General features: G+C 36.2%; 1 protein-coding gene and 1 long non-coding RNA gene across 3 annotated transcripts; one reads left to right on the top strand and one right to left on the bottom strand.

Moving 5' to 3' along the window:
• Positions 1-18,508: 18,508 nt before the first annotated feature.
• Positions 18,509-23,723, bottom strand: LOC132611299 (uncharacterized). The gene is made up of 2 exons (XR_009571534.1): positions 23,532-23,723; positions 18,509-18,780 (listed from the first exon to the last, which is right to left on the bottom strand). It is a non-coding gene; the product is annotated as an uncharacterized LOC132611299 (long non-coding RNA).
• Positions 23,724-28,058: 4,335 nt separating this feature from the next.
• LOC132609184 (ornithine aminotransferase, mitochondrial) lies at positions 28,059-38,783 on the top strand. 2 transcript variants are annotated; one of them, XM_060323050.1, is made up of 10 exons: positions 28,059-28,465; positions 31,531-31,639; positions 32,860-33,090; positions 33,516-33,675; positions 33,802-33,857; positions 34,189-34,341; positions 34,452-34,549; positions 35,295-35,375; positions 35,475-35,708; positions 38,330-38,783. In XM_060323050.1, exons 1-10 carry the CDS (start codon positions 28,323-28,325, stop codon positions 38,478-38,480), a joined length of 1,416 nt encoding a protein of 471 aa, XP_060179033.1. In that variant the 5' UTR covers positions 28,059-28,322; the 3' UTR covers positions 38,481-38,783. The 2 variants fall into 2 exon arrangements, with proteins under 2 accessions (XP_060179033.1, XP_060179034.1); XM_060323051.1 differs by lacking the exon at positions 31,531-31,639 and having other exon boundaries at positions 28,327-28,465.
• Positions 38,784-71,018: the final 32,235 nt, after the last annotated feature.

The following is a 71,018-nucleotide window of genomic DNA, read 5'->3' as shown; positions in this document are numbered from 1 at the left end:
AATCACAGTCTATCGCCTTAGGCCCAATATATATGTGCATACATAATCTATGGACCTGTGCCCAAGTATAAGTTTGCAAAATCTGTGGCCTTGTGCCTAAGTATGAGCATGTAAAATCTGTGGCCTTGTGCCTAAGTATAAGCATGCTAAATCTGTGGCCTTGTGCCTAAGTATGAGCATGCAAAATCTGCGACCTTGTGCCCATTTACAAGTATTCAACATTCAACAATTTGTATTAAGGAACTGAGGATCATGTTGTAAGGCATAGCTCTGGAATACTGTACATTACTATAATGAGACATGTATTTTTGAACTGATTATGAGACCTGAAACTTTACTATTTATAAACATGTTGACTATATTCTAGACTGAGACTCATGGGTATTAAATACAGGTCTATACTGATTACGTACTGAGCTCACAACATTCAAAATAAAAGTCATGAATGAATTACGAAACTAGAGAATAGAAGTTCTGCAACTATTCAAGGAACTAAGTTTAACTATATTTCTGAGGCAATTAGTAATGTTGTAAAAGAGCGTGGCATAGGGAGAATCATTAACATTCCTCAACATAGAGAGTTAGCCTCACACCCTTTAATTCTGACCTTTGAGCTTAATACAACATTCGTCAACCCTTTCAACTTTAATCTATAGCAACACAAGTCAAAGGGATTCCATATTAGAAATAATATCCATGCTTTGATCACCTAAGCATTTTATCAAACACTTGGTGAGTATAAAGCTCCACAACCTTCTTTAATGGTATTTCTTTCACCCAATTCTCATTCTATTACTTCTAGGTGATTCTACAATCTCAATTAGGTATAGTTATTCTTCATCGCCTAAATGATTTCAACAACCCTAAGTCAACAATCCAACCCATACAATAATTCATAAGGTTTTCTTCATCAAACCCATTAGCTTATTCCAAGCCTCCATGGTTTATAATCATAACTCTAACACGATAATAGATTTATGAATAAATACCATACCTTTTTGATGTTCACGAGAATTGAATTCAAAAGCTAGGGCTTCTCGTCCAACAATAACGTCTCGATCAAGGTTTTATGGATGAGAAGGGTTAATCATGTTAGAATGGTATTTAGAAATTGAATTCATGCTAGAATCATCATAAAACTTACCTTGAAGGGTTCTTGAGTCTTGGGACTTGTCCTCTCTTACCTTAGGATGATTTTTCGTGATTAGGGGTGTTAGGGAAATAAACCCCAAGCTTAAATATAAGAAAAACGCGAAAATATGAGGTTTTAACCCGAAAATCGACCCATCCGCATTGGGCCCGTGTCGCACATCCAACGCGGGACCCTCTACAGGTCCTTGGTCAGAGAGGGTGTTTTTGTGCGTTCGGACAGTGATGCGGGGCCATTGCATGCACCCTCACGCGCGGCTTATGTCGTTTCTGCGCAGTGTTCGGTAAAATGGGCATAACTTCGTGTACAGAGCACCATTCAGCCTCCACAATATATCGTTGGAAAGGTATTTCAAAGATCTACAACTTTCATATTTTAATTTTTCTCAATTCTCAATGTTGTTTCACGAAATTGGGATGGAAGTCAGACATATTGAAAACTTAGCTGATTCTATCGAATCTTAGGCGCCTTACTATTATCCATATTGCGACGATCATATCTCCCTACTCTGATCTCTGATTGGTCTGGTCCATATATGGTTGGAAAGGCATTTCTACGTACTACAACTTTCATTAAGGGTACTTTCCCAAACTCCCAACTAATCAAGGGATTAAGTAGGCCTATCAACCATTTTCGCAAAACGTTCAAACCTTCAGTTTTTCCATTAAAACTCTAACGATACGAGTCTAACCTTAGTTCTAAGATATGGGGTGTAACAGGATCGATAATGTAAAGTATAAGGGATCTTTATAGTGTCATTTTTTCTGATCAAATTGTAACAAGTGCTTGTTGTGTCATTTCATCTCACTTTGTTTATATGTATTCCTAATAATTTTTTTACCAAATAATTAGTGTAGGTGAAAAGGTATGACGAAGGAACTTTCTGTTACTATAAATTATAATGAGGCTTTATTGTCTTCCCTAAATCTGTACATGTTTATTGCTTAGAGACCACGTTGGCTACATTTCTATCTTCCCAAAATATGTGTACCTTTTCATCTGCTTCTTCATTTGTCTTATTTTTGGTTCCTCTTCTCTCTGCTCTTTCATTCCTGTTCGATTTTGGTTTGCTATTTCTGGTTTCTCAGGTAATTTTAGCTTCTATTTCATTCTCTATATCTGGTAAGTTTTCTCCTATTCTTTTTCTTTCTTTGAGCTATTTTTACCCATCACTTTTGCATTCCTTCTGGTAATCAACAAAATAATTTTTTCTCATATTTATTTTATGATTTTTGTTATTTATTCTCTGCTAGCAAAATGTTTTGCTAACAAATTTTTGGCACCCCCAGTGGGATTAACTCTGCCCTTCATCTCCTTATTGCAAATCAAATTTGCAAATCTCGAGATCTACTATTTTGATGACCTCAGAAAAAAGCTTTGGTGTTCCATCCACAAGGGTTATTGCTGCTGGACGAATGACTCATAGCATGTTCAAGGCTGGTGGTTTAGAGGGATTGAAGTGTCTCATCTCCTAGGAGACTGTATATGGTATAAACCGAGGTAACATGTTTGGGTCCGTCGACGCAAGAACAGAGCAAGATATGAGAGTTGGCTTTGAGATGTAACGTTGGTTTGGGTTCAACTAGTCAGATATAATAAAGCCCGAGGGATCATAAACCGGAGGGACCCTTGTTGAGACGAATGCGAGAAATTCGACCCGTAACGAATTTCTCGCCACCTGTTACACCGTCCGACACATTGCCAGCCGTTGTAGCGCTCGAAATCATTGGAATCACTATCCCTGTAGCGGATTTAGTTACCATGTATAACTCTAACTCATGTAACTCTAACTCTTGTACTATAAATATAGAGGTGTATCCTCTCATTAGGGATTGGATTCTCGCTGTTTCCATATATTTCCTACTTTTGGCTCTGTAATCATTAAAACCATTCAAATTCTCTTAAGATTGGCTCGGGTTCGAGGCAAAAAGGCTCCGAGCTAGACCAATTTGTTGTGTTCCTCAATTATCAATCAAGGCTATCTCTTTTCTTGCTCTTTACGTATCTTCGCTTGTTATTACTTATTTCATTACTTTATCAACAGATTACACCACATATCCTTTAACCGCTTATAAATTCAATTATTACTTTTTTAAGGGTAAAACAGTTTGGGGCCTACCGTGGGGCTAAGTAAAATAGTGGTGATTTGTTTACAACCCTACTTTCACTTGTTCTACTAATCTTTGTGATTTCAGGTTTACTTCAACATGTCAGACCTTAGCCAATCGGTCCACTTGAACAACGATGATTCAAGTCACCACGACGAGAACCTCAATAACGGGGTACCAACAAATGACCTACCTCATGTTGATCCAAACAGCGGTCTTCCCGTTGATCCAAATGTCATCAATTCTAATGATATTATCTATAATGGCGGAGTTCAGCCCATGGATAGGGTTTCTGTATGGAAAACACCCGATGATGTGGGAGAAAAAGTTAACTTACGTTTGATTTATAATATGTTGCAGGAACAGCAGGCGGCTATAGCCCAACTCTAAACGAAGAACGGCACAGGGACAGCGGAGCCGAACCAAATTAATGAGCCGGTCCATGAAGAAGGTAGAGTAAATGACGATTACAACGGGTCGGGCTCTAATGGGTCAACCGGAGTTTTGAAAATGCTTGAGGCACTGACCAAACGGATCAACGCCAATGAGAAGAAAGTGGAGAACTACAACTATCGAGTAGACCAGATCCATAGGGCTCATCCAGTTTTGTCCAGGCCAGAGTCCAAATATATTGTTCGGAGGCCTTTCCCACCGAGTGCGGCCCCGAAGTTGATTCTGAAAAGATTTAACATGCCGGATATCCGTAAGTATGATGGAATGACGGATTCGCAAGAACATGTGACTTCGTATACCTACGCCATAAACGACAATGACCTCGAAGAAGATGAGGTTAAGTCGGTGATGTTGAAAAAGTTCGGCGAGACGTTGTCTAAAGGGGCAATGATGTGGTATTGTATGCTTCCCCAACACTATATTAGCTCATTTTAGATGCTTGCAAATGCTTTCATGAAGGCTCATGCCGGGGCTCGAAAGGTCCAAGCAAAGAAGGCTGACATATTTAAAATTGCCCAAAAGAACAACGAATTACTCCGAGAGTTCGTAATGAGGTTTCAGAAGGAAAGAATGTTGTTGCCCTTGGTTCCGGATGAATGGATAGCCCAGGCTTTCACTAAAGTACTCAATCCCCGAAACTCTACTGCCTCATTCAAACTAAAGGAAAATTTATTGGAATACGAAGTAGTAACGTGGGCAGATGTCCATAATAGGTACGAGTCCAAAATACGAGTGGGAAGATGACCAGCTCGAGCTTCCACCAGGTTCGGCAAGTCGAAACAAAAACACGGATAGTTTAAAAAGGGTAATGAAAATGGAGTTGAAACCATCAAAGGACATATACCAGCCGTATGGCCAGCCTGAAAGATCCAGCTTTAGGAAGGAGCAGCCCCAACCATAATTTGGTGAGAAATGATAGATGAAATGATCATCTCTTAGGAAGTAGGGATTTGCAATTTAGGATCAATGCCGTTGGGACATCTGACACCAATGAAAGCCCGAGGTTATCCGAGTATAACTTCAACGTCGATGCGGCAACTATTGTTTCAGCTATTGGACACATTAAGGACGCGAGATGGCCGAGGACACTTCGGACCGACCCTACCCAACGGGATCCGAACGTAGTATGCGACTATCACGGGACTCATGGTTACTGAACCAAGGATTGCCGACAACTGAGGGATGAAGTTGCATGGTTATTGAAGAACAGTCACTTACGTGAATTCTTGAGTGTCTGAGCAAAGGGTCATTACAAAAACAGGGAAGCAAATAAGAAAGCTAAATTGACAGAACCTCTGTACGTGATCAACATGGTTATCGAAGGAGTAGAAATTCCTCGAGGTCCGACGATGAAGAAAACAAAGATCTCAATCAATCGGGAAAAGAAAACCAGAGATTATGTACCGGAGGGATTCATTTCCTTTAGCAATGAAGACGCAGAGGGAATCATCCAATCTCACAATGATGCTTTGGTAATTTCTGTCCTTATAAATAAATCTCCGGTTAAGCCCATTTAATTAATCCAGGTAGCTCGGCCAACATTATCCGTTGGAAGGTGGTTGAGCAGCTGGGTCTGTTGGACCAGATTGTGCCGGCGGTTTGGGTCCTCAACGGTTTCAACATGACATGTGAAAATACCAAGCGTGAGATTACTCTGCCGGTGAACACCGCCGGGATTGTTCAACATACAAAATTCTACGTCATTGATAGTGAAATAAGGTACAACGCTTTATTCGGCAGACCATGGGTACTCAATATGAGGGCAGTGCCCTCACCTTTACATCATATGCTGAAATTTTCGACATCGAAGGGAGTAAAAACAATCCGTGAAGAACAACTGGAAGCAAAAGAAATGTTTGCGGTCGAAGAAGCAACTCCATCACCGAAATAACCCACATCCAAGGATGCCGAAGATTTGAACAGAGGTAAAAGTACCAACTAGCAATCACAGGAATCAGGCCCAGCCAGAACTCAAGACGAGGAGAAGATTGACTTCGAGGAAGATGACTTCGGCGTTCCGGTATTGTTCATGCTACCATATGAATCGGACGCAACCAAATCGACTGTGGAGGAATTAGAAAAGGTTATCTTGTTCGTTCATCTACCCGATAGAAAGGTATACCTGGGCACGGGGTTGACCCCAGAGCTCAGGCGTAAATTAATTGAATTTCTTCAAGCTAACGCCGATTGTTTTGCATGGTCCCATAAAGACATGACTGGTATTCCATCAGAGGTGATGACGCACAAGTTAAGTCTTAATCAGAATTTCACCCTGGTGAAGCGAAAACGAAGACCAATGGACGAGGTCAAACATAAATTCATCAAGGAGGAGCTAACAAAGCTTTTAAAAATAGGTTCCGTCTAGGAAGCTAAATACCCGGACTGGCTAGCTAATGTAGTAGTTGTGCCTGAAAAAGGTAATAAATTCAGAATGTGCGTAGATTATAAAGATTTGAACAAAGCATGCCCGAAGGATTCCATTCCTTTACCTAACATCGATCAAATGATCGATGCAACGGCAGGGCATGAAATGCTAAGTTTTCTCGACGCTTACTCTGGTACAACCAAATTCGGATAAACCCGGAGGATCAAGAGAAAACTTCTTTCATAACTAGATATGGGACTTACTGCTATAACGTAATGCCATTTAGATTAAAAAATGATGGATCAACTTACCAACGCCTAGTTAATCGAATATTCGATGAACATATAGGGAAACACAATGAAAGTTTATATTGAAGATATGCTAGTTAGGTCCCTGGAAACAGAGGACCATTTAAAGCATTTGAAGGAAACTTTCAATATACTGCATAAATACAACATGAAGCTGAACCCTGAGAAGTGCTCCTTCAGAGTAGGTTCAGGCAAATTCTTGGGCTTCATGGTGTCTAATCGGGGAATCGAAATCAATCAGGACAAAATTAAGGCCATTGAAGACATCAATGTGGTCGACGATGTAAAAACGGTCCAAAGGTTAATCGGGAGGATTACAACTTTGAACAGGTTCATCTCTCGATCTTCAGACAAAAGCCATCAGTTCTTCTCTCTGCTGAAGAAGAAAAACGACTTTGTGTGGCCGCCGGAGTGTCAGCGAGCTTTGGAATAGTTGAAGCAGTACTTGTCGGGCCCGCCTTTGCTGTACACACCGAAGGGAGATAAACAGTTGTATTTGTACCTGGCAAGGTCCGAGGTCGCGGTAAGTGGCGTTTTGCTTCGAGAAGAGGGAGGTACGCAATTCCCAATTTATTTTGTAAGTAGAACTTTAGGGGTTGCGGAGAAACGATATCTTCACTTGGAAAAATTGGCTTTAACCTTGTTAAGTGCATCTAGGAAGTTAAAACCTTATTTCCGATGCCACCATATATGCGTAGTAACCACATACCCGCTAAAAAACGTTATGCATAAGCCAGAGTTATCTGGTAGGTTAGCAAAATAGGCGGTAGAAATTAGTGGTTATGACATTAAGTATACACCTAGAACGACTATAAAGTCTCAAATCTTGACTGACTTTGTGGCAGACTTTACACCCGTAATGGTTCCCGAGGTAGAAAAAACTCTTGTTAACCTCGGAAAAAACTTCGGGGGTCTGGACCTTACACACAGAAGGAGAATCGAACGTGAAAGGGTCCAGGCTAGGAATCGTACTTAAGGCTCATGCAGGTGATATCATTCGACAGTCCATAAGGGCCATAAAATTGACTCACAATGAAGCCGAATATGAGGCTATGACTACAAGATTAGAGCTGGCCAGAAGTTTGGGAGCAGATATCATCGATGCAAAATGTGACTCGCTTCTAGTCGTTAATCAAGTAAACAGGGACTTTGATGTTAAAGACGAGAGAATGCAGAAGTACTTGGAAAAAATCCAAGTAATCTTACATCGGTTCAAAGAATAGACGATGCATCATGTCCTAAGGGAGCAGAACAACGAAGCTGATGCATTGGCCAACTTAGGTTCGTCAGTAGGAGCGGAGGGACTTCATTCAGGAACGGTTGTTCAACTGATAAACTCAACGCTAGAAAGTAGCCATGCCGAGGTAACCACAACTAGCTTGCCTTAGGACTGGTGCAACAAGTACATTGGTTATCTCGAAGATGGGAAACTACCCACGAATCCTATGGAATCTAGGGGTCTTCGGATCAAAGCGGCAAGGTATTGCTTGGTCAAAGGCAAATTGTATCGACGATTATTTTACGGCCCTTTGGTTAGATGTTTGGGACCCTGAGAAACTGATTACATCAGGCACGAAGTACATAAAGGGACTTGTGGTAACCATTCCGGAGCAGAACAGTTGGTTCGAAAGTTGATTTGTGTCGGTTATTATTGGGATCATATGGAAGAGGATGCAAAGAACTTCGTTCGGAAGTGCGATGAATGCCAAAGGCAATGATCCATTAACCGGGGAAATGGTTATATTCGATATTATCTCCATGGCCGTTCATGAAATAGGGGATGGACATTGTCGGCCCTTTACCTTGGGCACCAAGTAAGGCTCGTTTCGTACTGTTTATGACTAACTATTTTTTTAAGTGGGTCGAAACGCAGGCTTTCGAGAAAGGAAGGGAAAAGAAAGTTATCAACTTTATTTGGGATCACATCATCTGTCGGTTCGGTATTCCCACCGAGATAACGTGCGACAATGGCCGATATTTCTTTGGCAACAAGGTCAATGATTTCCTCGAAGGATTGAAAATCAAGAAGATTATGTCAACTCCGTATCATCCAAGTGCAAATGGAAAAGCAGAGTTAACAAACAAAACAATCATTCAAAATCTAATGAAACCATTGGATGAGTCCAAGGGCAGGTGGAAAGAGGTTTTGCCAGAAGTACTGTGGACTTATAAAACGACCTCAAGGTCGAGCACCGGCGACAAACCATTTTCCTTGGTTTATGGCGCTGAAGCTCTAATTCCTGTCAAAATTGGGAACCAAGTCTAAGATTTCAGTATGCAATGGAAGAATGAAATAACAAGGCTAAGGCCGTGAACCTAGACTTAACGGATGAACTTCGCGAGACTGCGTTAGTCCATTTAGCTGCACAGAAGCAGCGAATGGGAAGATACTATAACCAAAGAGCAAATCTTCTACACTTCCAATTCGGGTACTTGGTCCTACGGAAGGTCACCTTATACACCAAGAATCCCTACGAGGTGAAGCTGGGTCCGAACTGGGAGGGACCATACGAAGTAACCGGGATAACCGGTAAAGGCTTGTACCAACTAGAATCAGAAGATGGCCAACATCGACAAAACAATTGGAACGTGGCACACCTGAAAAGATACTATTGCTAAGGTATGAAACACTCAACCTCCGTGAATTCTTTAAAATTTCTCACTTAACTGTTACAGGTACAAACAGGAGAAAAGTTAAAGAGGCTAGAATTAGGTCTGAAAACACGTGTTGCACTCTTTTTCCCTTAGCTCGGTTTTGTCTCGAAGTGGGTTTTCCAGTAAGGTTTTTAATGAGGCAACAATGTACAACGTGTTACTTTCGTATCGAAGGCCAGCCAAGTGCTCGGACTGGGAACTGCCCAGCATCAACGAATAGTGTTTCTCTTCTCATACTCCAAACACAAACACTAGGGGACTATCATACCCTCGAGAAATTCGAGATAGCTCAACGAGGTCAAACCTTTCGTATATTTTGAAATTTTTTCAATAGGATCTATTGTAAGGGCCAAACGATCAAATGAATCGTGCCCGGTTAGTTTATTTGCTATGGCAAAAGTAGAAAAACAAATTGGTTGCCCCTCAATCATTTGTACGATACAAGTATATGAAACGAGAAGAGCACTTCGGTTTAAGCCCGCGTAAATTATGACATTGCGTGAATATTTACTTCATGTATGAGTTAATTGATCTTTAAAGCTCATGAGTTACCTCGTCTAGGGACTACCGTCATGAAATAAATGAATAAAACGACGGCATTAAGGTTCCAAGTGAATTAAGCCTGATTTGTATACAAAGGCGTTAATGTTTCAAGTGAACTAAGCCTAATTTAAAGACTAAGTCTACAAACTTCAAGTCTAAAAAAGTTGAGAACTTCAACCCATATGCCCTAAGTGATTTGGAGATGTCTGCATTCACAAGCATAAAAATGAGGCCCTTATATATGATCACTGGCAGGATAAAGGCTCGGTGCACAGCGAACCTATTTTAACTTAAAAGTTGGTTCCATTGAGGCAAAGGCTTTCTATTAAAGCAAAAAGCTTATTAAAAGTTTACTCAAGGTCGATCCCAATTTATATTCGGACAAAACATTGGTCCAAGTCTATTAATCTCCCTTCGATCAAATATTGACTATCAAATATTGTTTAAGTGTCGAAAGTCTAAAGATGATTGAAAGTAAACATCGATTAAATAGAAACCTTCATTACATATATACAAAAGGGCTGAGAGAATCGACCTTGGCTAAATTACAAAAGATAAATGAAATGCATTTTCCCAAGGGCCTATCTAGTCCTCCGAAGAGGAACCCGAGTCATCAGAGCCAGGACCCTCGGGATCATCTTCCGAGCTGTCCCCGAGGAATGCTTTCCGAGCCTCGGCCTCGACTATCTCGGCCTCCTCAATCTTCGTGGCAATACCCTCGATTCCTCCCTGAACTTCTTCCAGAATGAGCCTTCGAGTATTCCACTTCACATTACTCAGCCTTTAATACAGAGCAGGCATCAGTCGCTTCAACATCAGCCTAGGCCTGGTCCCGCTCGGTTAAGGCTTGCTACAGTTGGGCCGTCAGCTCGGCATTTATGTGACTCAGGCTATCGAGGTCTCGGGTAGCATGCTTAAACCTAATTGTAAGCTCATAAGGGCTGTAGCCCGTCTATCAGCCTTTTCTTGGGCCACACTCAAGGCTTCCTTCTAGGAGACTCGCTCAGCTTTGATCCGACCATATTTGTTAGCAAGGTTAGCAGCCTCGGCTTTAAAAGAATCTAACTCTTGCCTCAATTCAGCAATGGCCGCTAATTTCTCCTGGGATAGTTTGGTAAAAGCTTTGGCTTCTCGGATAAGCTTCTCGTTATCAGCCTCGAGAGCTACATGTTTCACAACCATGACCTCGAGGTCATTTTTGACACGGAGGGATTCCTCCTTAGCTATATCAAGCTCGACCTTAAAGGCCAAGGGGTCACCAATCCATTGCAGCTCGTCTTCCTTCTACTGTAGACGAAGTTTGAACTTCTCCGTTTCTCGGCTTTGGGCATCTAATTGACCCCGTAAATCCTCATTCTCCTTCATGGCCCTAATAAAGCCCTCATTCAGCAGTATAACGGACTGCAAAAAAGAATACAAAATCAGAATCAATAATCCATGAAAATTATATGGGATAAATAAAAGAGAATAGAATGCTTACACGATTGGAGGTATACATGCTCTCGTTAAGAGACATTTCCAGGATACTGGCTCTATTTTCTCCTTATCGGAGTCAGACACAAGAGGTCGGAGATAACTGGCCATTCCGACAGGTTGGGACATGAAATGGGTATCCTCCGGGACTGAAATGGTGACCGACCTTGTCTTGCTCGGTTCTGCGTTTAGAGCTGGAAAAGTATCCATAAGATAGGCTCGCGAGACAGACTCAGTAACCCTCGGGGACATCCTTGGCCGTTATAGTATAGAAAAATGGCAAAAACCCGAGGCATCCGCCATAATAGCGGATGTGAAAGCAGCTCTCTCCCGAGGAGCATATTGCCGAAGTCATCCTGCTCGAAGGAGGGAGAAGAAGTTGCCTCGGTTTGTCTGGCCCTCTTGGCTACAGGCTTTTCACCCGAAGACGAGTTGTCTTCAACTAAAATGGTGCCCTCGGGAGGGAAAATTCATAACGGACCAAAATCTGGTGTGGACTCTAAGTTGGGGACCGATGTGTTTTCGGCCATACCCTCGGCCATGGGTTTTATTGCACCCATTACGTTTTCTTCCGTCTTATTGACCGGAGTAGGTTCTGTCTTGGCAGTAGTAGCAATGGCAACGTCAGGACGGACCGCTGCTATGATGATATCGTCCTCGGGGATATCTTCTAAGCCTCAAACCTAAGAGGAGCTGCCAGCAACCTTGGATTTTCTCTTTCTTTTTTGACCGTCTGAAGGTGAAGACGGGGGCTTGGAAGACTTGCTTGTTTTTTCTTTTTTCTTGCCTTAGAAATAACCTTTGCTGAGCTCACCGGATCAAACATCGAACCCGACATGACATGAGCAATCGTTGGTGTGGGCCTCAGTGTGGACTTGCCCTTTAGCAGACCTATGAAATTCATTACCAAAGTTAGGAAAAATATTGAATGGATAAGAGAGACAAAATGCAAAGAGATACCGGCAAAAGGCTTACCATGGTTTTTTGCTACCCACTTATCCTCAGATAAATCTTTCCAAGCACGAAGCTCGTGGGATAGTGGGCCATGATATCCTCTACCCACTTGGAGAAGTTCGATACCCATGCAGCGGCTGAAATATGGAGAGTTAAAGATGAATGGTGGAAGACATATAAAACAAAAAGCGTCAGAAGTGCCAAGGTACTTACGTTTGTCGTTCCATCGCTCGGGGAAAGGCGTGGAACTTGTAGGGATTAACCCCGTGATTTTAACCTGGATGAAACGTTCCAGCCAACCACGATCACTATTTTCATCTACACTAGAGAGGATCGAGTGTTTTCCTCGCTTAAAAAGCTTTATAACCCCGCCACGAAAGACCCGCAGGTTATACAGTTGGATCAAATGGTGTAGGGTAAAATCCGCATTAACATTGTTCACTATCCGCCAGACATTCGGACCAATTTATGCAAGACACAAGTTGTACATCTTGCACATATCAAGGATCACCTGATCGATGGAGGGTTCGAGGTTGAACGTGAAGGGATAGGTGTAAACATTCAAGTACCCTTCCTTGTAGGTGGTCACATCATCGTCCGGACCTGGGACTATGATCTCAGAGGGTTTAGTCGTCCAACCACAATCGGAACGAGCTCGCGCAATATCCTTCTTCTTGATCGAGGAGGGATAGCGCCTGACGTCGAAGCCTCAGTCACATACCGTCGAAGGCTTCTCGACCACGAACTCAGCGTCAAATTGGTACTGTAAAGGAAAAACATCGTGCGCCTGAGGTTCTATCGGAATGCTAACTGCGAGGTCAACAACGACATCGGTTGCCAGAGGGGAGGCAGTCGGAGAAACAGTTCGCGAATAGGATTTAGAGTTCAAAGCCATTTCTTATGAAGATATGGAGGAAAAGAAAGTCTAATGAAGATTTGAAGAACTAGATGAATGTTTATAGGTGAAAAATGAAGATATGAAGATTTGTAGATTAAGATTTGAAGGTTTGAAGATAAGAATTCGAAGGTTTGAAGTTGAAGATTCGAAGATTTGAGGGCTCGAAAGATTTCGGAGATGGAATAATCGAGTGGTACATGGTTAAAAGTAAAAAAAAAAGGCTTTTATAGAAACAATGAGAAACGATTCTCATTCGTAACCGAAGAGGCAGCCAATTAAGAGTAGACACAAGCACCACGTCTGAATGACGTGATATGATGGGGCGATTGGTTTCCCGCTCATTTTTTGAAAACAAAACCAATAGCAGAAGGTTCTACTAAGATCAACATTCGCTCATTATCATTCTGATAAAAATTAAGACTAAAGGAAAAATTCATGCACAAAAAGATCCAATTCGGTTCGAATGAAACTGAAAGCAAATAAAAGCATTCGTAATCCAAAAAAAATCCTATTCGGTTCAAATAAAACTTTTATATATTGAAAGATACATAACTATCTCGGTTATAGTAACTATACAAAACATGGCCGCATAAATGGTCTTAAACAAAAAATGGGAGAGGGGGGGGGGGGGAATCAGTCCGCTGACCCGAAGGTTAGGAGCTTTGATTAGCGACCCCGGGAGCTTTGATAGGTTCATACTTCGGCTCAGCGGCTTTGGATTTTTCGAAATTAGAATCCCAAAGAACAGACTTAAGTCATTGATTCTCCTCTCGAAAGCGTTCAATCACTTTATGGAGGTTTTCGTCTTATTGAGAACCAAAACGAGGCGAAGGCCTCATAACAACTTCTTCAGGCAATATATTCTTCAGAGACGATGTAGCAGGTGGCATGGCCAAATTACCACAGGGACTGTTCGGCACAACGACATTATCCTTGAATGGCAACTCATTACCATCAAGGATAATCACGGGAACTTGATTCTCGGAAGAAGCTCCCTTCCTAGCCTTTGAAAGCAGGCGACGAGATCTGATCCGAGAGCCAATTCCTGTGGAGGCAACCGGGGTGGTCGGAATATTTCTTTGCTTCGATTTTCCACTCGGAGGAACAATATCTTTGGTAGCATCATCCTTAATACTCTTTTTCTTCGAGGAAAGCCTCTTCGTTGGAAGTCCTGAAAACAAGGATCCTAGCATAAGCCACACAACGGATAAAGACTGTCAATAAATGTGAAAGAAGGTCAAAAACTTACCATTGTTCTTCCCTCTCCACCATTAGGAGGAAATGTTTCTCCAAGAGCGGGTCATGTCATGAGAAGTGCCTAGCAACGTGACGAACCAATCAAAAATTCTGATTATAAGCTCTGATTTGACCGAAATCGAAGTGGGATTCCATGCTTCAGGAAAAGGCTCAGATAGAGAACGATGGAGTTGGTTCATCCGAATAACAAATCGGTGAAGCCAGCCTCTGTTATAGTTATCCTCTGGGTCAGTGAGACCTCGTTCCCCACGAGGATACAAATTCACTAGGCCACCTCAGATAACTCGTAGAACGTAGATGTTGATCAGATGATCCGTGGTAAAACAGACTATGGCTATGTTGGCCAAAAGATTGATACAATACACCAATCTCCAAATTTGTGAGAAACTTTCCAGACACAAATTCGATAACGACGACAAAAATCCTCTATTACCTGAGGAACTAGGAAAGAATAACCAATTGCAAAAGGGTATGTGTAAATCAGGGAGTAACCTGAGACATGATGGTTGATTCTTGTCCCATCTAACTTAGACGATGTCGATGTCGGCGCCCAAGTTACAGTTATCTCGAACCTTGGGGATAGTGGCAGCATCAAGATGGTTTGAAACCTTACAATCGTTTTGGTACTTGAAGCCAGCGGAGAGAATGTCAGCGGCAAGAAACTCAAGTTCTTCATTGGGACTAGAAGCTGCCGTTGGATATGGTGGTGAAGAACTGGATGGCGACGAGGGATTGGCAGGATTTTACGTTAACAAATGAACAAAAGACATTGTTGAAGAAGGTGTGGGAGAAAGAAGCTCCAGAGGAGATCCCCAAGGCTCTGATTTAAGGTTTTTGCTGCTATGAAGAGAATAAGTGCATGGAAATATATAAATGAAGTGCCTACCATTTATACCCCAAAAGTTAGAAGTTGAAAGGGTTTAAATTTCTGACAGCGAACTGTTTCCAAAGCTGCTCGCTACAGTGGTGTAATAATGAATAATCAACATCGTGCAAAGTGCAAAACTGAAAAATGTCTTTTCAGGCGACAGAGCAGGACCTTCAATGTTGCTACCATGGATCGATTTCATTTTTGGTTCAAATCCATTCCCCGGAGTCAATGCTTTCCACCTGGAAATGGAGGGGCTATCTGTATACGGTATAAATTGGGGTAATATGTTTGGGTCCGTCGATACAAGATCAGAGCATGATATGAGAGTTGGCTTTGAGATGTAACATCAGTTCGGGTTCAACCAATAGGATGGAATAAAGCCCGAGGGAACATAAACCGGAGGGACGCTAGTTGACACGAACGCGAGAAATTCGACCAGTAATGGATTTCTCGCCACCCTTTACGCTGTCTGTCACGTTGCCAGCTGTTGTGGAACCAAAGATCATCAGAATCACTATCCCTGTAGCGGATTTAGTTACCATGTATAACTCTAACTCTAGTACTATAAATACAGAGGTGAATCCTCTCATTAGGGATTGGATTCTCGCTTTTTACACATATTTCTTACTCTTGGATCTGTAATCATTAAAACCATTCAAATTCTCTTAAGATTGGCTTGGGTTCGAGGCAAAAAGGCTCCAAGCCGGACCAATTTGCTATGTTCCTCAATTATTAATCAAGGCTATCTCTTTCCTTGCTCTTTACGAATCTTCGCTTGTTATTACTTATTTCATTACTTTCTCAACAAATTACACCACGTATCCTTTAACCGCGTATAAATTTAATTGTTACTTTTTTAAGGGGTAAACAGAGACGATAGACAAGAACAAACCAATAATGACAATTGCAGGATCTGGGGGTAACGCCTCATTTTCGTATTTTTGAGAAATTTCTCAAGCATGCTCTAACTTCTATAAGTCTTAGGACTTAGCGGATTCTTCAACTTCTACAGTGATGAGTGATACGATGACCAACGCGACCAACACAGAGGAACAACTCACCGTAATGATGCAAACTATTTAGGTTTTGAAGAAATTCGTGGAGGACAAACATCTTCAAATATCCTAACTGATGAGCAAGTTAAAACTCTACAGCCTTGGAGAGCTAAATCATAACTCAATACCATAAGAGAAAGATGTTAAATCTACCACCAAATTTCCCAACACTCAAAATAGAAATCAATTTGCTTTATTGGCCATGTTGTTTGTCCAACAGGTGCAAGACATGGTAACAAACACTATTAGAGCTCAATATGACGGACCATCAAAAAGCTCGCTATACTGCTCCAAACATTATACCAACCAGATTGTATATCAACACCAAAGTTGCAACAACTTGTCGGCAAAAGGGAATCTGAGGCAACATATAGCTCATTTCATTGAGACTTACAGTAACGCTAGTACACATGTTGATATTCTGGTTAAGCAATTTGTGTGCTCTTTGAAGAAAATACTTTCGATTGGTATACCAATCTCAAATAAGAATCAACTGACCATTAGGAGCAACTTGAAAAGGAGTTACTCAACCGCTTTTATAGCACACGTTGAATGGTAAGCATGATAGAGTTGACAGCCACCAAGTAACAAAAGGATGAACTAGTGATCACTACATCAACCACCGGCAAACATTGAGTTTAGACTGCAAAAATATCTGTTGTTGAAATGTCTAAGCCAAAGAATGCATTTGGGCCTTGTATACATTCTCCAAGGACTTAAGCCATGAACTTTTGAAGAATTAGCTATACAAGCACACGACATGGAGTTAAGCATCGTGACTCATGGAAAGGATTCACAGTTTTTTATCCAAGGCATGAAGAAAAAGAATTTAAGCTACTATCGAAGCACCAAAATTCACAAACCATGGCGGTAGGAGCAACATTTGTAAAGTCTCCGGTAAACCAAAAACGAAGGAAAAAGTTACAAGTCAATGTAACGGTTCACATTTTTGCGGGCGGGGTTAGCGCTCGGAAAAACTACTTCGAAATCGTTGGTGCTCTTTCAGACTTTGTTTTAAAAGAGTCACCGCCTAATTTTTAGGGAATTAGGAAAGCCAATTTTGAAGGGTTTATTCATACGCCGTGAAAAAACCTTCTTAATCCAAAGTTCTAGGTAAGGGTTCTGGTGATCCGCTAGGGAAGGTGTTAGGCACCCTAGTATTAAGGATCCGTACTATACGGTTGAACTTCGAATTCTAATGTGTGAGTATTTGCATGAACTGTTTATTGAGTGTTTATTTCCCGTAAAAGCCTGTCATGTTGCTTATCATTTTTTTTTTAAAGAATTGAATATATTACCCTTACATATAGGGTACTTAGGTTTGGATTTATGATATCCGGGTATAACTAGTTCCTTTTATATATAAGGATAGTAGTTTTTCTAGGAAAAAAAGATAGAAAGTTTATTTTTATGGTTTGGGTGAATAGGTTTTATTCATGCTTTTACTCACACGTGGACCGGGTCAATCCGTTTAATATATTTTCAAAACATCCTTACCTAATTTTTCTATTAGGCATAAAGTTGGACGTTTTGATTTCTTTTAAGAAAGGGGCTCTTTATATTTTTTGCACGTTTTGCCTTTAAGAAATATGAATCATATTAATGGTCTAGTAACTTGCGCATACGTTCCCTTTAAAAATGCACTCGCTATATATAGATCTATTATTTATAACAAAAGTCCCAAATTTATTTTAAAAGATAAGATCTTTCTTTTAAAATCAATTCTGTTTTAGGAAAAAACAATGCTTTTCTTTATTCGTTTAAATCATGGGCCTTAGCCCAGAAAACATTGACCATGATTTTATTATTTAGAGAAGGCCAAGTGGGTTTTAACCCAAAGAAGCAATTTTGTTTGGGTTTTCTTTTAAAGACAAGCTGTGTGGGCTCTGGCCCAAATTTGCCTTATTTCTAGCCATTTAAAATATGGGCCTTAGCCACGTTTTCTTTAATCACAGATTTATATAAAAACCAAATGGGATTTTTAGCCCAAATAGTGGCTTATGTAAATTTGGTTTTCAAAAGACCAAACTAAGTGGGCTCTGGCCCAAAGAATTTTTCAACAGATATTTTTTCTTGAGAAAAAACTCAGATGGGCTATGGCCCAGAAATGTATTTTTTTCAACCAACTTAAAACCTAGAAAAAGGAAACACTTCAACAGTTTTGAAAAATCAATTTTTTTCGCCTAACTTACTCATCCTCTTAACTTCGTACCATGCGTCATACCATCTCTATTATTTTTTCAAAAACAAAAAAAAACTTTGGTTCGCCATTTATTAAGACCAAAAGCAGTTTGTTTTCTATTTTTTTTTAGTCTTCAAAATCAGTACGCGTTTTTCTAGATTTTCAAAAGAATTTTTGGGTGCTAGAGTCAATCTAAACGGCATATGCATCGTTTTGCCTAAGATGCCTAATTCGCAATATAAGTGATTCCAATAATGTTTGTGGGTTTTTACAAATACGAATACAATACAAGAAACACTTGAACCAAACAGAAAAGACATAAATAGACTAAAGAAAGTAAATTGGGGTGTACCAAACCCCAACCATTTTCACCCATAGTTGGGCCTTCATTTCATTTTTACCTATGTTTGGGCCTTCTTTTCTTCTCTTTTGGACTCAACTACACTTGAAAGAATTTTCCCTATTGGGCCTTTGACCCAATAAGGTGGCTGGACCTCGGCCCAAGTGGCTATGCAGTAGAGAGGGGAAAGAAACAGAAACCCTGGTTAGTTTATATTTTACTGTTCCTATCATACTCATGATATACACACACAATATACACAATGCACTGCTGTTTACAAGTCCTATTCTATACATAAATATGCATGTATACCAGCAACATACCCTATTCATTCATGAGCCCATATGATGTGCATATGTGTTTTCCATGTCCTTAAACTCAAACCCCAAACCTAGGTGGTGGGAAGTCCAAGTCATCACCCCCCTCATTCCTGATTCCGCACAAGTTCCAAGAGGTTTCATGAACCTCCGGCACGGCTGGTCACCAGGGGAAGGCTCAAACTAGACCCCCCTCCCCCTTTCACCTAAACTGCCTCTCAACCAACAATAAACAAGGAAGACACAGATCCACATACATACTCACATGGCCTGGAATAAGTAGGATAGGCCCAATATACATGCATGCAGAGCAATTATAAGTCAACTAGAACAGATGAAGACAACAAGAAAAGAGATGAATAGATTCAGCAGGCAAATTAATCTCATGAACCAAAGCAAAGACATCAAGTATGATTTAAACATGGAAGAAAGAAAGTAATCTGTATGAACATACTGTGGCCTAGACTGGACCTAAAGAAAGTAATCACAACACAGACAATCAAATAGAGATGGCATAGTTCTTATCAGTATTGAATCAGGCATGTATGGCAAAACGTAAATGCACACAAGGACAGGGAAAAACCAACTTCTAGACATAGTACAACACTACAGATTTGGCACTCATAAAGTACATGTAGGGTCACGTAGACAAAAATCTTCAAAGTCCTAGATGTCCTATGCACAGTCCAAGTAAAGGTTCTTGCCTCTCTTTAGGAATTATCTTCTAAAGTCTGAGTGATTTTCACAGAAGATTCAGGAAATAAACAAGAAAAAACCAAAACTGGAATTTGGACAAATGTGACATGACAAATCCAAATAGATAAAAATAAAAACTCTTTTATGGAAATAGCCATCTATTAATATGTTGTTGTATTACTTCTCAGCAGAATCCAGCTAAAAACTCAAGCAAAATGAAAGTCAAACCAGGATCAATTATGGTAAAATGCCAAAGAACTTTCAAGTCTTAATGGTTCTGTGTAGAGGACACCCTTAGGTATAGTAGCTATATTTTCAGACACAACTCGAGCAAGTAGAAGGACCAAAAGTCCCATAGATGCACATAAGATGCACATTTCTTAAGTTCAGAAATTGAGATTCCTTTGGACCTCTTCTCCTTACCCTGTTCTATTGTAGAAAGATTCAAGTTGATTTTAAAGGGATGTACATAACTTAGACAAGTCCACAAATGATGGCCTACTCTTAGTTTTCACTTCTTTAAAACTGGGCAAGTACCACACATCCTTAACTGGTTTTAATGCTGCATAGAGGGGAAAACACACCTATCCAACATGTCAAGTTAGTTCACAAACAATGGCCTACTCTTAGGTTTCACTTCTTTAAAACTGGGCAAGTACCACACATCCTTAACTGGTTTTAATGCTGCACATAAGGGAAAACACACCTATCCAATATGTCAAGTTTAGTCTTTATCTTCTACTTAAACTTTAGACTGATGGACTCAAAACACATTTCAAATGGAAAGCATGACATATTGTCCAAAGTATCACAAAGAAAAGGGTCAAATATATCCCTCAGCCTATACTGCCACCTTGAATGAATGCAAACCACTGATTTCCTCATTTTAAAGTACTATTATGACTTAGGAAACAAAGAGAAAACAGACCATCTTTTAGGCACAAGTTGGAACCACATCAATGCACACAGAACTTATATGAGGATCTAACTCATGAGCCTAACAGAACCAAATGTTAAAGAATCTGTTACATATTATCATATCATCTTCATAAAACTCTTTTGCCTTATTTTTAAAATAAACAGTATTCTTTTTTTTTTTTCTGAAAAAAAGCCTTTCTTTTTCCAGTTTTACTACAATCTTTCAAATCTTCATACATCATCTAAACTAGTCCAACCACTTTTCTTAAGACACATCAAAACAAATACAGCAAGGCCAGGCTATCAATCCTAGTGAACAACCAATAAATGCCCAATACATTTTATTTTTTAGGATCCAATGAACTTAACAAAATGGCAAGGAAACACCAAATGTGTAAAGGTAGGAGGTTGCACCCCTAGTCTATGAAGAATGCCATGACAATCTCTTATTTGGGAAGAAAGAATTTTCAATCCTCTCCTAAGATGTCTTTAAAAGACTTTCCCTATTTAGCCAAGTGGTTTTCAACTCTCATACCTACAATTATAGTCCCTTTTATCACCCTTTAGCACATATCAAAGAATAACTAGGCAATTCACAGGTCAAAGCCAAACATTTTCTCTTAAGCTTTCAACTGATGTTTTCCCTCTTTTCCTATTCTTTATCCTCTTCTTTAACTTAGACTAGAATTATAGGGTCTCTCCTATTCTTTTTCATCTTTAGCCTAGACAGTCAAGGACCATAAATTATTATCACCACATCCTTCACTTATGCACACAGAAAAGAGAACAGAATTCAAAGTCTCAAAACAAAAGCCTCAGTCCCCAAACTATTTAAGACTGGATAAATCAAAACTAAATTGCTTCATTTCACTCTTCTTTTAATATTTCAAACTTGTTAAATTTTGACACTTAAGATCCTTTTACCAAATTAAAACATATACATGAATGAGATGCAACACAGATGCAAGAAATATGGAAAATCAGTCCACTCTCATGGAAAATTTACTTCATCATTTGGATAAAACAACTAATGAGAATAGGACTAACAACAAGAGATCAAAGATAGCAAGACAGACTTTCCTCCTAGACAACTATTTCTTTCCATTTTTTTTATACTTCTCAATTCCAACATAATCACTATCCAAGTTACAGATTTGACAGCCACCTTATTATTTAGTTACTAGTTAGATCAACTCTAATTAATCTTCAAATGGACCTAGTCTTACAGTTCCTAAAGTTAATCACTTCCTTTCATTTTCCCTTTTTACTAGACTCTGAACCTTTGGGAGTAGACCAATTCCAAATGTAAGACTTGTGACATGAACTACACAAAACAGGTAATGGACACCATATAATTAGGCAACAAGTTCAGACAAAAACTAAAGTCTTTGATCAAACCAAGGAAAGAAGAGATTTCACATTAAAGAAAGAAGAGATTTCACATTAAAGAACCTTAATCACATTAGCTCTAGAATTTGCTACAAATCATAGACCATTAGCACACATTTACTACAAGTCATAGACAACCAACACACATTTATCACAAACCACAAACAATTACACACAATCTGACCTACATTGGATGAAAACAATGATCATAGATACTGCCATCAACAGTCTACCAATCTATAAACTCAAAACTGAACCTGATTCCCCTTTAATCTTAGTATTAATTGACAAAACAAACAAACCATTGAACCGATCTTAACTCTTGTTCTATGTGAGCAAGATTATTTAAGAGGGAAGGAAAGGAAAAATAAAATAATCTACTATTATATCTTCAAAGGATCAGCAAACAGATTTAACTCAGACCTAAGTGTTTATTTATTTTCAAAAAGAAGGGAACACGCCAGGAGTTGTGTCAAAACCAATTTGTTAAGTTCAAACATTCATAGTTAAGACTTTGATAAGAGACTTTACTTCTCAAGAGGGTCAGTTCATGACTGATTAGCAAAGTATGTGATTTCTAACTGTAATCACAAGCATATACTACAAGTAAACTATCCACATTCATCTAAATCAACACATAGACTGCCTCATCTCTTTCAAAATAAGTTGAACTTCCCTATGTTGATTCAACTTAGGGTTATAATCAATGAACTAACAAGACATTCAAGACGGAAGGAAAAGGGAAAGAGATTTTTCAAAGTACTTCACACACACTCCTTCACAATAAACATGGATCATTAGGATCACATGAACAAGCAAAGCCAATAGGAGGTTCAAACAACCCAATTTCCAAGTGAGTTCCAACACAAGCATTCACATTAATTCTACTACATCTACCTCAAACAAATCCAGAAGTTAAGCACAGAACTAAATAAGGCAACCCTTAGTTGTAGGAGCCACCATTAACAAGTATCAATCACAAGCCAACTTAAATAATATAAATACACTTAGTCTAGGAAAAATTTTAAGTAACAAAATAAAATGAATAAGGGATTACCTTTTGTGTGCGCAACCAAGAAAAGAATGAATTTGGAAGCCTTTGTGCTTCCAAACCTCAACAACTCAGCCACACACGAAGATAAATGAAGTAAGAACAAATATTTTAACCAAGAAAACCCCCAACTATTTCAGTTTAGGTTTTAAAATTCTTTTACTGAGAAGTTTTCGAAAAATCTAAATTTTTCCAACTTCTTCAACTTTCAAATTTTCCCTATTTTTTCCTTTTTTTTTTCTTTTTTCCGACCTCCATTTTTGTGAGAGTGGGGTTCTATTTATAGAACCCCCAAAATTTCAACTAAGACCAACAACAACGATGTGGGATAAGCCCTCTTTCACAACCAAAACTCAGTAAACAAAGAATCAATGACCCAAATCTAAAAACGTAGCCAACATACGGTCAGATCTGACCCTTCTTGGGTCGATCTGACCCAACAACCATGAACCAATTGTAAAAGGTGAGCAAAAATAACTTAAAAGCAAAAGAAAATTACGATTTTGACTAAAAAAATCTGAAAATAAAGAGTAAATAGAGATTTATACCATATTCGGGTAAAAGAATCATGGAATCGAGTAAAACTTTTAATATTTTCACCACAATGGGCATGCAATATGTCTATGTTAGCAAAGCTCTGTAAACTTGCCATTTTTTGTAGAGAGAGGCGAAGGAAAACTAAGGCGGCTGCTAGAGTTTCACGGAAATAGGGAAGAGAGAGATGAGGGGCAGAGGGTGGGGCTAATTTGAAAAAAAGGAAATGAAATGAAATGAAATAAAGGGTGGGGGGTAATTCTTATTCATTTAAACGAATTGGGCCGGGTCTCAGTCTAGCTTGGGCTGGACTCGGTCCAAATTCTGAATATTAATTAAAAGGCCTTATGGGTTCATATATACACCTATACTTGGTGTATACATATGTATATCTAGTACATAAAAACAAATAATTAGACAAAATATTAAAATTGAAGAAGTTTTAATTATAGGAAAAATTAGGCCGTAATTATTTTATTAAGATAGTTTAAAAAGTTAGTCAAATTGTTAATGGGCCTAAAATGGCCTTAATTAATTATAACCTTGCATGATTATTTCAATTATGGCCTTTTTGGCCTAATTAGCAATTTTTTTTTTAAATTAAATTAAACTGGTTATTTCATATAAAAACATTAACAGGTTGATCTTGCAAAAATAACTCTAATTTATTTAAATCATGAACTGACTAATTTAATTGTGGCCATGGAAAAATATTTATACAAAAAGGATCAATTTTACAATAATTGTCACTTAATTAATTAATTATCCTAATTAAACATTTATGGGCAATTATGCCTATTTTTGACAAATCATGCAAACTATATAAAAAAATCAGAAGTTTAAAGGGTTAAATAGTTAATTACTTAAATTATCTAAATTATTCAAACTTTCAAAGATTAAAAAGAGAATAAAGTATTTGCAAAATTTTTGACTCCTTGACAATTTTAAATAATTAAATAAATAAAGCCCTTCTTCTCTTTTTTTTTTTTTAAATTAATTAATTAAATTCAACAAAATCTCATAAAATATCATGAAAATACTCATTAATTTCTAAATAAATTTATGATGCATGAAAATCCCTTTTATTAATTTAAGGGAATGAAATACTAACCTAGACAATTTATAAAATTCATTTAAAGCTTTCAAAAATGTCAAGCTCATTTTATTTATTATTCGGGGACTCTGAGTGATTGAAATAAATTACGGAAGGTCAAAAATTAGGTGTCAACAGTCAACATCCCCCTTGAAGGAGTTAGAAGCAAAACTGTACTTTTTTTTTTTTAACTCTGATGTCTCTTCCATTCTTGATGAGTTGCTGACCATGAAGGTCATTGAACTTCCTGCATCAAAGCAACTCGATGAAGTGAATAAAGTCAATGATCCCAAGTACTGCAAATTTCATTGCATCGTGAGTCGTCCAACAAAAAAAATAAAAATTCACCTTCCAAGTGGAGTATTTTTCAACTATTAACTGTCACGTAATCATATAATGGTATATTTATTTTAATTTTGTATATCTTCTTGCTTTATCTTAATATACAGTAAATAGTTTATCTCAACTTTTTTTTTAAATGTCTTCCATTGTGCAATGGCTATTTATTTTAATATGTATCTGCAAAGGCTATTTATTTTATTATGTATCTCTTCTTTTTTGGCCAAATTTATTTATAAAAAGAACTTACCCGGAACACCATTTTTTGCTAAATAATTTCTTTTAGCCAAATAATGAGTACCAACTTTGAATTTCTGTTATTTTTTAGATGCAATTGCTATTTATTTCAATCGTGTACTTTTTCTTTTTGCGGACCAAATTATTACAAATAAAAGAAAAATTGGCTAGCGCTTCATGAAATTCAAATTACATGAACTTTTACCAATATTTTAAGTTTTATCTTTTTACTATATTGATATAAGAAGAATTATAGTTTATAGTATTTTTCTGTATAATTTTTAAATATCTAAACTCAAAATCTAAAATATTAAATTAGTCTAATCCAGTTTCTCAGGAAAATTCTATTTAGACTTTTGGACCCTTCACCTCTTTGAATCGCGACCTGACCTAATGCGAGTCGGTCCAAAAACTGGCGGGAAGCACCTTAGTATACATTGCGCGCAGTACTTAGAAGTCTTATTACACCTAAGACCAACTTTAATCACAAAAATACTAAGTAGACTGTTGATGTATCCCACTTTACTATTTTTAGTCAACTTAATTCTCAAGAAAGGAAAAGTGACACATATTTTGAGATAGATGCAAGCATTGACTAATAAAGATAATTTAATGTTTCAATTAAAGTCAACTATAGTATTGACTACTCGTTACATCTACTTTATTTTATTTTTTATAAATGATTGAATTAAATCAAAGGTTGGTAATTGTTATTCGATCCTATATAATACTTAGCTAAATTGAAGCATTTAAATATTTTAATTAAAGTCAATCATAGTGTTGACAACTTATTACATTCATTGAATCAATAGTTATCAAACTTGTTTTACCTAATCTTATATAATACTTAGCTAAATTGAACCAGTCTAATATTTCAATTAAAGTCAACCATAGTGTTTAGTACTTGTTACATGCACTATTTTGTTTAAAAGAAAATTTATTGAATTAAATTAAAACTTGCTAATTATTACTCAATTATATCTAATTTTTAGCTAAATTAAGATAATTTAATGTTTCAGTTAAAGTCAACTAGCTGTGGCAGCCATGGCTGTGCCCTCAAGCCTTAGATTAGATTATGTTCTAGTTGATTCATTTTTTGTCCCAACCATAGTGTTAAAACTACTTGTTACATAATTTTTTTTTTAAATTGACGGAAGTATGAACACTTGGCAATTTTTTGGGGGAAAATTTCATAAATGTACAATTCATTGACTTATATTGCAAAAATATAGCCCAAAAACACTTTTATTCAATGTTATTATACTTATATACAAAAGATAGATACATTATGTCTATGTGTGTATGAAAGTGTATAATGTGTATGTATATACACTAAAAGATATAATTGTACAATATTATACACAAAAATAAGCACTTATACACATTTATAGACATTTTTACATTTACAATATTGTATAAGTGGGTATAAACATAGATCTAGACTGATTTTGAATAAGAAATTGCACTTTTATATTAGATAGATACATTATATCTATAGGTGTATAAAATGTATAATAGTGTCCAAGAGGTGTGTATATGGGTGTTTACACAACTCTTATACACTATTATAAAAATATTATACACAAGCTAACTCCAACACCACTAACGACGGAGCAGCAACGGCTACCAGCCATTGCCGGAGTTCCGTTTTCGAGGGAACTCCAGCACCACCAACGATGTCCGAGGAGCAGCAACGGACTTTCTCCCTCTCCGTTCATCTTTATCTCTCCCTCAACGAGATCACGCTGGAGCTCTAGCCAAAACCACCAGCCACACACCTCGCTCCACCACCACTAGATCTGAATGGATTTTCCGGTGGTTCAGAGAGAGGTGGCGCGGCAGAGAGCGTGTGAAAGAGAGAGAGAGCGAGAAAGAGGAGGAGAAAGGAGTGAGTCATTTTTTGTAAGATTTAAAAAGGTTAGTCAATTTTGATAGCTTTGTTATCCTAATTAACATACAATGTAATTATTCCTTTTTTTATTTTTTATATTCTAATCTAATACTAAGCTAAATTAAACTAATTCAATTTTGAACTGACCCACAAAACAAAACATTCAAAAAACATCAATTTTTCAAGGATCATAAAAATCAAGGAAGAATTCTAATTAGAATTAAAGAAAAAAACGAAGTCTTATCTTTATGTTATTTTGGAAACCATGTCTTATTAACTGGTACAAAGTTGGTGAGAAGCATCTGATCACCACTATCATGATTGTTATAAGAAGAAGGAAAAACATTCTTGAGACATTGGATTGGCTTGAGTTTCTTCAACATGTCAACAATATGTTGCATATGATAATTATCTGATTTGTTCAATGAAGACATTTTTGGAGTAGTATTTTTTTAAAAAAAGGCATGCAAAAAATTATCTAATCAATGTATTGGAAAGAAAAATAATAATTACATTGAGGAGAAAGTAAAATTTGAAATTTTCATCTATTCTTTTTCATAAAAAGGTATTTTTGATATAGGAAATATAATAAGCTACTATTATATAAAAATCGTGTGAAGTTATTTTTAATGCCCAAAATTCATACTTTAATGTCCCCATTTGTACCCGTTTGTGGCAAAATGAGTAATGCCCAATTAAAATATGATAAAATCTTTTTACCACACTATTTTGGACATAATAATCTAAAATGAGTAAATTCATATGATTATTTAGGTCAAATTCAATAATTTATGCTTACTTAATGTCATTTCTATCTTTTCTTCCTCAAGCTTATCTTAATTTAAAATTATACAATAGAAGTTATGATAATTTTTATATAAATATAATCAAGTTTGGGTCAATTTGATGTGACAATTTAGCAACTCTCATTAAAATATTGTCTGTTGGTCGTTGCAGTCTCACTCGAATGGTGAGCCATTTAGGAAATTGTGCATTTAGACGCCAGATAAAGACATCAACTCCATCATATAGAGTGGCAGGATACGTCACGTAACAGAAAAGTGGAAGGAAAAAAGAAAAAAAAGGAGGAAAGTGATCAATTGAAGCAATCAAGAACGCAACTCAAGATTGAAACGAATTATCATTAAAGAGGGTTGGTGTTAATTTGGTCTTTTGCTTTGTTGGTCAATACCAACCAAAAAAGATTTATTGAGCTTGTGTGAATTAGATTGAATTCTGGTTAAGATGGCTATGATGAAGAGGCCTTTACAGTGTATGTTGTTGACAAGGATTTGCATGAGAAGAAGTTTTAGTGCTCTTCCTCAAGGAAACTCATCTTCCCCTTCTCAAAATCTCATCAACCTGGAGAACGACTGCAGTGCCCACAAGTAAAATTTCTTGGTTTTCATTAGTTATCTGGCACTCTTTTTTTTTTTTTTTTAAAGGTTACATAGTCCATTTTCTGGTACTCCCTCGGTACCAATTTATTTGATATTTTTTTCTTTTCGAGAGTCGAGTCAATAAATTCATATATCTTTTAAATATTTGGTGGCTTATAATACTTTTTACGTAATTTTTAAATATTTAAATTTTATTTCGAAAAATTTAAAGATGGTATGTTCAAACACACGGTCAAAGTTAAAAAAGTTTGAATCTCGTAATTTGTTTGACATAAGTTTATGGGCTTCTTCTGTTTTCCAAAATCATTCTCTTTTGTAGTTTTTCTCTTTTTTAACTCCCTCCCTTTCAAAATAAGAGGTGTGTTGAGCTCGACACACTCCTTAAGAAAACTACTACTTCCTTGGGAAGTAAGATTTATTTATACCAACTTACCCTTAATAATACAAGATGTACTAGCGGTTTAGTAGTTTTTTGGTTACTTAAAACTCTCTTTATTTAAATAAGGGTAAAATTGGAACAACATTATTAATGCTTTCTCCATTATGTGAAACAAAGGGAGGGAGTAGTGGTAATTTTTGTTTGCCTGTGATTGGCACTGTTAAATAAATGATGATTTAGGTAATTGAAATGAATGTCTGCTTAATATCATCCATTAGTCTCTGCTTGCCCACTTGTCTTATAGCCTGTTTCTGAAAGTCAAAAGTACTTATTTTAGAAAGCTGAGGTGTTTGACGAAGTATTTAGAGAAAAAATAATTGCTTTTGAGCACTAGCAGAAACTGTTTTAGAAGCTAAAAAAATAATTTTCCCTAGAAGCACGTTTGGCATATTGGTCAGCTACAAAGTGGCAGTCCGGGCACTAAGCTCCCACTATGCGCGGGGTCCGGGGAGTCAACTATAAAGTATTGCTGTAATATTTTTTCAATTGATTAGTCAAACACAAACTGCTGCTCTCTAAAGCACTTATGAAAAACACTTCTGACAAAAATTACTCCCTCCGGTTCAAAAAGAGCGTCCGCTTAGCCTTTATTTTTTTTGGTTAAAAAAGAATGTCCACTTACCAAATCAAGAAAGAATTAACCTTACTTTTCCAATTTTGCCCTCATTAAGTATTAAGTGATCAAATCCTAATACCTATTTAATTAGGGGTAATTTAGTCAAATTACTTATTTTTGCGTAGGAGTTAATATTTTCTTAAGGAGTGTGCAAATGGCTAAGTGGACATGCTTTTCGAACCGGAGGAAGTACTTTTCAAGCAAATTTTGAAAGTTTGGTCAAACGGGCTATTAGTTAGTTTTTTTTTTTTTTTTTTTTTTAAGGCTCTTAAGAGTTGATTACGGTGTTTGTCTGTTTTGCCCTGAGAACTTGGTTCCTGTTAAACATCCTGTAGAGTGTATTTTATATGTTAATTCCCCTTGTTGTTCCCTTCTACTTCTTGCAAGTTTATCCGCCATTAGTTAGATGTTCTGTAAGTTATACTGTTGTGTGGTACTTGACATTCCTAAATCATAATGCATCAATTGTATGGCCTATAATTCTGAGCTTAGTCTAACGTACAGCACGGTAATTAGGTATTCCCAAGTCCTGGGAGAGCTCATTCGAATCGATTGGGCTTCGTTCCGGGTAGTGTTTAGTCATAAGCCTGTCTCTTTTGGTCTTCACTTGTCTGCTTCCGTTCCACTCCTTTCCAACTCATTTCTCCGCTTCAACAATTTCAACACCGCGCCCCTTCTCCAGCTCCTCTAGGGACTTTACAATTTCATTTAGGCGATAACGGAATGAATGCAGCTATTTCAGAGGGTATATTTAGATTCTCAAAAGCAGACGCAGCGCTCCTGGTCCTAAAGAACCAGACACTCTAGTTATAGTGGATAGGTATACTAGAAGTTGCAAAACTGCAAGTGCTAGTGCACGCTAGTCAATCAGTAGTTCAATTTGTTGATCTTTAAGGCATTTAAAGTACAGGCACAGTGAATTAATTATTTCAATCCTAGTGTGGTTCCTTGCACTTCAACATTGACCAACATGCCACGGAAGTGTACTGGTATCATTAGGAGTTCGCTATTCATAATGAAAAAGAATGAAGTACTTTATAGGCATGCTTCTTGAACTGAGTTCTTCTTCTTCTTCTTTTTTTTTTTTTTTGTTTTTTTTTTTGATTGGTGTACTGTGAAGTTAAGAGCCCCGTTGAACTGTGAGAACTGGAGATGAGAGATTTCGAGTGATCCCATTACCCCTCTATTCAGAAATAGGGAAATAAGAACACCAAGGGGTTGACAAAATATAACTGGTTTGTTATTATGATGCGGTCATACTGCTGCTGATATTTTCAATGAGATTTATTGTAGGAGGCTATTTACAGTAGTGAAAAGTGAACAACTAAGATGCATTAACTTTGTGGTCAACTGCTCATGCTTTCAGTAGGAAAAGGTTTCCCTATTAATTGTGCACTTAATGAGTGATTATATCTCGGATTTCTGGCCGCTTTCTAGCAATGGCTTTTCCAATGAGTAAAACTTAGTCAAAGGGATCCTTGTAAGAGAGTTGAACTATGGGAAATCTCTGCTTTGTCTGATGCAATGTTTAAATCCAGAATTCATGTGGCTTCTGAACCACTAATCTTTTGGATCGACTCATTGGTGTGATCTAATTTATCAGGTAGAAATGTTTGTTTTTTGCATTTAGTTTTTGTTAGAATCAGGAGTTCGGGTAGTGCGTAATTAGGCAAGTAAGTCGATGCAACTAAAGCAAATGAAAGAGGTGCACAATTTATGCAGTTTGGTCAATAAGAGATCTATGTCCATGGTGGAGAGGACCACTTCACTATTTCATCAAGTATACAAAAGTGAAATTAGCTGCAAGTTTAACAAATTGCAGCTAATATTTCAAAGAAATTCTTTCTTGCGAGCGTTGCTAATGTGACAGCCGAGCATGTTACTTTTGTTATTTAACAAACAAATTAGAGCATGTTACTTTTGTTATTTAACGAACAAATTAAAACTTATGTGGGTGGTATAGCGTTGGAAATACTGATTTTTCTGACTGAATTGCAGTTACCATCCGATTCCTATTGTTTTTTCTAAAGCTAAGGGTTCATCCGTCTGGGATCCAGAAGGGAAAAAGTATCTTGATTTCCTCTCAGCTTATTCTGCTGTCAATCAGGTAAAAAGAGAAAGAGAAATTATTGGAACATCTTGGTATTTGTTATTGAGTATTTCCTAAATATAGGTAGAATCAACTTTGTAGTATTCTTTATCGGGCTTCTAGCATGCACTTGCCAACTCCATAGTTCGTGTTAATTCATTCGAAGAGTTGAAGGGAGGTGTTGTGGCCATTCTTCGCATGCCATGCTCACCTGGATGTACATTTATATACTCACGACATTGTAGGACATGCAGTTCAGGGCTCTTGGTTTCATTTATCCACTTTGCTAGGTTCATATTACCAATTATTTCCTCCACCTAATATGTTTGACATAATTGTCTTGGCAGAGATATAAAGCAGTCAACTTGTCTTACTTAATATATGCTATTAGCAAAAGAAACTAGTAAAGTAGTTGATGACGTTTATTCACTTTATCAGGTTCATTTATCGTTAATTGATTCCTTTCTGAAATAGTTATATCCACACAAATAGGGTGCTAAAAGTAAGGTTTTCAAAGATTAAGTCTTCAGAGCTTCCAAAATTCCATAAGCGTGTCTTACATTCATACTTCTCTGTATGCACCAAAAAATTAAATGTTTAAACAACTATGATTTACCCTGTACACAGCACTGCCTTGTCATATGATTTACCCTGTACACGGCACTACCTTGTCCTTCAAGACACTTCCTGTATATCTCTTTCTACATTTCCATATTATGCAAATGAGACTATTTTACCGCATTTTCCTGAATGCCTTTGGGGCTCTACAGCCCCTCCACATGGTAAGCGTTGATGGACTTCTCTAGGCATCACTCTTTGCATTTCAAATAATGCCACAAACATATTCTACATCTCCATAGCTGTACCACAACCGAATAGTAGGTTTCCGGTCATTTCCTACTCTTGCACACATCACACAGAAATAATGAAGTGATCATCCTCTTTAGGTTATGAAAAGAAATCTACCTTTAGTGATGCTCATTTTCCACACCCCTTTCATCTAAGCACTGAGGTTGAAAATGCAATTTGACTTGATCTAATATTTGTTATAGTATCTAAGTGTTATCTTTGATAAGGTATTCGTTACACGATGGTTTAATTTTCATTTAATAAATGGATTTGAATTCTTGAAATATGAAGAAAGTGGAGGATCCTATTTTGATGAGTGTATTAAATATTGTCAGGTCACATAGATTAGAATAGAGAAGTACTGAATTAAAGTTCAATTTTATTTTCAGGGACACTGTCATCCAAAGATCATGAAAGTATTAGCTGAACAGGCTCAAACGCTCACTCTCAGTTCTCGTGCCTTCTATAACGATAAGTTTCCAGTATTTGCAGAATGTATAACCAGCATGTTTGGATATGATATGGTGCTCCCTATGAACACTGGTGCAGAAGGAGTAGAAACAGCTCTTAAGCTGGCAAGGAAGTGGGGTTACATGAAGAAAAGAATACCAAAAAATGAGGTAAAGAAAATATACCTTACTACTTCATGCATCCAGTTTTTGTCAGAAACTCAAACTTTAGCAGCTTCTCAGCAGTTTACCTTATTAATTGGGTTCACAAATTAGTTAAGTTATAGATAGATCTCTTAGAGTGCGTATATGAAAAACAATATCCTCTCCCCAATTAAGTTATCCCAAGTCTTACAGAAGTTTCCGGTTGTTATGTAAATGTTATGAAAGTTGAATCCTGAACCTGCTGCATCCAGCTTTGTGGTGCATTCCAACTCTGAGATTCAAGTCAACTGTAGGTTTCCTGTCATACATAATTGAACTCCACCTCAAAGTTCCCTAACGACCCCATGAAATGCCATGTCCTCTTTATTAAGATTGACCCGAATGTCTGTCTAGACTTTTCTGTATATATTGGTTAACTTTTTCATTTGCAGGCTATAATTGTCTCATGCTGTGGATGCTTCCACGGTCGGACATTGGCTGCAATCTCCATGAGTTGTGACAATGAAGCTACTCGTGGTTTTTGGCCCCTATTACCTGGACAACTAAAAGTTGATTTTGGAGACGCTGTTGCCCTTGAAAAATTATTTAAAGGTACATAAAGGTCGTGCCTGTAAAGGTGATGGATCGATCTTGGCAAAGTAACGGTGGTCAAATACATACTTCCTAATTGCAGACATAGTAGAAGCTCATTGTTTTTCACTATTTTATGGTTTTCAGAAAAAGGAGATCAGATAGCTGGCTTTTTGTTTGAACCAATTCAAGGAGAGGCTGGGGTATGTGTATTCTTCAACCAAAGTTACCCTTTAGAAATATATAGTGCATATATGATCATATCTAATATATTATAACAAGAAACAATTTACAAATATTTGCTTGTAGTGAGAGCTGCCTAAACTCGGCCTGAAATCACTGTTGGTATTTTCAGTCTTTTCCATGGCCTTTTATTTCTTTCAAAAAAATGTTTTGTTCGTGCCACCTGGTAAGGGCACTGCATGTGGGAAGATAATAAGGTCTTGTCACTGTATGTTTATTGTCACTTGTCCTGATGGAAAAAATATTTGTGCTTACTATGTTACCACACATGATATTGGTACTCCTCTCCAGGTTATAATTCCGCCGAAAGGTTACCTGAAGGTTGTTAGAGATCTTTGCTCAAAGTACAATATTTTGATGATTGCTGATGAAATACAAAGTGGCTTGGCACGCTCTGGTCGATTGCTGGCTTGTGATTGGGAGGAAGTTCGTCCAGATGTTGTTGTAAGGACTGTTATAGTTCTTATAAGAAGACAATTAAAATTTCTTGAACATATTTTACTAGCTTGAGTCTTTGTGATCATGCTCCTAAATTTTGAATATGTGCTGTGCAGATATTGGGGAAAGCATTAGGTGGTGGAGTCTTGCCTGTGAGCGCTGTACTTGCAGATAAAGATGTTATGCTTTGCATTCAGGCTGGAGAGCACGGAAGGTTGCAAATTGCTATATGAGAAGTTCTCATAACTACTTGTTAATTTGTTTGACTTGCAGTTGATTTCAGATAGAGTTTGTTACTTTTAAAAGAGCAAGTTATGGATTCCGAATAACTTTCTCGGGTTCATTTGACTTGCACAATTCTATGTTTTGATATCAATGATGCTTCAAAAAATAATAAAACGATGGTGTGCGTTTTAATGGATAAAAATGCTTTTAATAGCTTTATGGCTTATGAAGGAGATAAAAGAACAAAAAAGATACTAGAACCTGGAGGAGTAGGCTTAGTCGATAGTTTAGTCAAGGCTATCAGGGTAACAATTGCTTGTAATTCTTCTTCATTGTAGAAAATGCCAAAGATTTTATTCTGATTCTTGTCAGCATTGATGTCCAGTTTCTTTCCTCTATAGTTATACTAGTAATCGTAGCTAGTCAAGGCACCAGCTAGCAATGTGGACAACCAGTTTTGATCGTCCAATAGCTCTGATTTTAAGGTGAAAAGATTTTACAAACTAAAACCATATTATGTTCCGGTTCTTCTAGTTCAGTAGATGTATTTGAAGCAAAAGTATGTTAAATTTTAACTCCTGCTCTGTGTTATTTTTACCCTTATGATTTTATTGACTTGCTATATCCCTACCATAGATCACTGCAGCCAACGACTATCTGGATGTTTTCTAATTCTTTACATTAATTTGTCTCTGTTTCATGATACATGCCTTTTTTCTTTTCTATCACATCAGCACATTTGGGGGGAATCCTTTGGCCAGTGCAGTTGCAATTGCATCTTTAGACGTGATTAGAGACGAAAGACTTGCAGAGAGGTATCAAGTTCCTTGCGTTACACCAGATCCTGCATTTATGTTTCTTGATAATCAGCAAATGTCTGTATCAATCTTTATAAATGGTATCTTTGATAATAGATCTGCTCAAATGGGAGAGCAGCTTAGACATCAGCTGATGAAGATTCAGCAGCAATTTCCTCATTTCATAAAAGAAGTTCGAGGGAAAGGCCTATTCAACGCTGTGGAGCTAAATAGCAAGTCCTTATTACCTGTGACAGCTTATGACATATGTATGAAACTGAAGGAGAGAGGAATTCTTGCTAAGCCAACTCATGACTCTATAATACGCTTGACTCCCCCGTTATCAATGAGGTATGCCCTTTTTTCTTAAATCTTATAGTTGCTTCCCCTTTATTAGCGGAGATAGCATCATCATTTCTTGTGAGAAAGCGACGAACCTAGCAGTGATCAGCTCAGAATCATCAGTTGTATAATCCTCTCTCTTTCCTATTTTTTTAAACGGAGAATGATTCCTGTTATAACTTGAAGACAAATTTTCTTCACCTCCAAATATTCCAACTTCAACTCATTTTCTGTGGTGTCCCTACATATTTAATCATTCTTTTCACCGTTCCTTTCCGTTTGAGGAGAATGTAGAAATTTCTCTTCCTCAATTTCACTGAGTTGCAGCTAGCTACATTAGATGGAAGTAGTTCCTAACTCTTATCTAATATCCTTGCGGTATATCCATATGTGGTTGTAGAAAATTATTCTATTGGCTTTGTTATAAGTGAGAATTCATATCCTTCAGAAACTGAAATATATGAATGTTTATGTCAGCGAGAAGTAGCATGTTAAACTTGTAGGACCATGTAGCTATGTCATTTACAAAAGTCACCATTAATACAATTAAACCTTGCTTCTGTTCCAGGATAATGGTTATATTGCTGCTTTTCAATTTAAAGTATGGTAAAATTGTTCACTTTTCTAAAAAATGAAATCAAATAAGTAACTTTCATCCCATAACATAACTCTGCATTCTAGTTTAAATTATGGAATGCAAATACTATCTCAATGTCAACTTATATCGCTGATTGCTCAATGATGTGGTGAATGAATTATTTGTTTTAGACAATTGACCTTCCATTTTCAATTGTTATGAAAGCTGGTTGTTAATTTTGCATGGGGTAAAACTTGAAATAAGAACTCAAATTATACATTCAGAAAGTTTCTGTTGTTTCCCCAACAAAGTCAGCTCATACGACCCAAACCCTGTATCTAACAACTAGCAGTCTTCTCATTTAATCTAAGTGTAAAGGTCGTAATTAGATTTTACTCTACGAATTTGTGAAACTTCAAAGTATAATATTCTGTGTTTTAAACTCATTTGGAAAATTTTAGAATATTCTGGGGTCTGGGGTCTGTGTTTGATCTGACTTTTTTTATGCTTTTATGCTTTTCTTGAGCTGAGGGTCTTTCGGAAACAGCCATCCTACCTTGGTAGGAGTAAGGTCTGCGTACACTCTACCCTCCCCAGACCCCACGATGTGGGATTTCACTGGGTGTTGTTGTTGTTGTCTGTTTTAATAAGGTGGGTACAAGATGATGTAATTACACTAGTAATGGAAGGCAACTGCCCTATGTTTTCAGCACATATGTGCCTTTTCAGGAAAGTAAAAAGAGAAAATTATGTAACTAGCTGGTCCACTAAATATGTTTGCATTTGCTGCAGAGTCATGTAGTAGTTGCTCTTCTTGTTGTCAAATTTACGATATTTGCTCCCAATTCAGTTGAGAATATGCTGTTTTAGCTCGCCCCTTAATGCCACATCCCCATGCTGTGTCACGTCCCAGCTGCACATAACAGCAGTACTAATCATTCGTTGCTCCTCTCATAACCTCTCTGCCGTAGTCTTTTTCTTATATTCGTTAGTGGTTGTTGCATGTGGATTGTCATATCTGTATTGTTTTAGAATGTTTTCTCTTTATGATTTCCTAAGTGGAGAACCCAGGAAGATCATTTGATTATCTACTATGCAAATAGAAATTCAGGCACCTATGAAGTTTAACAGTTGAGTTTAGCTATCCCTACCACTTAGTAAGCAGGAAATCACTAGGCAATTGTCCCCATCTGAATAATTATCATCCATCTGAATCTCTTCTTATATTATTTAATTTGGGAGTTCTCCAGCAATATTGCGCTAATCTCCATCTAACTTAGCTAGGTTAGGTATCGGTTTGGTCTTTCCCTTTTCAGCTTCAAATTAATTGCTGATTTTAATGCCATTGAAGTGCTGTTGTATGCTTAATTTGGTATCAAATTTGAAATCAACGAAGAGCATAGTGAGGTAAGTCATTGAGGAAAAATGATCAAGCAGTGTAGAGAAGCAATGCATTTGTCACCATTTGGTTTGTCTTGGCCCTGAATCTTTAACTGTGGACGTGGAGCCACATATTCAACCTCGTTGCTTTTCTTTTCCATTTCAATCTATCCCATTGTTTTATTCCTCGTTCAATCCCCTGTTCTCTTTAAACAGCTGGTCCTCTTTTTTATCGTATAGGGTAAACAGAGTACCCCCCCCCCCCCCCCCCCCCCGGCACCCCTGTGTAGGACATTTTATTAAGGGATAATTACACTTTTGGACCGCTCAAAAGAATAATAGCTAGCAAATGTATAGGTTTTTGTATATTAAGTATAAATAGACATATTGTATACACAAAATATACATAATCAAGTGTGCAGGTTTTGTATATTAGGGCTAGCGCCCATAATTAGTTTCGGCGACGGGCCAAAAACGAAAAAAGCCCTTTTATTAAATTCTTGAACATGAAAGGTACTTCCTAATGGGAAAAGTAAGACAAGTGAATGTTTCCTTTAAGAAGATAGCAGTAGGCTCGGTTCATTATGTGATTCTTATAGATGTAAATCTTAAAGTTTATGTGATCGCTACAACACCGATATACCATTCAATTGTGTTATTGCTGTATTAACAGTTTAGAGGAGCTCCAGGAAGGCTCCAAGGCACTGCATGATGTTTTGGAACATGATCTACCAAAGATGCAGAAAGAGAAGCCACCAACAGTCTCCCATGCTACCTCCAGTGTGTGTGATCGGTGTGGCCGTGACTTATATGGCTCTTCATAAGATCTTGTAAGGTAGTTTTCATAAATAGCAGCAGTAGGTCCCTCTTCTTTTTATACAGGATACATTTCATATCCACCGATACATTTACCTTTACGTCACGGTAGAAACTATCATCACATTATGCACAATCAACTATTAGGTGTCAGTTAAAACCACTGTCTGTACCATGCTAGAAATCAGAGCCTAACTAGTTCTAGTGGTGTGGTGTCAATGGTACGGTTCGGTCGATTAATTTATAGAATTTATACCATACTAATTTTTCGGTTATTTTATTTTGTATAATCAAAATTAGAGTTTTCAAAACCGTCCCATTATCTCGGTTTTTCTTCGGTATCGGTTCGGTTCGATTAATTTTTGGTATTTTGAAAGGTCACCTAATGGTCGATTCAATACAAAAAACTAATTGAAGTTATGAATTATTATTAAGTTTTTGCTTAATAATCAAATAGTTAGAAACAAAATTGAAATGCAATATTCGATAAGTCTCATTAATGAATGTCACTACTAAATGTAAGTATAGAATATCAATATCACAGAAAAAAATGTTAAAGATAAGAACTATATTAATAAATGAAATTGGTAATCTTCATAGTTCATACCAATCAGTTAATATGAAATAGATGAACCAATATTTATAACTTACGTGAACTATTAAAGCTTAGATTAAAGGGTAATTGTAATTTAAGCTAAAGAATTTAAAAGATAAAGTTATAACCATGCTCACTGGAATAATCACGTCCAAAACTTAGAAAAAATAAAGAGGAAAGAAAAATAAGAAGACGATAAAACAGACCGTTTAGTCTTCTACAGTTGTTGATAAGTGATATTACCTTGAGTAGTGTTTGAGACCTTTTGTACATTGTTTTGATAAGAGTATGGTAGGTTTGGATTTTAATTGTAGCCTTCTCCGTCTAAATTCAACTCAAGGCAAGGCTCAATGTAAAACAAAAGTTAATGCTTTGCATTTTTAATTTAACACATAAAATATTATTCGTTTCGGTATTGTTTCAGTAATTTCTATAAAATAAAAAACCTAACCTAATTTTCGATACGGTTATAGATTTATATCGAAACTTTCGATTTTATTAAAAAAACCTAAAAATAGGTTCGGTATGGTACGATTTGGTCGGTTCAACCGGTTTTTGGATGAGTTCTTGGATAATGAGAAATGCAAATAAAGTTGTCTGTTGCTGGGTACTTGTCATCTTAGTCCTTATGTATAAACAAGTCAAAACTGATCTCCAACCTCATGAAAAGGAACTGGAATTTCAAGAAAATGTTCTTTGAAAGTTTTTGACATCTGCACTCTTCCTAAGAAATGGCATGTCGTTGTTTGGCTTTGCAATACTGTTGTTAATCAAAATCAAGATCACAAGAATTATAGTTTGAGTATAGAAATGAAGATGAACAAGATGAAAGTAATGAGAGAAATTCTTGTTATTTCAATATAACGATCTGAGTACAAATGAGAGCCTCTATATGTATTTATACACTGAGCTAATTTTGATTAGCTATAACTAATCAGGATCCATTAGTAACTAACTAACTGCTAAGATAGTTATTTAACTAATAAATGGAAATTAAGAGAACTGTCTAAAATTACAAAACTACCCCTGAACTCTTATTTTCTTATTCTAACACTCCTCCTTAAACTTGATGTTGGACTATGTTGAGAACACCAAGTTTGGACAATAGCAGTTCATGTTGGATTATGAACAGTCCTTTTGTAAGCAAATCTGCAGGTTGCTCTTTAGTAGGGATGTACTTAGTAGTGATGAGACCTTGCTGGATTTTTTCTCTCACAAAGTGGCAGTCTATCTCGATGTGTTTTGTTCGTTCATGATACACTGGGTTTGCTACAATTTGCATAGCAGCCTTGCTATCACTATATCCTTCAATAGGCAATGTAACTGTTGAGCCAACTTCTTTCAATAAACCAGATAACCAAATTCATTCAGTGACTGTTGTAGCTAGGCTCCTATATTCAGATTCAGCAGAGCTTCTTGAGACTGTGGATTGTTTCTTTGACTTCCAAGACACAAAAGTGTCACCAAACTTGACTAAGAACCATGTGACTGATTTTCTAGTTAATGGGTAGGCTGCCCAGTCTGCATCACAGTAGGTTGTGATAGTATTCTTTTGATTATTTGAGATAAGAATACCTTGACCTGGTTGCTATTTGACATATCTTACAACTATTAGTGCATCATCCATGTGGGATTTTTTTTTGGATTTTGAAGGAATTGGCTGAGGGTCTGTACTCCAAAGGCAATGTCAGGCCTTGTCATAGTTAAGTAAAGCAGTTTGCCAATGAGTCTCTGATAGGATGTTTGATCAGTAGGAGGATCATTAGTCTGACTTGTTTCTTCCAGCTGCTTATCATACTGAATTGAAGTTAACTTGGTGTTAGGATCAATAGGTGTAAAAGCAGGCTTTGCAGCAGAAATTTCAGCTTCTGAAATGAGTTCTAGAGTGTATTTCCTCTGTTGCATTACCATTTCTTTCTTTGACCTTGCAAATTCTATTCCCAGGAAATATTTAAGTTCCCCTAGGTCCTTCATTTAGAATGTCTTTTGTAGATGAACTTTAGCTTCCTGATTCACTTCTAAGCACTCACCGGTTACCAATAAATCATCTACATATACTAATATGATCACAAGTCTTTTGTCTGTCCTCTTAGTGAATAGAGAGTGATCATAATGACTCTGATCAAACCTGAGATTGAGTAAAGCATTCTTGAGTTTGTGGTTCCATTCTCTAGGTGCTTGTTTCAATCCATACAAGGATTTTACAAGTCTACATACAGTTTTGTTCTCCTCCTGATTTTGAAATCCCTGTGGAAGTTGCATATAAATCTCATCATGAAGATCTCCTTGTAAGAAGGCATTGTATACATCCATCTGATGTATATGCCAACTCTTGGAAACTGCCAGTACTAAAATAGTTCTAACTGTGACCATTTTCACAACTGGTGAGAAAGTTTCTTGGTAATCAATCCCCTCCTTTTGGTTGTAACCCTTTGCAACTAATCTTGCTTTAAATCTTTCAACTTCACTTGATGCTTTATACTTGATCTTATATGTCCACTTGCATCCTATTGGTCTTTTTCCTTCAGGCAAAGCTACTATCTCCCAAGTTTTGTTGGTTTGTAAGGCTTGTATTTCCTATTGCATTGCCTCAACCCATCTTGGGTCTTTGATGGCTTCTAAATAAGTTTTTGGTTCCACCAATGAGGATGTCGCAGCTATGTATGCTAGATAAGTAGGTGACACTGACTGATAGCTGATGTACTTGTTCATAGCATAAGGAATATCTTGATGAACATTCAAAGATATGAAATCTTTCATCCACACTGGTGGTTTCTTGCCTCTTATGGAAGTTCTTGTTTCAACCATTTGAGGAGGATCAGGTTGATCCGGAACTAGATCAGGTATGTGTACAGTTGCAGGATTACCATCATGACCAAGTGGTTCTGGTTCTGCATTAGGTAGTTGTTCTATATGCTGACCTTCTGGTGGTTGATTAACATTCTGAGCCTCATGTGATTGAGGATGGTCTTGTGGTACCAGCTACTGGTACTCCTCCTCACATAGAACACCAATTTCTTGTGACTGATCCACAAATAGTAGTTTTGAAATAGGCTTTTTAGCAAATGGAAATGATGTTTCCTTAAATGTAACATCTCTGCTCACAAAGAAACATTTGTTAGTCATATCATATAAAATATATCCCTTCTGAACCTCTGAGTATCCCATATGTATAGCAGGCGTAGTTCTTGACATTAATTTGTCATGTTCTTGAATAAGCTTAACATAGCATAAACCCCCTAAGACTCTTAAATGACCAAGAGAAGGTTTCCTGTTATACATTCTCTCAAATGGAGATTGATTTTTAATGACCAGACTTGGCATTCTGTTAATCAAATATATAGCTGCAGTAACATAGTGTCCCCAAAACTTTATAGGTATTTGACCCTGATATCTAATTGCTCTTGTCACTTCTAAAATATGCCTATGTTTTCTCTCAGCAACACCATTTTGCTGAGGGGTATAAGGACATGTCCTTTGGTGTATAATGCCAAGGTTTTTGAACAAGTTATCACATACAGAGTTCACAAACTCTTTGCCATTATCTGATCTTACAATTTTGACAGTGTTTCCAAAGTGTGTCTGCACAAAAACTAGGAAATTTTGTATTAATACACACACATCATACTTATGTTTTAACAATATTAGCCAAGTCATTCTTGAATAATCATCAACAATAGTCAAAAAGAATTTATTACCATCAAAAGTAGTAGTTTTATAGGGACCCCATAGGTCTATATGAATCATATCAAAAGATGCAACAGTTTTGATGCTACTTGCAGGAAATGAACTTCTAGTCTGTTTTACACATGGACAAACACTAAAATTGTCTATTTCACTAGTAATTGATTGCATACTGACAGGAAATATCCTTTTTAACACTACTGAAGATGTGTGACCTAGCCTCTTATGCCATAGACTAATGTTGATATCAGCAGGAACAGTTTTAGTAGTTAGACTTAAAGCCTGATTTTTTCTGAGATCTTGATTCAGCAGTAGATATAGTCCATTATCTTCCTTACCAATCTCTTTTACCCTCCCACTGAAGAGTTCCTAAAATACACAAAAGTCAGGAAAAAAGGAAGCAGACCATCCTAGTTCATTGGTTAGTTTTGAGACAGATAGCAAGTTATACTTGAACTGAGGAACATGGAAGACATTAGTGATTGTATTTTCTGCAGATATTGAGCTGACACCTATGTGAGTTACATAAGATATATCCCTATTAGGCAAGTATTTTTAGGATTACTGTTTTGAATTCCTGAGGATTTATTAAGCATTGTAATGTCTGAAACCATATGATTTGTTGCTATTGTATCTATGATCCAATATCTACCTTTGGCAGATACTAATAGTACAGTGCTATCATGCTTATTATCAGATTTTAGTAATTCTACATTAAATCCCTGATCCTTATTATGCTCAATATTAGAAAAAGTAACAGTCATACCAGCTATGTTATCAGTAGAATAGGCATTGTTATTGATTGAAGTGGCATTCAACATGTTCAGGATTTGCTCATATTGTTCTTTTGAGAATATGTTGCCCAACTGGATTGCACCTCCTTGATGTCCTGTGTTGTTGCCTTGTCCTGAACTGTTTGTCATCATGGACTCAGTCATAGTTTTCATTGCTCCAGTACTAGACTGACCTTAAGTCTGCATTTGTGGTGGCATGAGTTGACCTTGTGACTGCATACCCTGACCTTGACTCTGTGAACAGGACTCACCATCTGAGAACACATTGTAAGCACCACTAGTTCCTCCTCCTTTCTTTTTGAATTTGAACTCAGGAGGATACCCTATGACTTTCCAACAGGTTTCTTTGGTGTGTCCCCTAATTTTACAAACTTCACATACCAGGTTGTAATTCTTTTTGTACTTCTGATTTCCACCACCCTTAGTATACATAGCAACTGACTCAAAATTCCCCATAGATGAAGCAAAATTAGACACATGACTCATATTTATGACTGACTTTTGACTCTCATCTCCTACTACCATAGCAAAGGCCTGATTAACAGAAGGTAGTGGATTCATCATGAGTATGTGACTTCTAGCTTGTTGATAGGTATCATTTAACCCCATTAGAACCTGATACAACTTCTGTCTTTCCAATAATTTGACACAATCTCTAGATTTCTCACAATTACACTTAGGAGCAGGAATCATTACTTCAAATTCTTCCCAAAGATCCTTCATCCTAGAGTAATACGTTGCTACAGAAGCAGTTCCTTGACTTAATGTGGCAATTTACTTTTGTAAACTATAGGTTCTTGAGCCATCAATCCTATCAAATCTCTCTTTTAAGTCTTCCCACACACTTTGCGCATTAGCTGCAAATACTACTCCTCCTAAAAGACTCTTAGATATAGAACTCATTAACCAAGATAGGACAATTGCATTCACACGCTCCCATTGATAGGCTAATTCTTCAGGAAAACTCTCCTTTGGAGAGGTACCATCCACCAAACTTAATTTGTTCCTACCAAGAAGTGCTAATCTCATAGATCTATACAAGTGTAGTTTTCATTTCCAGTCAATTGAAACCAAATTATGGAAATTCCACTTATATCAGTTGTATGCAAATAAAGGGGGTGATTATGATCCATACCAGTACTCCGATTCTGGTTAGTCTGAGTATTATTCGCGTTCATCGGAGCCTGATTATTGTTCAGATTTCCTTCACGATTCAATTTGTTCATGTCATACCCCATTTTAACCGGGTCGAAACGGAGTACAACATATTGGAGATTCCTATTTTTTGCTTTGTTTTAAGGAGTCGCCACCTAATTGATTTTAAGGTGAATTAGGGCACCTAATTATTAACTAAGGTAAAGCTAGCTAAACCTCTGTTAATAGTCTGTTTAATCAGTGTGATTCTAGGTAAGAGTTCTATATTATCCTAAAGGGAAGGGGTTAGGCATCCTTTAGAATCCGTTAACTACGGTTATCCGGCCAAACTTAGGTTAATTAATTAATGTTAAATAAGATGCCTGAAATTTTAAGAAAAGGGGCTAAGACATGTTGCTAAGGTTTTTAAGGAAAAATATAAGAATGTTGCTTAAGATAGGATGTAGAGAAAATATAATAATTTGCATAAAAGAAGATTTTAAATGTCATTTAAAATAAAGCTTATAAAAGTTGTTAAGGCTTTAAATAAAAATGCTATTTAGAATGAGATTTATAGAAAATATAATGATTTGCATAAAAAGAACTTCAAATGCCATTTAAAATAAACTTATAAATGTTGCAAAGACTTTAGATAATAATGCTATTTAAAATAAGATTTGCATAAAATATATAAATAGAAGAAAACGCGGGTTTGTGCAATGTTTTAATAAATACTTGGAACAAACTAAACGATGGGGTACTAATTGACTTTGATTTTTAGAAGTATAAACAAAATTATGTTTTATTAACTACATTCGGCTAAAAGTATGCATAATTTGGATGACCTTAAAAGATGTTTACAAAATATTCTTTAGTTCTTTTCCTTAAACTAACTACCCATTCCTAAACTAAACCTACTAATTCATCAGGATTTATCTAAACTAAAAAAAAAAAAAGTTAGTTGCATAATACAAATTAATGTGCACAAAAATAAAATGAAAGGGCCAATGATATCAAATGGGCCAGCCCACTTTTGAGGGACTGCTGCTGCTGTTGGGCTTTTAGCCCAATAATTTTATTGCATTGCTGTGGGCTATTGCTGCTATATGGGTTGGCACGGGAATGACTCAATTATAATACGTTGGGCTTTGGCCCAACTCCGAATGCGGGAGAAGAACGAGTCTCTCGGACTCATATGCGGTAGTCATGCATAAAAACAAAATAAAAGGAGATTAGGTATATACTATGTATATCTGAGAAAATGAAATAGAGACAGGGAGAGTACAGGACTATGATTTTGACAAAGCACAAATATACCAACGTTTTTCTCAAAAAAAAAAAAAAAGGAGTCTGTACAAACAAAATAGCTCAAGGCAAAGTGCTACACAAACAATAGTGATGAAAACTAGGCTTAGGATAGTTCTTAACCACAACAAGCAAGTCCAACAGAAGCATATAAATCAGAGAAAAGAGCATATAGCGCCATTACTGATACTAGAGATGGAAAAGAAGTGGCACAGGATGACAAAATATCTTAAGTCAAACCATGGATATAACAAAGTATCATCAGCAGGCCACACAGGTAGAGGAGGAGTGAGGGAAGTATAAGAGACACACATAATCAAGCAGGACCAAAGGGTCAACAAGTGGCAACATAAGGCTCAAAGGTAAGTTTAGATGTATCGGTTTTAAGTAAAAATGCAAGCTAAGTGAGGAATCTCTTCGATAGTAGGGATGCAGAATAATACAGTTTGGGCATGGCAAGAACAATGGAGGTCCATCATCTGCTTCAATATCAGTGAATGCAAGCAGCATGGTCATGTGTTTATCATAACTCAAGAAAGCAACAAAAAAGTAAAATCTAGATATCAAGCTCATGACTAAAGCAGATGATACTACTGATCAAGATGAGGTGCCCTAGAGGCCATGTGATTCACACAGACGAGCACACAACATGTATACTACTGAGATAGAGGCTGAGGGAAGGAAAGCAATCAGGAGGATCAATGTCAAGAGAAATAAAGATGTCATGTAGACGTTATGAGGTAACTTGACTCAGGAATGCATGGGCATGTAACAAAAAAAGATCAAAGAAGACAAGCAAGCTATAAGCAATGCAGGAGAGCACACTAAACTTAGATGGGGTCATCAGGTGAGGTATTTTCAGCATGAGATGAAGTAACAGGCTATGGTTGATGGGAACTGAGTCACTGCAAGGAGACAAGATGAGGACAACCTAGTAGTCTATGTCAATGAATGCCCCAAGCAAAAGCATGGCCTCCCAGAACCTCTCTAAGAACAAGAGTCCTCACAGAGAGCATGTATGCACAAGATTTAGGCAAAACACCACAAATTAAAGGTCATGCCAGGTCTTAGGTCAGTATTACAGATATAGGCAGGATCACATTAGGGAGCACATCAACACACAGTAGTATATTGAAGAGTGATTCAAGCAAGCAAAGTGGGACATGAGGCTAGAAGTAGTTTTGCATATCCAAAGAAACTCTAAGTTTATCACATGATGGTCATGGAGGGTAATGAGTGGCACTACAGGGGGTAGGGTAGGATAGATTGGCTTAGGATACATGGAAGTTCACACAATGCAATAGACGAGCGCAATGAAGTAGGCATAGCATCTCAGATACCATGATGGCTCAGTAGGCTAATGAAGTCAAGGCATTGCATGGAGGGTACAAAACAGAGAGGAAGGCATCTAATACATATATGCAGTGAAGCAAAAAGAAAGACATACATGTTAACCAATTACACCCAAATCATGATGCAAATGAGGTTATACCATATGCAGATGAGTAGATGCTCATTGAGAGTGAGTTCAGATGAAGCAAGGTGCAGACAAAGATACAAACATGAAACATTTAAAGCTCAGATCCTTTAAACCAGAGACACTATATGTTTATAAACTAATTGAAGTTGAATTCAGATCCTTATTGATCCTATTTAGACCTGCTAACATCATTTAAATCCTATTTTATCATGCTGAAGAATATACGAACCAAAATAAACTCAGGCCAACACCAAAACCTATCAGAATCAGCTTATAGCCTAGCCTAGAGACATTAATGATATCATATTAGTATAGTTCATACTGACACATAACCAAACTACTAAACTGGAAGTTAAACCAAACTAAATAGGAACATCCCAATATTTGCCTTCTGGACCGAGACTAGCCTAACTGAAACAGGGATATGCATAATGCTGCCTAGCTAAACTGAACTGAATAAACCCAACTGAGACAACAATCATGAACGAATACACAACACTTACTGAGCTACCAGGCTGCGATTTATTAACTAAAGAAGTGTTGTTCACATACTTAAACAAGCTAAACTACATTATCACGTAAAAACATGCTTAGCCACGCAAACAGACCAATGCAAGAGACAAACTTATCCATCAAACAAAATCAAATTAACTGTACTAATCGGCTTAATCACAAAATGACAAACTACAGTAACACAGAGTAACCAAAAATGCGAACGAAATAAAAAAAAGAAATGGAGAATTACATTCTTCGGGTGTAGCGAAGTGAGGCTTCAAGTCTCCGATTTACCTCAAAACACCACAAACTTCCGAGTTGGTATCACTTGGATTCGAAGCAGTAAAAGAAAAAGGAAAACGTTTGGTATGTTTTAATCGATACTATGACTGCTAAAAAAAAAACTAATTCAGCGGCTGAAGAACTCAATATTTTGGGGATTTTTAAATTCCCTTTTAGGGATGCGATGGCGGCTAACTAAGAACTCTGCTTCTTTAGGGGATTTTTTCTTTTGCGACTAAAAAAAAGACCTAGTTCTTGGGAAATTTCATGAATCCCCCAAAAATCCCCCCTTCAAACGATTCAAACACCCTTATTTATAGGGTTTTCTTGGCATTGTGGTGGATGAAAGAGATACGCGTGGGGAACAGAGGGAATGGGGATGGCAGTGAGCGTGGGGGGGACAAAGGGAATGGGGGTGGCAGTGAGTGTGGGGAACAGGAGAAGGTGGAAGTGGCAGAGGCAACGTGGGGGAGATGATGTGCGGTAGAGAGAGAGAGAGACGAAGGAGGAGAGAGGAAGGGAAAGAGAGAGAAGAGAGAGGGAAGGTGCGTGAGGGGTGTGCGACTGGTGGATGAGAATGGAGGAAAAGGAACCCTAATGGTTCCTTGTTAGGTGGAAGGTGGGCCAGGTCAAACGGGTAATGGGCCGGAGAATTTAGAGTAGGGGCTGGGTTGGTTTGGCTGATTTTTTAAAAATATGGGCTGGTCCGAAAAATGCTTATGAGTTGATTGGCTTTGATTTGGGCCAGATGAATTAAAATATGGGCTGAGTGAAAGAAATGGTTTGGCTTCTAAATTTAAATAAAAGACCCATTTTAATTAACTATATACTGAGCGTGCTAAAATATCCCCTAATACAAAGGCGTGTATTTATTAGTATTCAGATGAAAAAAATAAAATGATATGACGTCGTAATAGTTGTGCAATAATATTTTGAAAGTCAACGGTAAATAAATGCTATTATTTAGCTGCGCAAAATAAATGCGATGCGTGTGCATAAGCTGGTAAAATGCTGAAATGATAAAAATGTGAATTATAATAATACTGGTAACAAAATAATAATAATAATAATAATAATAATAATAATAATAATAATAATAATGGTAGTAGTGACGGTAGTAAAAGATAATGACGGGATAATGAAATGCCGGTATTAATAAAAGCTAATAATTATAGTAAAAAGTGCAAATAATTATTTTTAAAGTTGCCAAAATATTGGAAGCGAAAAATAGGTATTTCGGAGGAAAGGTGGGACAAAATTGGGTGTCAACAGTTCAAAGCTTGAGTTGCTTGTTCTTCGTTGAACCCATTCTTCAATTTTTTCAGAAATCGATTTGAACCTTCTCGCCCAGAACTCGAATCTTTCGATTGTTATGCGGAATTTTAACACAAGATCAACACCAATCTGGTGTGCTCTGATACCATGTTGTTAATCAAAATCAAGATCATAAGAATTATAGTTTGAGTATAGAAATGAAGATGAACAAGATGAAAGTAGTGAGAGAAATTCTTGTTATTTAAATATAATGATCTGAGTACAAATGAGATCCTCTATATGTATTTAATTTATACACTGAGCTAATTGTGATTAACTATAACTAATCATGATCCATTAGTAACTAACTAACTGTTAAGTTAGTTATTTAACTAATAAATGGAAATTAAGAGAACTGTCTAAAATTACAAAATTATCCCTGAACTCTTATTTTCTTATTCTAACAAATACCATACAGTTTATCCACATTGCTTGTGTTGGCTATGTTCTATAATGGAATTAGATAAACATACTATTTGAGATATGGTTTATTGCGCCGTGACTAATCCAGAAATTTCGTTAAGAATGTTCAAGATTTTATATAAGAGGTACTATACCTATATGTAGTATAATTTTGCAGACTACCGTTCGACATACATAGTTGCGCTCATGTTATTGCAGATTTAATGCTTGACTTATTCGATTGGCTAGCTGGTTGAGAAATGATTCTATGATCTTCACTTGGATCTATATTGATCCATGCTCGCCTCCGTGTGCTTGGTATACATTTTTCGAGTTCTAAAAAAGTAATTATATTAAAAATTAATACTTAATAAATTAGCAAATTGGATGGTGCTTTAATGGATTTGTTGAGTACTCCCTTTATCTAAATTTATGTAAAGGCATTCAAAGTACAAGAGTCATTATGTAATTTTCATGTGAATTCGGACATAGGTTCTTCAAGTTTTTCAAACTAATATGTCCATATTTGAAAATTTCTTGAGAAATACTATCAGTCAAAATGTTAAAAATTCAAAGTATTTAAGAGTCCGAAAAAATCATATAAAAAGAGTTTTATTTGACTCTTCAAAATAAGTAACACTCTCATATAGAATGAGACGATAGAAGTATTAAAATTTGATAATAACGTCCAAGTACTATTGTACTAGTAGTCTAGTACGTAGATTTACCAATAAATATCAAAATCTTCCTTAATCCTGAAGGAAAGTGAGTCATTTACACCTTTATAATGGCTCACATGGAAAGTAAAGGATTATCATGTTCCTTAGCGTGCTATCTTGTGGGACATGTTTTATTTTCAGAGTTTTTGGATCTAATAACATACTTCTGAACGCCTCATTTGCTTTAACAGACAGCATTGTGTTTGGTTGTATGCTTGTTTCAAACTACAAAAAAAAAAAAAAAAAAAAAAACTATTTAGTTATATACACTTACATCTAAAGTTTGCTTTAGTGTAAAGCTATAGAGCGATCAAGCATCTATCTTATTGTATCGTCAGTGCACAGAACTAGAATTAAAAATGTATTTCAAATTATTCTTATGTCAAATGAGAAGAAAACAATTGACATACTCAAAAGGGTGCATATGATCAGTTTTGATTATAACCTTTTATCTTCCAACTTTGTGTCGCTTTCTCTTCTTAACATATAAAAATCATGTTAATTTCTCTTTGCTACTCACCGGTATTTTCAAGTATTGCCATTTATATATTATTAACAACGTTTGTATCTAACCAAACAACGGAAAATCAGACTTCCTTGTGTATATATGAAAAATATTCAGGTTATATGTAATGTAGTGGTGTAGTTGCTATATATGGAGGAAAATAAATTTTCTTCTGTTGGGTTGCTCAAATATTTTAAAAATATTTTATCTAGATAAACAAGAAAAACACGTTTCATAAGTAATATTTCATACTAACTATCTCTCCCACTTCCAAACTCAACTCCCTCCATATGTCATAGTGTTTGTTTAAATTATATATTGATGAATGATACATTTAGAAGAGTATTTTTTATTTATTTATCAAATACTAAAACATAAGTAAGAAAATCACTTATTAAAAAAAATAAAAATTCAAGACACGTTTTTCGTAAGAGAAATTTCTCTTCGTGCCAAACAAAGTACCCTAGATCTAGAATGGCCAAGACCGGCCAGGAGTCCAAAGGCTAAAGAAATTCTTATAATATATGTTTGGTACTGAAATTATTTACTCTGAATATATGAGTATAAAATTTCTTGAATATATTTTAATCTTTAAATTATATGTGGATGTACGTGCAAATAATGTACCTCTACAAAAGGTAGAGACAAGTTGGAGACAGATTGCTTTGACCTTTTGGTGATTTCATGTTTATGTAGTGCGGCATCTTCCTTTTTATAATGTTAAGTATGATAAGATAGATCATGTTAACCCTTTGAGAAAGCTCCAGGAAACCTTTTCTAATAATCTTGTTTGATACGATGAAAGTTATTCTACTTGGGGGTCTGGCCATGAAATAAAATATTTTTTACTTTATTTGGAATTTTGAATGGAGTTGACTGAAGTTGTGTTTGATTATAGTTTTTATAAAGAATATTTGGTTGTTTGAATATACTGAAAGTGAAAATATAGTTTTAGGTGTTTCTCAAATTCCAAATACAAATTATATTTGGAATTTTCATGGTCAATCGCTGATTTTCAAATAAAGTGAAAAAAAAAGGTAAAAAATTCTCATGGCCAAATGAATATATATATATAAGGAAGTCATTTTATGATGTTCCTAAGGTTTTTTTTTTTTGGTTCATGGATACAACTTACTTTTCTTACAATTATTCTAATTTTAACTTCTTCATCTAATATTTAGACTTTAATCTTATAGTATTAAAAATAATTTATCATTATTCACTCTCCAATTTGCTAATGTTATTGAATGTATAGTTTTTGCCGTGGATACTTTGCATTCACCAACTAATCCCGAATAATAAAATTTTTAAGAAAATTATATTTAATAAAAATCATGTTATGAACAACGACTTCCGTCTTACCACACACTCGAAATGCGATACTATATTAAGATATTTAAGGGGACTTTTTGGATTTTTCATTATTGCATTAGTGACAACAGCATTTTGGGGGGGAAAAAAAACTGGATGATAACTTGGACGTGACTCATTTTGTGATTTTATTATTATCCTTATCATGTGTACAGCTAGTTTTCTGATTTTCTGGATATTAATAAATTCTCTTGAAATTATTGACTTCTTTTTCCTCTTTGCTTCAAGGATGGCCAACATTTATCTATACGAAGATTTATGAGATATATACGGTATATATTTTTCTATGTGGATATGCGTAAGAGGAATGTAACATCGATCTAGCTACGTGTGGGTGGTTTCAATATTACAGTCAATCTCTCTAAGATAGCATCATTGAATCCAACGTTTTCGGTTGTTCTACGCCTATAACAACATTGATAGTTAAATAATATTTTGTTGTTGTAGAAAAAATATGCATAAATCTAATTTTTTTAATTTTATTTCTAAATCCTAAGCATAATCACATTTTGTATAACGAAGGAAAATCTTTTAATGATAGAAATATATATTCATATAATATTCTTTGTCATAAATAACGTATTAAAGTATCAAAGTATTTGGTCAAGTTCTCTAGACCTATTACTGGTAATCTTAGATATTCTATTTCTATTAAGATGATTAATCATTTTATTACCAAAAAAAAAAAAATTGTTATATAGTGGTAATTTTACAATGAGTATACTGATATAAAGATGGTTGTTGCTGTTATAGGTAAAAAAAACTGTTATAGAGAGGTAAAATATAACATAAAAATTGGTTCCGAGAAAAACTTGGTTTTATAGAGAGGTGATGTTACATGAGGATATCGTTATACAGAGGTCTGACTGTATCAGTACACAAAATATATAAGATGTTTTATTTTATCGAAATACTAATTTAAGAAGTTTACGAGTTTTTCTTAGCGGAAATGAATCTGCAACAATTATAATTCGTGTCATCAGCAGTCGTGAATCTTTACGAAGCAGATGAATTCCTTTTGTCCACAGCCAAAAGATCCCTAGAAAATGCATGAAATTATTTTGGATAGCTAATCTCAGCCATCATATTATGGTGTATTTATACATTATAATTAGGATTTAGGAGGAGGACAATCTAATGGGATAACTAGCTAACTAATATCCCTTATGGGTGGATCTGATGCAATAATTATTTCCAACAATTTCATATGAATTAATTAGTTGAACAATAGGAGTTTAAGTTTGCTAGAAAACTACAATATTAATACTGAACAAAAATTAAAGAAAAAAAAAGTAAACAAAAAAAAAAAAAAACTTATCAATATATTGTCTCGTGGCTAAGCAGCCTTGAAAAAGATCTCAGTCCGCTATTACAAGAGAATAAAGCAAATCGAGCAATTTTACCTTTAATATTAGTGACAATGTCTTTTTATTATTATTATTATTATTATTATTATTATTATTATTATTATTATAAAAAAAATAAAAAATAAAAAATAACAAGGATTATAATTGCAATCAAATTTAGCATTCCATGAGCATTAGAAGTGCACGTGTAATGATTCTCACTTCATATATATCAATTCAGGAATCCGCGACTTTTCTAGCACAAAAAAAAAAAAAATTGAACCAAACTAGTGCAAAAAAAAATAAAAAATACATTAGTAGGTTTCACGCACGAACCAAAATGCAAAAATGCAGCTTCGGCCTTTCACGCACGAAATTCATGCGTTAAGGCTCTTCTGTTTTTTTTTTTTTTGTGTTACCTTTCAAATCACATTTTTTTCATACTTTGGGCAAAGATTAGTCATGTTTCAAAACCCCAAAATATTAATATTTTATATAAAACTTAATATCTTTTTTTGCGTACAATAATGTCAGCTCATTACATCAAGTCCACCTAAACGTTTGGATCGTCGTTTTAGGGGTTCTAAAGTGCCCCGAAGTAAGTTTTGAAACTTGTCATATTTATAGGGTTTCGATTTAAGTGTTTTATTATATTTGAATGTACAAATATAAATATTTAATTTAATAATAATTCATCCAATACGAGAGGTTTATACTAATTAAAAAATAATTCATTCCATTTAATTACAATACTAATTCAAAGCAATACAATAATAAATTGCAATAATAATACAATCTTCAAGTTCTAGAGGCTCTATTGCTTCGAGACGTGCTTGTACTACCACGGCCTTGTTGCCCACACGAAGGCTTGTCATGGCCATATTGCTTACATGTAGAGCACTTGCGAGAATAAGTTCTTTCACTAACATCCATTTGATTGGGTCTACGACTCCGTGAGTTAATGCCTATTTTCCTGATGTAATCCTTGTTAGCAATCATCGAAAACGGCTCGTTTGGCCAATAAGCTTCATTACCAAGTGGGTGGAATTGACCGGAATATGCTCTAAGGTAACTGTGGACCTTGTATTCCCCCGCCACATAACTTGTTACTGTTTTTCTCATTCTCTCGAAGCACTTGACAGCATGAGAACACGGCATGTGGTACGTTTGCCACTTACCGCAAGTGCATGTTCTTGTTGCCTCATAAACGGTATGCACGTTTCCACCCTTACCGTTGCGATAACCCATCCTAACTTCATACACATGTTGAATTGGGTCATACTCGGTCATTTGGTGATGCTCACTTTTTTTTCTATAATGCTCCATATTTTTGAAGGGCTTTGGCATCCATGTCCCGCCGTCGGCTAATATCGCTCTAGCCTGCCTTGTCCTAACAACAAATCGCTCCACAACCTGCTTGAAAGTCATTCTCACCATTGCAGTGACAGGTAGTCCTCGAGCAGATTTCAGCAAGCCATTGAAAGACTCTGAGCTGTTTGTTGTGAGCATGCCCCATCCTTTTCCTCTATCAGCATGAAGCGTCCATTTTTCAACTTCGAGCTTCATCAACCAAACATATGCGGGTTCACTCACTGCCCTGATCAGATCCATTTTTGCAGCCCATTTTCGTTGTTGATGCTCCATCGCAGCCCCCCATATCAATTTGTTTAGAGTGCCATTGTGAAACGTTGATTGCAAATTTGCCTTCAAGTGCCTTAAACAATAGCGATGGTAAACAAAGGGAGGTTGCCACCCCGGTAAATTAGCCATATTGTGCAATATGCCTTTATGACGATCAGACAACACGCATATGCCGGTACGATCCTTAATAACATGAGTTTTCAAATGGGTCAAAAAGATGCCCCATGTGTCGTTACTCTCGTTAGCGGCAATTGCGAAAGCAAGAGGAAATATTGACCCATTGGCATCCATTCCTATTGCAATTAGGAGCTTGATGTCGTAGGCACCATATACATGCGTACCATCTATGGATATCACTGATTGGCAGTGAGCAAAACCATCAATGCATGGTTTGAATGTCCAAAATACGATGTTGAAGATTTTACCCTCTATAAGCCGCCACTCTACAACAGTACCATTATTAAAATGTTGTAGAGCTTCCATATACCTTGGCAGCGATTGAAAAGAAGTATGCCAATTTCCAAAGACCATCTCAAAAGCGCGTCTACGCTCGAGAAATCCCTTTCTGTTGCTTATAGTTTTACTATATACGGTTTGAACGTTTCGAATACAATCTTTGATGGGGATCCTGCACAAGTTTAAACAAACAACATTTAGTAATGATCTTTTAATCGATATAAGACATATAATGTACTAGGTAGGATAAGTTACCTTGGCGTTTCAGGAACGTCTTTAAGTAATACTTGAGCAATCATGTTTGTATCTAAATTATAATGATCTGCTTGATTTTCTTCCATATCACAAGTGTGTCTTTCGCGGAATTTTATGATAGCCCACATACCATCAGGCTTAACAATTCCCTGAAGCAACCACTCACAGCCTTGATACCGTCGTTTACAAACTAGTCTCCATATTTTTGTGTTTGACTGATCAACCTTAAACTCCCTCATGTCCTTAAAACAATAAATTTTGACAGCCCGTTGCAACGCCTTTTTGGATGCGAACAACATTCCCTTTGCAAGGTAGCATCGATCTTTGTTGAGATCCTTTTGTTTAATCCAGGTTTTTTGGCGATTATCATCATCTTCTCTTGTGAAGACAAAAGCATCATCACGACCCTGCAGGCTGTCAAGATAAGGGATATTGTTAGAATTCCACTGAACTGGGCTTTCAGAAGTTGGGTTTTCAGCCATCGGTGGTGGTACGTGGTGGTGCATTGGTTCTTGTTGGTTTTGGCTTTGAGGAATATTGTTGGTCATACCAACTTGAACATCATCATCTTCATCATCGGTTACCTCTGCATTATTAGCTATTTCATCGTCATCACTTGATGATGACTCATAATAATTAGAAAAATCTTCATTATCAAGTGCATTCATCCTCCTGCACGAAAAGTAACATATTTTAAATATCAACATCATATATATATATATATATATATATATATATATATATATATATATATATATATATATATATATCAAGGTGATGAACTTACTGTCGTTCATAAGCACTGTCATGGTGTGGAGAATGATCAACTCCACCGAACTGAGAGGATTGACCAACATCCATATTTGGTACCACTGGCGAGTTTTGAGAATAGTTCCTATAAAGATTTGAAAACTAGTTATTTACCAATTCATACAACAAACACGTGCTACTACACATAACAATATGAAAAATCCATATTTACCAATTTTCATTGTAAGCTTGATTAAATTGTTGGCTTAGATTTTCCAGCGGCACTTGACCACTCAAAATGTCTCCATAAGAACTAAAGTCCCCATAAGTGTTACCATGAATAGGCTGGACTTGAGGGACTTCTTCTCGAGGTATCTATTCAACATACATCTCAAGAACATTAATGAATACTAAATTACGATATTCTTCCGGCGATCCCAAATAATCACTCAAGGATTCATCATCGTTGATATTGTGCATGCCATAACGCACTACACCATTTGATATTGTTTGTGGATATCTGCCAGTTATTGAGATTCCAAACTCAGTGGGTGTAGTTTTCATTCTTTTGTGCATGTAACTGACTAGTGTTTCATAATTTAAAGTTGTTGGAAATTTAACATGGGCTTTTGGTTTGATACTATAACGAATAGAGTAATTGTCCTCGACGATATCTCCATCCCAAAATAGTGAAACCTTAACAGTTGAAGCATTTTCAGACATTTTTTCTATGAAGTTTGATTTTTTTTTTAATGACTTGTAAGACTTAGAAGTTGATGAGTTTTTCACTCGTCAACCCTTCAAGTTAAATAGACCACTCAAAATTGTAATGCGTAGTGTGTTGTCAAATCAACACTTAGATTGCGCATTAAAATGGTGCTCAATACAAGTCGTGTTAAAACGGTCAAATAATGCAGCAATGTATTGTCAAATCAAGGCTTTATGTGTCATAGATTCCTGAAATTGTCATGCATGGTGTGTTGTCAAATCAATACTTACAATGCACATTAAAATGGTGCGCAATACAAGTCGTGTTAAAACGGTCAAATAATGCAGCAATGTATTGTCAAATCAAGGCTTTATGTGTTATAGATTCCTGAAATTGTCATGCGTGTTGTGTTGTCAAATCAATACTTACAATGCGCATTAAAATGGTGCGCAATACAAGTCGTGTTAAAACGGTCAAATAATGCAGCAACGTATTGTCAAATCAAGGCTTTATTTGTCATAGATTCCTGAAATTGTCATGCGTGGTGTTACATTGCGCATTAAAATGGTGCACAATACAAGTCGTATTAAAACGGTCAAATAATGCAGCAACGTATTGTCAAATCAAGGCTTTATGTGTCATAGATTCCTGAAATTGTCATGCGTGTTGTGTTGTCAAATCAATACTTACAATGCGCATTAAAATGGTGCGCAATACAAGTCGTGTTAAAACGGTCAAATAATGCAGCAACGTATTGTCAAATCAAGGTTTTATTTGTCATAGATTCTTGAAATTGTCATGCGTGGTGTTACATTGCGCATTAAAATGGTGCGCAATACAAGTCGTGTTAAAACGGTCAAATAATGCATTGTCAAATCAAGGTATTGGGGGAGGGAGGCCTTTTCACGCACGAAAGTAGTGCGTGGAAGGATAAAAGCCTTTCGCGCACAGTTTATGTGCGTGAAAGGTTAATTTTCCTGACACTTTAACATGTTAGGCCTCCTGAAATCGTGCGTGAAAGGCCCAGGTTGCATTTTTGCAAGTTGGTCCCTTAACGCACGAATTTCGTGCGTGAAAGGCCGAAGCTGCATTTTTGCATTTTGGTCCTTTCACGCACGAAATTCGTACGTGAAACCTACTAATGTATTTTTTTTTTTTTTGCACTAGTTTAGTTCAACTTTTTTTTTTTGTGCTAGAAAAGTCGCGGATTCTCAATTCAGTCTCAAGTACATGATTATCATCTTAACACCTCTAGCGTGGATATTTGTTTTGGTACAATGAAAAAAACTAAAAAAGTTTACAGTCTTTCAAAAGCAACGATGCTTAGGTCTGCCAGGAAAAGAAACTCCATGTCCTTGAGCGTATTTTCCAGATTATTAAATCTTCATCATGCTTTGGTCCTTCATTTGCCAGAAAATCTGCACATTGGTTGCCTCTCTCCAGATGTGTTTAATAGTGATCTTGTTGTCATTCAACAAGTATCTACAGTCTTCAATAATATCTCTGAGAGGAGAATATTGAATTTTTTTGTCCTTAATAAGCTTGACAGTGAGAAGGCAGTATGTTTCTACTTCTACTTCTTGGTAACCCATTATCTTAGCTACGTTTAGCCCTTTTTTTGTGCTCCATAATTCTGTAGTGAGGTGGGACGTGGGTTTCACTTTACTTGAGTATGCTAGTAGCCAATTACCTTGATCATCTCTAAAGATCCCTCCAAACACGGATCTCCAGTCCCTGTCTTGACAGTACCATAAGTGTTCAACTTTATCTTTCCTGCACAAGGTGGCGACCAAGCGATTAGTTTGACTTCTTTAGAAGTAGGAGCTTAACCTGGAAATAAATTCAACAATTTCTCTAGCATAACTAGTAATTTGTTTGCAGATAATTTCAATAGGTAGACATTTCTTGTCAATCAAATTTGTATTCCGTTATTTCCATATATGTCACATAGTTGAAATAATAAGGGTGGTGTTATACGATGCAAACGAGATATCATCGATAATCTGATCAAGTCACTCAAGCATAGGGTTAAGATTCATAATATTAACATCATTTTGTGAAAATGATATTAATATTATTCCATATTTGTTGAGACATTGTCTGATAATGTGGAGGAATCTTCTACATTAGCATCACATTGTTCATATTTCGGGGATTCAATAATCCCTCTAGTAAAACTAAGTTCATTTGACATTAGTTTATTATGTCTGATAATACAGATAAAGTTCTTTAATTTTACAGGAATGCAAAGTTTCCCTAGTTTAGCCAAATAAGTGTGTTCGGGAACCTATTGTCTCCAACAGGCAAAAATCACTTTGTAAGAAAACATGATAGCTTTCTATCGTGTGTGGAATTCAAATTGTGGTCCTAATATTTATCATAGATTACTCAATTCCACTTGATGATCAGATGTTGAATCAGTTGTCAAGAAGTTTCTAAGGGTAGAAGAACGGAGAAAAAGCAATCAAGTTGTTGTATGTTAGGTCGTCTCGGAAAGAAGAACGGAAAAATGCGTAAAGAAGAAGAGTTAGAAGAAAATGATGAAAAAGAAAATTCTAGTGAAGGTAGTTGCAGATTCTCCACGCTGACAAAATTTAAAGAGGCTACTTTAGAAAGGCTTACTGCTTAAGTAGTTATATCAAAAGATTGAGAAGGTTGAAGATTATCTAATTAAGGCAGTTGTTCTATTGTAATTTGTGATTGGTTCAAAGGATCCTAAGAAATTTATTGAAAAATATGTAACAAGTTCTTCAACCATAACATATGAGTGATTAATCGTTAATTAATATCTTAATAACTGAGAAAAAATAAAATTTATTTAGTATGTTATTCTCGAATGATAAAATACATAATTATCATCTCAACACTTTCAAAATGCATAAATATACGTTCCAACAAGAATAAATAATATTTTTACACATTAAGACGTTTAAATGCATCTAAGAGATTTAAAATAACAGTGGTTATAATTGCAATCAAACTTTAGCATTCAACGAGCACAAGAAGTGCACGTGTAATGACTCTCTCTTCATATATATATATATTCAATTCCGTCTCAAGAACATGATCATCATCTTAACACCTCTAGCATGTATGTTTTTTTTTTTTTTGTACAATGGAAAAAAGTAAAAAAGTCTACAGTCTTTCAAAAGCAACACCGTTTTTGTCTGCTAGGAGAAGAAACTCCATGTCCTTGGGCGCATTACCCCAAATTATCAAATCTTCATTGTGCTTGTATTCTTCATTTGTCAGAAAATCGGCACATTGGTTTGCCTCTTTCCAGATGTGTTTAATAGTGGCCTTGTGGACATTCAACAAGTATCTAGAGTATTCAATAGTATCCCTGAGAGGATGATGTTGAATATCTCCATCCTTAATATGCTTGATAGCGAGAAGGCAGTTTGTTTCTACCTTTATCTCTTGGTAACCCATTATCTTAGCTGCGTTTAGCTCTTTTTTTATGCTCTACAATTCTGTAGTGAGGTTGGACGTGGGTTTCACCTTACCTGTGTATTCCAACAACCATTTACATCAATCATCACTAAAGATCCTTCCAAATACGGTGTCTGCAGTCCCAATCTTGACACTACCCTCAGTGTTCAACTTTATCTTTCCTGCAAAAAGTGGAAACTAAACGATTAGTTTGGCTTCTTTAAAAGTAGGAACTTGACCTGGGAATAGTTCAACAATTTTTTCTAATAATTTTAATAGGTAGACATTTCTTTTCAATCAAATTAGTATTTCTCTCTTTCCATATAGGCCACATAATTGAAATTATAAGGGTGGTGTTATACTATGCAGACGAGATATCATTGATAATCTGATCAGGCCACTCAAGCATAGGCGTAGCATTCATAATATTAATATCATTTTGTGAAATGAAGTACTTCCATATTTGTTGATACTTTGGACATTCTCGGATAATGTGCGAGGTATCCTTTGCATTAGCATCAAATTGTTCACATTTTAGTGATTCAACAATCCCTCTAGTAAAACGAAGTTCATTTGACATAAGTTTATTATGTCTTATAATACAAATAAAGTGCTTTAATTTTTAAGGAATGTAAACTTTTCATAGTTTAGCCCAAATAAATGTGCTCAGGAAGTTATTATCTCTAATAGTCAAAAACCACTTTGTAAGAAAGCATGATAGCTTTCTATCCTGTGTGGAATTCAAATCGTGGTCCTAATCTTTTTCATAGATTAGTCTTTTCTACTTGATGATCCGGATTTTGAATAGGCTGTCAAGAAGTTTCTAAGGGTAGAAGAGTAAAAAAAACAACAATCAAGTTGTTTTATTTTAGGTCGTCTCGGAAATAAGAAAGGAAAAATGCATAAAAGAGAAGAGTTCGAAGAAAATGATGAAAAAGAAAATTCTAATGAAGGTAGTTGCAGATTGTAACACTCCATGAATTTGGATAAGGTGTGAATTTATTAAATGAGTATTAATGTGAAATTTTAGCCATATGAAGCCTTATCGATATGAGTTTGGGTGGAACTAGTTGCTTCGAAATCAAAACGAATAGTGAGGTGCATAAAATTCAGTAGAATCGACTAAGTTTATGGTAGGTCTTCCTTCCAACAAGTTTACGTGAAAATCTGTTGGAAATTTAAGAAAACTTAAAACACGAAAGTTGTATTCCTTTGAAATATCTTTTCAACGATATATGGTGAAGCTCAAAAGTACATGTGAGTAAAAAGTTATGACCATTTTACTTGCGACAGGCTGCGGCGCAACCTGAATTTCGCAGGTTCAGTCTGCGGCGCAACCTGCGTTTCGCAGTTTGAACACCAAAAATCATATTTTACTATCACAATCTGCGTTTGGTCAGCGTCCAGTAGGTCACACCTGCATTTTGCTGGTCGTGATAGGCTATAAAGATACAGAGCGTAAAATATTCAAAAATTATTCACTCCACTTCCTTTTTTGCTGACTTTTTGAGGAGGAAAGACCCTATAACTTCCCCAAACCTCCTAAGGTGAGTTCTTCCTCAAACCCCCAAGTATTATTCCATCATATTAAAAATGAGTAACACCCATATACGGATTATTAACAAGATTTTACTCTACAATCCTAAGGTTCTCAATAAAACCCTTCTCAAGGATTCAAGTTCTTACTTTTGGGATTCTTCTCCAAAGTTGGGTTCTTCTCTGAGTGTTTTGGAGCGATTCAGGTATGTAAGACTTTCCTATTCCAATCGATTATAGCTTTGAATTAGTGATTATGGACTCTAAGTTTTTGAGAGATAAGTTAATGGATTAGATAGTAAGAAACGTATGTATAGTTTAGATTGTTGACTTAGGGTTATTATAATCATATGGGGAGGGGGGGGGGGGTTGAAGATTGATGTTAATTCTATCTATTTGAGATTGTAGAATCACCTAGAATCAAGAGGTTGGGTAATTGGATGAAGAAACACCATTAATGAAGGTTGTGGAGCTTTATGCCCACCAAGTGTTTGATAAAATACGTAGATGACCAAAACATGAGTATCATTGCTAATATTGATTCCCCTTGACTTGTATTGCTATGGATTAAAGTTTAAAGGGGTGACGAACGTTGTATTCTGCTTAAAGGTCGGAGTTAAGGCATGTGAGGCTAACTCTACGTTTAGGTATATTAATGTTCTCCCTACGCCACGTTCTTTTACAATGTTACGAATTACCTCAGAAATATAGTCAAGCTTAGTTCCTTGTATAGTTACAGAGCTTTTATTCTCTAGTTACATAATTCGTTCATGACTTTCATTCTGAATATTGTGAGCTCAATACGTAATCAATATATACTTGTGTTTGATACTCATGAATCCCAATCTATATTACTTAGAATGTTTATAAATAGTTAGGGCTCTGAGTCTCATAATCAGTTCATGAATACATGTCTCAGTAAATTATTGCTCAGTATGTCAGTGTTGTATCTTTTAGCATGATTCTTAGTTCTTTTATATAAATTGTTTTAATGTTGAACACCTGTGTTTTTTAGCCTAAGGCCACAGATATGTATACGTATACTTAGGTCCGAGGCCACAGATTTGTGCACATATACTGGGCCTGAGGCCACAGATTATGATTAAAGTTAAACAGGTGATTTTCCATTCGGAATAGGAAGTATTCGTATCTTTACTTCTTTTATTCACTTCAGTTATCAGTTATTAGTTCAGTTTCAGTACTAACAGTTCTTTCTTTCAGTTGCTTTACATACCAGTTCAATTCAAATGTATTGACATCCCTTTTTCCCGGGGCCTGCATTTCGCGATGCAGGTAACGATTTACAGGACGATGAATCTGCTCGCTAGGATTTCCAGTATCAGCTGATTAATGAGCCCCAATATTTCGGGACATTGTCATTATTTTACAATCTTTCAGTATTTACAGACATTTACGCCTTGTCCTGACAACAGTCAATGTTTTCAGTACTTCATTAGAGGCGTCATAGACTTGAGTGACAGTTAGCCATAGTCGCAGGCTTTTCATGTTAAGCCATGATGGCTACAGTTTATGCTTCAGACTTATATTAGCGTTTTCGCATTTTGATTTTTATCATTCAGACTTTTAGTATATTAGCATGTGTTAGTTTATTTTCCGCATTCAGTATGTTGTGATATCACATGTTGATTCAGCAGCTAGTTGGTTCGCTCGGTCACATGCAGTCAGGCACCGGGTGTCGTGTTACGTCCAGGTCAGGTTCGAGACGTGATAAATCTTGGTATCAGAACACTAGGTTCAAGTGTCCTAAGGAGTCTATGAAGCCGTGTCCGGTGGAGTTTCTTTTATATGTATGTGCCGGCCACGCGTATAAAGGGTGAACTACCAAGACATTCAGGATTGCCTCACTTCTTTCTTATTCTAGAACATGCAAATAGAGCTATAACTTCAGGAACTCTTCTAACTCGTGTGCGTTACGTATTTCAGAAAATGCTTGCCAATAGAAAGTACAATAAGAGAACTTCAGCCACTGGCCAGAGGGTTAATATCGAGACTGCTCAAGAGGTGAACCCTCAGGCCCATACAGTTGCATCGAGTTCAGCACCCCCAATTGCACCCCCACCTACTACTAGAAGGCCTGCAGAGGTTACAGTTACTCCGCCGCCCACTGCTTTAGATATGGATGTCAGGGGAGCTATCCAGTTGCTCAACCAGATTGTTGCTACTCAGGCTCAGAGGCAGGGGATAGGTGGTATTGATGGGATGGCTAGTTCCAGATCCAGGGAGTTCATCAACATGAACCCTCCAGTTTTCAAAGGATCCAAAAAGGGTGAGGATCCGCAAAATTTCATTGATGAGGTTCAGAAGATATTTCAAGTGATGCATGCTACAGACATAGAGGCAGCAGAGCTTGCTGCGTACCAGTTGAAGGATGTTGCTAACACCTGGTATGAAATATGGGAAGAGTCCCGAGGGGAAGATGCGGCTCCTGCGACTTGGAAGGAGTTACAGACGTGTTTATTGAGCATTTTCTACCCATTGAGGTCTTGGAAGCTAAGGCTTTAGAGATTGAGAGACTTAAACAGAATGAGATGAGTGTGAACAAGTACTAACTCAGGTTCGTCGCTCTAGCCAAGTATGCTCCGGACATGGTGGGCAGTATGAGGGCCATAGTTAGGCGGTTTGTGTTGGGGCTTTCAGACGGTTTATTTATTGATGCTAATATAGTTGCTCAGAACAATGACATGACCATCACTAAGATGGTTGCCTTTGTTCAAAGGAACGAAGACAGGCTGAAGGAGGAAGAATAGCTACAGTAAGAGAAGGACAAGGAATTCAACAAGAGAGCTAAGTCTACTGTAAATTTCATCCATGGGGGATCTCAAGGAAGTGGTAATCGCCAGTTCTTTAAGAAATCAAAATCAAGACATGCTCCCTCTTCAGCTAGTGCACCAGTACAGAGGTCCAACTTTAGTAATGTAACAACCTGTTTGGTCGTTTAGGCTTTTTGACGTTTTTACCCCTGATGAGCCTTCCCCTAAATCCGTTAGAGCATGTTTGACTCGTGAGGGTGGGTAGCGCGGATCCTTAGGCGATCCAAATTGGTTTTGAGGGAATTAGAGGCTTAGCGTGAAAAAAATCGTTGACCAATAGTTGACCTTTGGGTAAACGAACCTTTTTGGGAATTCCATCAATTCCATGAGGTTTGGAGAGTCATTTATAACTTGGTTGGGAGATTGGTTCGGTTCCCGAGCCACTCGGGAGCATTTTGGGTCCTTGGTTGGAAACCTAACTTGGGGGTTGACCGAGTCAAAATGACCTCCGTTGGGAATTCCGAAGGCACGGGTGGTTTCGCAGCGTGTTTTTGTGTTGATATGCATATTTGGTTTGTATCCAAGGGGTTGATAACGTCCAAATCCACTCCTCAAAAAGAAAGTGTTCACGGTCGTCGCAATATAATTTACCCAACTATGAGTCGGGGTCGATCCCACATAGAACAATATAAAGGCGATTAAGAAAGTTAAGGATTTATCACCAACTATGCTAAGACAAACACATTTTCAATATTGGGTTTTTGATTTAAAAACTAACACAGATAAAATTAACCTAGAAAGCAAGTAAAATGATCAATGGCCACAAGCATGGATACAAGGGAAATAACTCAAGTAACGATCCAATGTATTTTACAATTTTACAGTTAAGAGCGAGTTTATGTTAATAGATAATGATTTCTAAAATTTCATTGAAAGTCTTCCAACCAAATCAATGAATTTCACTCTAAGCTCTTCCAAGCCTTAAAGTGTGTAGTTAAGCACAACCAATTTAACCTCAAGTTAACTTTTTTATTCCTAGCTCAAGTTATAAAGCGGGGTTTAAAGCCCAAAATCCTTGTTAATTAATCTTTCTCAATCTTAATTTTCCTCTTCCGAGCTCAAATTGAAGTAAATGAGCGAGTCCTAGGGTTAGCTAATCCCTTAAAAAGCATTAAAGAACAAGATTAATTAAAGAAACAAAGACCCACTTCATTAGAAATAAAAATCATTCAATACATAAGCATAGCAAGAGATTTAATCCAACTTTGCAAATGAATATTTTCATAAACAAGATTAAAATGATGGAATAAAATTCTACACATCTAAATATATAATACAAAACAAGGAATTGAAGAAATAAGTAAAAGAGTAACAAATTTCTCATCAAAGTGATCGAAATCTTCAATTCTCAAATGTGGGTGTTAGAACCCTAGCTCTCCAAGACTTGTAAAATGGCCAAATGAAAGTGATTTCACTCCTAAGTCTTCCTTTTATAACCACATCAATTCCTCGGCTACAACAACCCACTATCAAACTTGTACCGTAAAATATTCGATTCTAACTCATCTTTCTTTCACACACCTCAATATCGTTATTGGTACCACGAACCTTTGGAAAACACGTTGGTAGACATTGTAACTCTAAAAGATGAACTCCTCTTGCTGGGTAAAAGAACTCTTGCCCGCTCTAAGCTGGTTTTTAGTTTTTTTATTTTTTTTCATACCGACCTATTCAGTGCCAATTGTGGTGATTCCAAACCCGGTAACTTTGTCTTATCAAATTCAAGCTTCTAAACCGATAGTCAATGTCAAATCACATATAAATCTCCAAATGACATGTTTGGTCAGCCATACTAATAAGTATCCTACTATGCAAAATCAGTAAAAAGTAACTAATTTCCCCATCACTCTGATGAAAATAGGAAACTTGGGCAACCATCCCGATGATATATTCATTGGCCACCTGACATTAAATGAGCAAATCTGACCTGGTATAAAGTACAAGATATCTCAAGTATTACCCGTGGCCACCCGAATTGAGCTCAAATCTTTTCAAAGTAGGTAATAAGTCTTTCATATTCTATTGTGACCCGTTCCATCTTTCACGCATGAATAACCAACTTCGTGCTAGCACTTCCGACCTCAAATGTTGAATTTTACCCAGTTCATCAACTCAAGTACCAATAAACTATATCTATGACATTACTCCTCTTGCTTCTCAATTCACATCAGTCACGCAAACATGATACAATTTCATGGAACCTAAATACATGGAATTCTTCACTACATGAGCCTCTGGCGTTCTTCACCTAACTCGTTCACCATTCGAACACTTTGACACGAGGCTTGTGGCCTCATACACCATAATTTTTAACCAAAGAATATCTAAGTGCAATATCTTGTTACACTATCAAATAACACAAATTACGCGCCTTGCCAAACATCAATCCTCCCAAGTTGTTCGTTGACGCACACAACTATCTATTTAGCTCGTAGCACTCAGTTTGAAAATAACCTTCAGTTCGATTTATTTTATGATTTAGATTTGTCTCTTCGCTTGGAAAAAGAATAATTTGGAGTTTATTGTCATTATTTTACTTTGTATTTAACTTATACATACTCAAAATGGCAAAAATTAATAAAACTAAAACTTTTGTTCTAAAATCTATCAAGATAAAATATATAAAAGGAGTGATGAGAATAAAATGATAATCTTCAGCCAAGAGCTTGGTGATGAATCTCAATTTTATCTATTAACTTTTATGATAATTTGTTTAAGAAAAATGAGAAAGGTGAAAAAATGAAAAAATGAAAAAGTCTACTGTAAGTTATATTTTCCGGCTATGGTGACCATTTGGTTATCAAGATAATAGTGTTATGCCTTTTAAATGACAAAATAAAGTTATGTGATTTCAATGTAAGAAATCTACTACCCCTGTATATATTATATGGAGTTTTTTGTTTGGGTACATCGTTTAAGAAATTCACTCACCCCCAAAAAGTAAGAGGTATTTTCACTAAATTACACTATTAATCCCACTGAATTTATCACTGAATGTCGGTGGGAAAAACACAAATAGTAGTGTTTTCACAAGAAAAAAAATTAGAAAGTTTCCCAGCGATTCAATATGAACCTGTTTCCCACCATGCATTTTCCCAGTGAGATTGTTCGATGAGAATGAAGTGGGAAAATAATGTTTTATAGCATAAATTTTCCACTGAATGTCGGTGTGAAAAATCTTTGTTTCTAGTAGTGTTACCTTTTAATGTAATAATACTTATTTAATATGATTTCATGATTAAATAAAAACAGACTTATCTAGGATAAATTTGAAAGAAAAAAATATAATATCTTCTTGATCACATAAATAAAAAATTATTTATCTTAGACTAAATAAAAAGCAGTATTATAAAAAGGAAAAGGCAAAAAATATGAACCGGAGAAAATATAATTATGAAACCATTTGAGAATGAGAAATTTATGTCTCTCAGTGACCGTAAACATAACTATATGTCTATGTCTTCACTAGTGCACTTTACCACGCTTCGCGCCGTCACAAAAAATATTCTTACAAATACAAAGATTACAGATTTAATAAAAAAAATAAGAAATACAAACAAATTACCGATAAATAAAATAAAAGGTATAAACATTGATTCCTACATGTAGTTTAAAATATTTGTTTCTATCAATCAAAGAAATAAATTTTTACAATATGAGTGCAAAAAAAAAAAATAGAACTAACATGCTAATAAGCATAGAAATTGTAAATCTACTGAAAAGAAAGAAAGGAATATAGAAAAATAGGAAAACACATGTTTGTGAGCTTTAAGCCTAAAAAATTAAAATTTAGAAGAATTAAAACCCCAAATGCACAAAGTAAATAAATTTAAGAAAAATTATAAAAATAACTAACTTACGACAACCAGAAATTCATATAAAAATCAAACTAAAGAGGAATCATAGAGAGAACATATAAATAATAAATAAAGAAGAAAATGATACAATATGCACATCATTCTTACGACCTTAAAGCATTAAAAAAAAAAATTAATACATAATCTCCCGTATTCTTGTCGACATCCACTCCCACACAGCCGATCATCATTCAAGAGACTACTCCTCCTCCTCCTCCTTCTTCAAGTTAAACTAAAGCATGAATATCGTACTACAGTAAATATAACAACATTATTACTTCAAATATATTCTTGCAATTTACACTGTCTTAAAATAAATTACATAAATATATCATTTCTCCTAGTAAAAGGAAAAAAAGGAGAAATAAATAAATCTTTAAATAAAAATAAATGGTACTTCTTCTCGAACACCAAATAAACAGTGTATTTCAATGTTTAAAATTTATTCCTTTTAAGCAATCAATTGTTAACTTTGAAACTTGGTTAGTAGTTAGTAGACTTACAAAGTTATAAGTTACTAAACTTACGGCAATCAGAAACTCATATAAAAATCAAACTAAAGAGGAATCATAGGAAAAACAAACGAAAATAATACAATATGCATATCACTCTTATGATCGTAATCATCAAAAAATAGAAGATAAAAATGCGGAGTTAATACATAATTTTTTGAGTTGTCGATATTCACTCCCACAAGTCGATCACCATTCAAGAGCCTTTTCATGCCGCACTTAATAATTCGTTAAAGTCGTCGTTGATGTTTTGCCAGATCTTAAATCGTTAAACCGGTGTCCTTTCCTGTCTCTCTATGATCTAGTTAATGGACCTCTATGAAAAAGGAAAACAAAGGATATCGTCTCTCTTTAAGCAGAGACACACCACACACCATTCACACACAAAAAGCCATTTTCTCATGGTACTAAAGAACTCTCTTATTGATATTTTTATCTATTTCTTGCTATTATTCTTTATTGCATCATTCAATGTATAAAAACTGATATTGAGAATTGGAAAGGCTAGCTGAAAGAAGTTGTTAGTGCAAATGGTCATTAAAGAGTCCAATATGCAAACAAAATAAAAAGACAAACCGAAAGAAAGGTAAAAAGGCAAAAAGAGATAAATTTCATTTGTTACGGACTTGCAATTTTAAAGAAGAGACAGAAGAGGTGGGAGAAATAAACGGAAAACAAAGAGGTGTGATTAAATAGCTTAAGACGTGATTGTTAGATAAGTAAACATTAAATTCTACTATTGTATATTTAATTTTTATTAAAGAAATTAGGTAAAAATTTCAAAAAAAAAAATTAAAAAAAAAAGATAAATAGGAATGCTAGCCATAGAGAGGTGTCACATAACCCTGTTTATACCTAACTTTAATATATATAGATATCGATTGTTCAAATTCTGCAATATTCAACTCTTCATCCTAACCGTTTTGTATTTTGTACTAATTGATGTATCTTCACCTGAAAGAAAAAAAAAAAATACATGGCAAATTGGCGATTTAATCATTCATATTCTTCTTCTTCCTCTGTTTTTTTTTTTTATTTGTTGCTGCTTAGAATAAACGTAGTAATAATAACGTGGGCTCATTAAAGATTCTATTGGGAAGAGCGAGGTGTGAATTTCCAAGCAATGTTGATTCTAATATTT

This window comes from Lycium barbarum, chromosome 9 (assembly GCF_019175385.1).
Source record: "Lycium barbarum isolate Lr01 chromosome 9, ASM1917538v2, whole genome shotgun sequence".
NCBI classification, from domain to species: Eukaryota; Viridiplantae; Streptophyta; class Magnoliopsida; order Solanales; family Solanaceae; genus Lycium; species Lycium barbarum.
The sequence above is the reverse complement of the archived record's forward strand: the minus strand, read 5'-3'. Positions and strand labels throughout refer to the sequence as shown.

Excerpts from the sequence above, each read along its gene's own strand:
- LOC132609184 (XM_060323050.1), top strand. The coding sequence starts at position 28,323 with ATGGCTATGATGAAGAGGCCTTTACAGTGTATGTTGTTGACAAGGATT. Across the intron at positions 34,342-34,451 it reads AAGTTCGTCCAGATGTTGTT|ATATTGGGGAAAGCATTAGG; the intron begins GTAAGGACTGTT and ends TGTGCTGTGCAG. Across the intron at positions 35,376-35,474 it reads GACGAAAGACTTGCAGAGAG|ATCTGCTCAAATGGGAGAGC; the intron begins GTATCAAGTTCC and ends CTTTGATAATAG.